A 72,089-nucleotide genomic window follows, 5' to 3' on the forward strand; every position below is an offset into this window, starting at 1 on the left:
ATGCCTAAATATTTCATGGTGAATGAAGAAGAGTGACTATTTTCAAACTGGAATGCTTCTTCAGAAGAAACCCAAACAGGTGACTCCTCCATCTTTCTGATTCTTGGATCCTAAAGTATCTTCAGCAAATGAAGCCCAGTTTCACAACCAAAGAGGTGACTCCATCTGTCCTACAGACTTGCAGTGTGAAGCTTGCAATGGTCTCTCTGTATGTTAATTTCTCCATCTCTAGGATGGCCTCTGTGGTTCTAACTAACCTCAGAGTGGTATCATGAAGCCACTGAAATGATACCGGAAGAAAACAAGAGTGATTAATCTTCTAGGATGAAAAATCTATATTTTCTTCAAATTCTTCATTTTGCATAAAAACCTTTTTCAGAAAAGAATGTTTACATTGTATATATCTACACCTGATTTGACAATTCCAAACTACGCCCCAACCACCTACTTCTGAATGAGAAGAAAAAAAAAATCAGAAGCCTGCAATTGTGTAACATGCAAATCTTTTCTGGACCAGGGCCCATGACCGTGGTTTGGCAACACAACCGGCACATCTCTTTTCTCATCTCTTGAAAAAAACCAACAGAGAAAAAAGTACCTTGAGAATAAAGGTAATGATTAATCTGTCAGGCACAAAAAGGATCATTTTGGGGATTTCAGGTTCTAAGTCGCAGATACAAACAAATAGCAGCGAACAGGGAATGACAGTTCCACCAGAAGACGATTAAGCCACAGCCTCTAATCGGAACAGCATTTGTACAGAGACTCTCACCAGACATCTCCAGGAATCTGTGAGCCATTGTCAAAACGTCCATTTTCATGTGGTTGTGAAAGTGAGGACCACAACAGGTAGGTATTGGTGGAAACAGGAGTCCTCAGAGAAGCCCCAAGATGCAGCCTGAGGAAGCAGAAAAGGCGAAAAGCTTCAAGCAGAGACTGGTCTTGAAGAGTAGCTTAGCAAAAGAAACCCTCTCTGAGTTCTTGGGCACATTCATCATGATTGTAAGTATTTCCTGATTTCCTACATTCGGACCCAATAATGCCTCCCTAGCTGCCAGGCTGGTAGTGGAGAGTTTTGTTTGGTTTGTTTTCTTTAGTTAATTATCAGATTCATCTTTTCCAGGAAGCAACAAGTTTACTAGAGGCTGTTTGACTATTTAGTGGTTGTGATATTAAGTTTTCAATTACCCATTGCATTTATCCACAAAAGTTGATGGGAATGGAAGAAAGGGAGTGAGTGAAGTGCCCCTCTTTATTTCAGGTATTTACTTATACTCTAAAATGGCTTTGTGATTTAAAAGTCAGTCGTTAGTGTTTTCATTGATCAATTGATTTGTACCTTGCTTGCTTCCTCCAAGCATTGGGGTGACTCAGCCACCTGGAATAAGCATCAATAGTCAATAAATATGGTTGGCAAAAATATACATATGGATGGCAAGAAACATCTCAGTATGACAAGTGCTTGACAAGTATTGTGCTGTCAGATCACTTGATTTTTAAGAAATTAAAAATTGCACTAGGTAGAAATAGTGTACCAGGCAATAGTCCAGCTTTAGTCTTGTATCATTTTTGGTCTCTATTTAAATCAATCTCTAAATATCTTTGGAGATTTACAAAACAATTACAAGAACCTTCTAGATATAAAAGAGGGACGACTTCTAAGAACCTCTTGAGGATTGCCCAGAGATGTACTTAGCTATTAACAAGAGACTGGAAAGTTTACGTAAGTGGCCTGGGCTTTCATTTTGCTGCACGTTCTAGCATTCTCTGTATCCTGAAGTTTTACCTGGAGCCGGGTCATTTGTGAATAGAAATGTATTATCATGTGGTAACTATTGATTTCAACTGTTTTTTTTTTATCCTGCTTAAGGATTTCCTACTCCAGGTATAAATAATTCCATTTTCCTTAAAGAGAATAGCCCATAAACTCTGTGCATTAAAAGTTCTTTGCTTTGGGCAAATACATAATAATTTAGAAGAATAAGCTTGGAATGCATCAGCTAAGCCAAGATTGAGAAACAAATGTGAACTCAAAAAATTGAACTAGTGTAACGTGAAGAGAGAGTCATAAGTTTTCTGGTCTCTGAGAAACACATTAGACCAGATTTGCTAAAGTATTTTCAGGGAGTTATGGACAATTTCTTGCACTCCTCATCTTCCCTTGGCATTCATTCCTGGCTGCTCTGACCACACTCACTGTCATAATGTAGTAAGAGGAGTTAGAAGGAAAAGAGAGAAGATGAAAGTCAGTGATTCTTATGATTCCCAGTCACTGCTTACTGGAAAATCTTTCTTAGAGAGACTGAGACCCCTCTGTCGTGTTACTTGACAATCTGGCCCCAAAGAGGAAAGCAGTTGTCAATACAGAGTGATTACAGCCTCACAGTGACGAGTGGGTCAGAAAAGTGAAGCAAATTCAGTTACAATTCTTAGTGCTCTGCAGAAAACAGAGGAGGAAGTGAACTACACATCTTTTTTTTTTTTTTGCAACCAAAAAGTTTAAAACCCTCTTTATTTCTTAAGAAGAACCTGTTTCATAATCCCATGCTTTCTGTGTTGAAAGTGAAATTTGCTTTCAGCAGTTCACTGTTCAACTGGCCTTGTGTCTTCTCCACTACGCAAGGTAGGGGCTAAATAAAGAACATCTTGATATTGTCTGTTGAAAAATTAAACCTAGTGTCTTCTGGATAAAGCCAGTCATTTCCTGAAATATTTAATTTCCATTTATACCATACATTTATTTTCTAAAGTGAACCCTAATAAAATCTGCAACCTTGATTATCATCTTCAGTTTTGTTGGAGCTTGTGGGGATGTATAAACAAAAAGTTCCTGCACAATTTTTTTAAACCAAGAAATCTACATGGTTTTGCTCAAAGTTTATCCAAAGTAATTTTCTGCTTTATTAGAGAATGTGCATTTTGCCTTGTATTTTCTAGTAAAAAGCTTTGTACATTGATAAGGCAAAGGGAAGGGGAACATTGAAAAGATGGCAGAGGACATAAAGGACTCAGTCTTTCAAATACGTGAGACTGTTTTTTTTCCCCCAGCCTTGGAAGTCTGGTGCTATTTTTTTTCCCTCCTTTCAAAAACTGCTCTTATTGGGAGCATCTCAAACTAATCCACACCATGGTATAAATTAGGGGTCCCCAACACATAGGCCACGGACTGGTACAGGTGGTCCCTGGTGCTAAAAGGTTGGGAACAGTTGGTGTAAAGGACTGATAAGGCCTACTGGTAGCATTAAGAGAAAAGAAGGTCCATGAAAAATTCTTTGTAAACTACAACTAAAACCAACAACAATTAAGTCATAAGCCAAAAAGCTAGCTCTAATTTGGCCTTTTAGTCATTGGGATAGGTAGGCCTTTCACCTTTACTAGTGTGGGGGAAAATTTGCAATGCAAAATGCTGATCTCTTCCTTGGGCTGAACTTCACAGAATCTCTAGTCATGTCTAGTCATTTCTCACAGGGACTATGCTCATTCCTACTACTCTATATATTCTCCTCTCTCTTCAAACTTTTCAGAATTCTTTGATACAGAGCTCATATTCTTGAAGATGCTGAAGTGAACAACCCAGCAAGCAGCCGTATTTCCTCCTGAGGTGGAAGGACAGCATTCCAGGGCTGGACTTTTGAGTAGATAACATACTGTGTAGTCGGACAGATCCTAAATTCTTTTCTCACCCTGTCAAGCTTTCACATTAGAGGTCTAACTTTTGCCATCTCTTAGAATGGAAAAAAATGCAAGTACTTCTGCTAAAAGTAGTACCCTTGATCTTTACCTTCAGGGCCCTGAAGGAAATAGAAAGAAACTATCCTGGAACACAGACTATGGAGGAAATAGGGGAGTGGGCAGTATGGGAAGGAGGAAGGAAGGATGGGGATGGTTGATTGTATGTGAGAAATTTCAGACACTGCAGTGTTCCCTTCTTCCTGCTCCTACCTTCCGCCAGGACTGGGTGAGAAAGCGTCCCTCCTTGCTGGGGTCACAGAGTTTGTCACTCCATTTTGAGAGGATTCTCAATCAGATATGCTGATTATAGACCCTCTAGGGCTTTAAAATTATTATTACAAAGTTTGTTCAGATCTTGAAGTAGGTCTATTCTATCTTAGGGAGCTTTTGAGACAAAAGAATCTATGGTCAGGATTTAGAGTGAAATCAGAAAGTTTATAAGCCAAATTAAAGGAAACATCCACTTTGCAGGGCAGAATCCAGGACAATTTTGGTCTAGTACATTATTTGGAATGCCCAGGTACTGGCAGGAGAGCTCTGAGATAAGGTGGGCAGATATCACTGGCCCTTTTTATTGGTGGAGAAGCTGAGCTCAGGCTGATGTAATCATGCATCCCAGGAATCAGCCCAGAGCCCAGTTGCCCTGCCCTGGGCACACACTCGCCCTTGGACTTCCTCTGTGCTCTTCCCTTGAGCAGCACAGAGTGTGCGCTTGTCCAAATTCTCATTTCTGTTTATATGTTTCCTGAAGACAGAGAATGGAGAGCAATCAACTGCATTTTGCCAGAGGGAGAGACAAGTGTAACATAATTAAGAGACTTATCAGCCCTTGAATGAAAGAGCTGGGCTTGATATCTTGACTCCAGTCATTCCCTAATACTATCATTTGATGAGAATTAACTCCTTTCATGTGAAAGCCCAAGAGAACTTGACAAATTTTGCAGCTTAAAATACATTAGCAGTGTCAAAAGATGATTTTACAGAACAGACGTGATCATGGTGGGGATATTTTATAGAAGATCTTCTAGCAGGGTCTTGGGATCTCTTCACCACCTACAAACACATTCCAACCTCAGGTAACACCAGGGTTCTGAGGTGGCTCAGCGATGTCTTCAGCTCTGATACACACACTGACCATGCATTGCACTGTGTTTTTCCTCTAGTATTTCTGTTTTCTAGCTTTTCCTCAAGACCACTCTTTTGGTTCAGAGCAAAGGACCTATAGGAAAGTGGGCCTCAAGAGACCCCATAACTTCTCTGTCTTGCTTTCTGGCTCAACAGCCACCTGTTATTCTGTTTCCTCCATGCTTGGTTCTTCTAGCTTGCTATTTTACAAAACCATCCATCTCTCCAAGTCTAGGGTGCCCAGGACTGAGGGTCACACAGAGCTAGAGCTGTCAGTTGGCCAACAGATGCTAGATCAGAAGCCCCTGCTGTCAGCAGTGCCCTGGATTCTGTCTGTGGGTGATTTGTCTGTCCAAGTCATGCAGGTATCCACCATCCTCGGGCCGTCACTCAGAAGCTTTGGAATAAGATGGTCTCTGTTGCCTGACCCTTGCATCACTCAGTTGAGAGAACAGTCACCCACAGTCTTGCAGAATTTTATCAAAAGCTCTTTCCACCACAGCAGAACATCAGAGGATGTCTACCATCAGTTTTACCTGCCCCTTGTTATTATGATTTATGTTCAATGCTCAGTCCTTCAAGGATGGGTACTTCTGTACTTGGGAGTTCTGTCCCTTTAAGAATGTCTGAGGTTCTAAATCTGAACGTGCAGAAGTGCTAAACACTGGGGATTCTCCTTAGATCCTTGCCTTGAAGCAAGAGTTTAAAGACTCGAGGCTCTCTCCTGTCAAACACGATGACAAGGACAAGAGAGGGCAAAGGAGGTTAACACTAAGCATACTCTATACCCCAGACACTTTGATCCTTAAACTAAATCTAATGAGGTAAAGATATTGCTCTCATTTTATAGATGAGGAAATTAGAACTTAGTATGGTTAAGTGACTTGACCACAAGCAAGTGTGTGGTGGAGCTGAGATTAGAATCAAATCTCTCCAGTTTCTCTTAACCACGCTACAGTTAACATTCTAATATATGCTTTTGAAGTTTTACTACAGTTGCCTATAAGAATATATATTATAGTTTTATATGTTTAAAAATTTACATATATAGCTTCATAGCTTATACACCTTCTCCAATTTGAGACTTTTCTGCAGAGACACTTTCTGAAATTTATTAATTTGGGAACATGTATGGCTGGTTTATGTACCCACCGCCCTCTCAATATTGATTACAATTACCAAGACTGCTACATTGAACATCTTGGTACATGTCTCCTTGTACACATGTTCAAGAGTTTCTCTGGAGTATATACCTAGAAGAGGACCTGGTGGTCCTAGGGTATGTGCATCCTCAACTTTATGTGTATTATAAAATTGCTCTCCAAAGTGGTTTCAAAGTTGTACTTCCAGTAGCGACATGAGTTCCCATTTACCCCATACTCAACCATCCTTGATATCATCCAACTTTTATATTTTGCTAATTTGACAGATAGAAAAATGGAATTTCACGAGTAATTGTACTCAATTCCAGTGCAGTGATTATCTTTTCATATATTTACTAAATGTTTAGGTGCCTGTTTTGTAAATTGCCTGATTACAGCCTCTGCACATTTCTCTTTGGGATACTTTACTTTTTCTTAATTGTTATAGGATATTTGTATTTATTTAAAATCCATACATTGAGGTATTTTGTGTTTTCTTATTGAGGTTTAATATTTTGCTTTTCATATTTGTGTCTTTAAATAATTAGAATTTATTTGGTGTATGATGTGGGAGCGGGGTCTATTATCTATGTCTGGAAGGATAGACAATTGTCCCAAGACCAGTTTTGACTGTCTATCTTTTCTCCACTGATTGTGATGACATTCCTATCATACACCTGTTCACATGCATATGTGGTTCTATGCCTAGACTATTCAGTGCCATTGATCTGTTTGTCCAAACTTGCACTACCTCATATACCATTTTTTGTTGTTGAGAACATTGTTTGCCGCTGTTGTTGTCTTTCTACTTTTATTACCAAGGTTATATTAGACTCATGAAATGAATCAAAATTTTCCCTTTTTTTTTCTATTTTCTGGAGCACTTTGTGTAAAATGGGGGTTGTCTATTTCTTGAAGATTACTCAGCATGCGCACGAAAAAAGAGAGGGATGGACAGATGACAAGAAAAAATTTCTTTAAAAGTTACAGGTCTGGCCAGGTGCGGTGGCTCATGCCTGTAATCCCAGCACTTTGGGAGGCCGAGGTGGGCAGATCAAGAGGTCAGGAGTTCCAGACCAGCCTGGTCAATATGGTGAAACGCCATCTTTACTAAAAATACAAAAATTAGCTGGGCATGATGGCATGCACCTGTAGTCCCAGCTACTCAGGAAGCTGAGGCAGGAGAATCGCTTCAACCCAGAAGGCAGAGGTTGCAGTGAGCTGAGATTGCACCACTGCACTCTGGCCTGGGTGACAAAGCGAGACGCCATCTCAAAAAAAAAAAAAAAAAAAAAAAAAAAGATATAAGAAAAAAACTCTACTACACCTGAGGTGACATCCTCTTTTCAATTTTGAAAAAGAAGTTGGTTTTCCATTTCAGTAATTTCTGCTTTGATCTTCCTTATGTCCTCCTATTGAGTTGATCAGCTTTCTTTATTCTTGCCTTTTCTCCTCTGTGTGCCTTTTCTATTAAAGTATTTACCCTTAGGCTGGGCCCAATGGCTCATGCCTGTAATCCCAGCACTTTGGGAGGCCAAGGCAAGTGGATCACCTAAGGTCAGGAGTTCAAGACCAGCCTGGCCAATATAGTGAAACCTAGTCTCTACTAAAAACACAAAAATTAGCCAGGCATGGTGGTGTGCACCTGTAATCCCAGCTACTCAGGAGGCTGAGGCAGGAGAATTGCTTGAACCTAGGAGGCGGAGATTGTGCCAAAGCACTCCAGCCTGGGCAACAAAATGAGACTTTGTGTCCAAAAAAAAAAAAATTACCCATATATATGTATCTAGATACGTATATATATATACGTATCTAGATACATATACGTATATATATGTATACGTATATATATATTTTAAGTTAAAGTAAATCAATTTTTCTTCTGAACAACACAAAAACTTAAAAAAATCCTAATTCCAATCAACCACTCCATCTTACATGTCATTGTTGTCTAATATTTAAATTTTTCCCTCATTATTATTGTTATTACTGGTGTTTTAAAATAAATACTTATTTTTGTTTGCTTATTTAAAAATGCATTCCTATCATTTACTGGTTTATTTGCTAATCATTACTGCATACACCCACTACTTTCTCTTGGGTTCTATCTCCTTCTTCTTGCAGATCTTCCTTTAGAAAATTTTTCAGGAAGGGTGTGTGACAGATGAACTTTCTCAGTCTTTGAATGTGTCTATTTCATGCTCAAGTGAATGATAAATTAGCTGATACATTTTAGGTTGATAATTATTTTTGCTTGGCATTTTTCAGGTGTCTCTGTCATTTTTCCAATGTCTCTGTTATTGCTGTTGACAAGCCTGTTGGTCTCATTTTTGTCCTTAATAATCTGAATTTATCTGGTAACTAATAAGAGTTTCACTTTGTTTTTTTATTTTGAAATTTCACTGTAATGTGCCTAGAGGTGAATTTATTTCTAGTTCTTAACTCATTTTTCATCTTCAGTTTAAAGGGTTATAATGTTTAGCGATTCTGGAAAATTTTCCTCTTTATTACCTTGCCTTTCCCCCAGTCTGTTTTCTCCTTTTAGAACTCCTACTATACTGGTATGCATGTTTGACCCTGTCATTTTTTTATGCCTCAACCATTTTTTTCATATTTCTTCTCTTATTGTCTTAATCCATGCTGAATTTTGTATAGTTGCTGTTTCAAATCTATCTTTCAGTTCACCAATTCCCTATTCGGTTCTATCTAATCTTCTGTTTAACACGTTCATTGAGTCTTTAGTTTCACTATGTTTTCATTTCTGTATGTTTTATTTGGTTCTTTTTTTTTTTTAGTTTCTTTTCTTGTGTGCTTATTTCTTTCATTTCCTTAACTCACCAAAGCCTGATATATTTATAGTATTTTAAACCTGTTCTGTCATCTCGAGTTTTGGGGGAGTGAATCATTCTGCCTGTTTTATCTACTGACTCTTATTCATAAAGAATCTTTTCCTTTAGTGTTTTATACATCTGTATTGTAAATTCTTCAGGGAGATTTATTTTTCCCTGTGGGAATTCCACGTGGCCTAAGGTGTGGATTTGTTCTTCCAGAGCAGGTTTGCATTTGCTTCTGCTGGGTTCTCCAGGTATATAGCCAGCCAGAAATGATTGCTGTGAAGTGGCAAACTAAAAAGAGAAGCCTGGGGGATGCAGGTGCCTGTTGAAGAGCACTCTCCCAAAAGAACAGCACTCTGTGCCCTTTCTCCCAAACTGGGATGTGTGACCGTGAATGACTAAGAGACCTCGTGCTTCCTACAAATGAGGCCAGCTCTTTTGACATCCTTAGACTTTGAGTCAGTAGCAGCTGAGGGAGAATTTTCCTACAGACTTCCCCCTATCAGCAATGAACGTGGAGGACCAGGCTTACCTGGGAAATCTCACAGTTTCAAGGCGCTTGGGAGAAAAGTCCGTTCTGGATCATTGATCTAAGGGCTGCAGACTCCTGGAGCCAAACTTGATTCTGCCAAACAGGATTCTGCTTCTGATTGTGAATTTTAATTTTATCCAGAAAACTCACTGTTTTCATTGACTTTCAAACGGGAAGTATTTTTTTTTCTACTTTCCAGAAGTGGGTTTGGTCAGTTTTTCTTTAGTGACAAAGCCCATTGCAACATGTTCTCATTACTTGACAAGAAAGGAAAACATACTAATGAGAGCAGAAGTTGGCCCTTCTTTACTCATCAGCCCTGTGAAAGTGACCTAACAACCCACAGATGGTTCAAATGGCTGAGGCAGTTCAGCCGTGAAGAAATTAGGTGCCCCTTATACCTCCAGCAGGCACCTACTTTCATGTCTGGGGCAGGATTGCTGAGTTCACTGAAACTTCTAAGCAAAGCAAATGGTTTAAGAGAAACTATGCCAGCAAAGTGTGCCTGCCCTGCCCCTTGCCCTTTTCTCCATCTTGGTAGCTTGGCTGGTCATGCTAAGATGTGAGCCTAGAACGGTCAGTCAAGATCATAAAAGACTTGAGGGCTTAGTCCCTCTCAGCGCACATGCCTTAGAGTCCTTCTGGAAATTCAAGCTTTCTTATGAGAGTACCTCCCGAAAACCCTATGCTTCTGTCAACAGGTGATTGGTTAAAGAAATGGGGGTGTATCTATGCCAGACTCCTATTTACCCATTAAATAGAAGGTTTACATGCTAATACAAAAATACTCTAAGCTATTCAAGTAGAAAAAGCAGGCAGAAATGGTATGTGTTAAATACCCTCACCTGTATAAACACACACACACACACACACACACACACACACATATACATGCACACACACAGAGGCACATGCACAGTTTTTGACAACATACCAGAAAGTATTGACATTAGTTACCTGTGGAGAATAATATTTAAAATCTGGGGTTGGAAGGAAACACATTTCTTATATTTTATGGTATACCCTTTTGAAATTTAAAAAATTGTACATATTCACATGTATTTTCTTCACCCCCTTTCACCCCACGAGAGTTCACCCAGTAGAGTATGTCTTTTCAAAGCATTTTTGTAGGGAGTTGCTCAAAATCTGTTCTGAAAAACACTAGTTCCAAAAGATGCAAATAAGAATTAAGTGGAAAAAAAATATGTGGTCCTTCCCAAATATGCTGGGGAAACATTGGGTGAAACCAAAATAAGCAGTTTTCTCAACTGCAGGAATTATCAGAGCCTTTAATGTTCTCTGTAAATCTCTAAGAGGGGAACAGAATGTAAAGCTGTCTTCAGCTCTACTTAACCACAAACCCCTTTTTTGAGGAGCATCTAACGGAACTAATGATCTGTGAAACATACTTTGAGATTTGCTGATCCTGGAAACACATCAGTCCTCAGAACTCCTCCATATGCAGAGATCTCCCAGGTTGAGAGTGACAAGAGGCGGCCTTGGCACTGTTGGGCCCTGTGGGTAGAGGGAGAACTGTCCTCAGCAACCCCCACTCACATACAGCCCAATCAGAGTCACAGTTATCCTAATACAAACACAACTTAATTAATAAATGCTTCATTCATTTCTTATTCTGGTCCTTGGGATGGTGATCAAGTTCCCATCCAGGTCAGCATTTGGGATGAGTTGAGGCATGTGAATGCCTGGTGAGGTCAGAAAAGGAGAGCATTGTTCTTTTCAGCCCAGTAGAGATAGTGGAGTTCAATCACCTCTCCCTTCTGAGCTCTGAGTTTGTTCTTGGTGCTTTTTTCTACCTGGAGAGCACTGAGGCTGGCCATGTTCCCATTCACCTGGCTCTCAAATTGCAGATTCCTCTCTTTTTATGAGCCTGCCCTAATATCACCTCTTTTCAAGTACAGCTGGTTCTTGGGTGATTGATCTCTTCCTGATATTCTCTCAGGCTACATGCCACCACATATTTTATTTTTAGCCAGAAGATCCAGGTTTCAGTCTTGGTTCTTTGTGACTATTTTTGTTATGACTGAGAAAGTTTTATTTTGCAATTGGAAAACTAACTGACAGGAAAGCTGTGCATAAATCTGCACTCTGTGCTAATAAAGGAAACAGGCTGACCCACAGAAGAAGCAGCAGTTGTCACAGGAGGAACACTGGGATGGGAATGAAAGAATCTGGCTCTAGATTCAGAAACTGTCACCTGTTAGCAATAGGTCTTGTATCAAGTCACTCAGACTTTCAGTTTGTAACTGGGGATGAAGTATTGGGAGGACTCACAGAGGTAAAGTGCGTGAGAGAGCCTCACCATGGCGCAAATGCCATGTGAATGTTTCCTCTTTCACCTATTGCTGGTCAAAATCGTGTGCAGTCAAACCTTGGCCCCAGCACTTACCACTTACGGGAATGTGAGAGCAATTCTTTTAACGTCTCTAAGCTTTGGTTTCCTAGTTTGTAAAATGGAGACAGGAAGAGGGCCTGACTCATAGGTCATTGTGAGGACTGATGGGCTAATGCATGCAAAGTGCTTAACTCACAAAATTCACTCAATATAGATTAGTTGTTATTGGTGTTATTGTTATCTTCATATGTTCAAAAGGCTATAGTCACATAAGCTGAATAGATGGGAATAAACAGGTGGAGTAGGATGGATGGGGGACTTCTCAAACACACACCTATAGCACAGGCTGGAGGGCCAAGGTTTGCAGAGAGTGCTGTGCTGACAGATTGCCATGGATTCTCTTTCCTCTCCGGTTACAAACTTATAGGAGCAGGGAAGCCTCTGGTAAGCCCTAACGTGACTCCCTTCTCAAGAATGGGGATTGTGTTTTTTTGAAACACTATGGCCACCACCTTAGACAAACTTTTGCCTATAGGCAGTCCTTCCTTTGATGGTAGCCACAGATTCTTTCTCCAGGAGCTAGGACTGCATCCCAGCCCAGGTGTGTTATCACCATGGTATCTGCAAGGCCAGGAAATCACTGGCACCAAAATCTTAATGGTTTCCTCTTCCCAGACCTTAAGACAGGAGTCAACAGCTCCAAAGCTAAGTGAGACAGAACAGGCAACACATATGAGTGATGTGGGCATGGTGGGGTTGCGGGAAAATGGATAACGTATGCCTTGTCTCAGAGGGGCATTTGCCATTCAGACCCACTCCACTGTGGCCTTACCCCATTCTTGCATCAGGAATTTCAATTACTTGAACTCACCACAGCCTGATGGAAGGTAGTCGCCATTGCAATTACCTGAGGCGTGTACTTCACCCTCCTACAAGTTTCAGAGTATTTCAAGGCCCCTTTTCCTATCTCCGATGGAATTTATGGCTCAACATTCTTTGTAGCCACAGGCTTTCATGGACTTCACTTCATTATTGGGTCAACATTTCTCACTATCTGCCTCCTCTGCCAATTAAAATTTCAGTTTACATCTAACCACCACTTTGGCTTTGAAGCCGCTGCCTGATATTGACACTTCATAGATATAGTAAGACTATTATTATATGTCTCTATCTACTGATGAGGATCCTACTCTTTTAGCATAAGCAATACCATTGACTTCCAATCAATAAGCTTCAATAATATTCGAAAAGGAATAATTAGCTTGACACTAGCCCTAGTGACTGACACCTTATTGGCCCTATTACTATGGCAATTACATTTTGACTCCCAAAACTTAATATTTATATAGAAAAATCCAGCCCTTATGAATGCAGATTTGACTCATTAACCTCCGGCCACCTCGCTTTCTCCATAAAATTCTTCCTAATGGTCACATTTCTCCTGTTCAACTTAGAAATTGCTCTACTACTGCCCCTGCCGTGAGCCCTTCAAACAAACAACCTGACACTAATAATCAGCACAGCCCTTATACTAATTATCATTTTAATCCTAGGCTTGACTTATGAATCAACCCAAAAAGGACTAGACTGAATTGAATTGGTAGATAGTTTAAGTTAAAATAAATGATTTCGACTCGTTAGATTATGATAGACCATATTTACCAAATGCCCTTTATTTGTATCAATATTATATTAACATACACCATAGCATTGCTGGGAATATTAGTCTATCCCACTTAAAATCATCCCTATTATGCCTAGAAGGTATAGTATTATCAATATTCATTATAATTACTCTTATAACTTTAAACATACATTTCACTCTGGCATCCATAATATTCATTATCCTCCTAGTATTTGCGACCTGCAAAACCGCAGTGTGCCTTGCCTTACTAGTTTCAATCTCCAACACATACGGCCTAGATTATGTACAAAATCTAAATTTACTTCAGTGCTAGAAGTTATTATTCCAACAATTATACTGTTACCAACATGACTCTGTAATAACTCTATAATCTGAATTAACATAACTATCCACAACCTATTCATCAGCCTCATTACTATATCTTACCCAATTAAATGTAATTCATCTAACTTCTCACTTTCTCTTCTGACTCACTAACATCGCCCCTTCTAATCTTAACAACCTGACTATTACCTCTTGTAATTCTAGCAAGCCAACATCACCTTTCCAATGAGTCACTCCCACCGAAAAAACTCTGTAATAGTTCTCTTCCCCTACTTATCGCACTTGCCCATACTCAGAATACCTTGGGTCCACTAAACATAATAATATTTACCACCCAAGAACTATTAAATTCCTGATCTAATAATCTTTTATGACTTACATGTATTATGACTCTCTTAGTAAAAATACCTCTATATGGACTTCGCCTATGACTCCCCAAAGCCCACGTGGAAGCCCCTATTGCTGGCTCAATAGTACTTGCAGAGGTACTCCTAAAGCTAGGTGGCTATGGTATTATACAGCTTACCCTTATCCTCAACCCCCTAACAGAATATATAAAGCCTACCCCTTCCTCATATTATCCTTATGGGAAATAGTTATGACAAGCTCTATTTGTTTATGACAAACGGACTTAAAATCACTTATCACATATTCCTCCGTAAGCCATATAGCACTTGTTATTATGGCTATTCTCATTTGAACGCCTTGAAGCTTTAAAGGTGCAGTCACCGTTATAATTGCCCATGGAGTCACTTCATCTTTACTATTCTGCCTAGCAAATTTGAACTACGAGCAAGTCTACAGCCAAATTATATTACTTATCTGAGGCCTTCAAACACTGCTTCCACTAACAGCCTCTTGATGGCTTTTAGCAAGTCTTACTAAACTTGCCTTTCCCCCTACTATAAATTTAACAGGAGAACTCTTCATTACTATGGCTTTATTCTCTTGATCAAACATCACCATTATGCTTATAAGACTTAATATACTAATTACAGATCTTTACTCCCTACATATACTAATCACAACACAACGAGGGACACTTGTATATTACATTAACAGTATTAAACCCTCGTTTACACAAGAAAATACACTAATACTCATATACCTTGCACCTATCTTTCTATTATCCTTAAACCCTAAGATTAATATGGGGTTTGCATACTGTAAATATAGTTTAACCAAAACATTAGATTGTGGATCTAATAATAGAAGCCTGCACCTTATCTACTGAGAAAGTATGCAAGAACTGCTAACTCATGCTCCCATCCCTAATAACATGGCTTTCTCAACTTTCAAAGGATAAGAGCTACCCATTGGTCTTAGGAACCAAAAATATTGGTGCAACTCCAAGTAAAAGTAACAAACATGTATTATACCACTATTATAAAAACACTAATTCCCTTAATCTTACCAATTATTACTACCTTAGCTAACCCCTGAAAAAAAGATTGATACCCATACTATGTAAAAATATCTATTGCATGTGTCTTTATTATCAGCCTCATCCCTGTAACAATATACATTTTCATAGATCAAGAAACAATTATCTCAACCTGACAGTGAATAACAATTCAAACTCTTCAACTCTCACTAAGCTTCAAACTAGACTACTTTTCCACAATATTTATCCCAGTAGCACTATTTGTTACCTGATCTATTGTAGAGTTCTCAATATGATATATAAACTCAAACTCTAATACTAATCAATCTTTCAAATATTTACTCATTTTCCTCACCATAATATTAATTCTAGTTACCACCAATAACCTCTTCCAACTTTTTATTGGATGAGAAGGTGTGGGAATTGTGTCTTTTTTACTAATTGGCTGATGATATGGCCAAGCAGATGCTAATACAGCAGCCCTCCAAATGGTCCTGTATAAACGATTGGCAATATTGGCTTTATTTTAGCTATAGCATGATTCCTCTTATTTTCCAACACATGACAGCTTCAACAAATATTTATTCTAAATCTTACCCCCAATTCCTTTCCACTAATTAGCGTTCTCCTGGCAGCAGCAGGAAAGTCAGCTCAATTTGGCCTTCATCCCTGACTTCCTTCCACTGTAGAAGGCCCAACCCAGTTTCAGCCCTACTCCACTCTAGCGCTACAGTTGTGCAGTTTTTCTACTTATCTGCTTCTACACTTTAATAGAAAATAATCTATGAATCCAAACCTTTACATTATGTGTAGGGGCATGACCACATTATTAACAGCAATTTGTGCTCTAACACAAAATGACATAAAAAAAATCATAGCATTCTCCACCTCAAGCCAACTAGGCCTTATAACAGTCACAATTGGTATTAATCACACCTAGCATTTCTTTATATCTGCACCCACGCCTTTTTAAAAGCTATATATGTTCAGGATCCATCATCCATAATCTCAATGATGAACAAGACTTCTGAAAAATAGGAGGACTATTCAAGACTCTACTCCTCACTTCCTCCTCCCTTGTCATTGGCAGCCTCGCACTTACAGGTATGCCTTTCGTCACAGGCTTTTATTCTAAAGACCTCATTATTGAAACTGCAAACACATCATATACCAACGCCTGAGCTGTTTCTATTACTCTTATTGCAACCTCCCTAACAGCTGTCTATAGTACCCAAATTATTTTCTTCGCTCTGATAGGACAACCTCGCTTCACAACTGATTATTATTAACAAAAAACCCTTTTCTAATTAACCCAGTTGAACGCCTAATAATCGGCAGTATCTTCGCTGGATTCCTCATTACCAAAAATATTGTTCCCACTTCATCCCCCTAAACAGCTATGCCACTTCACCTAAAACTCACAGCCCTAGGTGTGACCACCTTAGGCCTCTTACTAGCAATAGAACTAAATATTATAACTAATAACCTTAAGCTAAAGTATCAATTACAGACATTTAACTTCTCCAATATACTAGGTTTTTACTCAGCCACCATCCACCATACAGCTCCCCCGACTCAAGCCTATTTACAAGCCAAAATCTGGCCTCACTTCTACTAGACATAATTTGATTAGGAAAGTCCATGCCAAAAACCATTTCACAAACTCAAATATCAGCCTCCATTACCATATCTGCCCCAAAAGGCCTAATGAAACTCTATTTCCTCTCCCTTTTTATTTTACCTCTTCTAACTCTAATCTTAATTACCTAATCATCACCCTGAGTAACTTCAAGTGCAACATAAATACTAACAAATAACGTTCAACCAGCAATTACCACCAATACCCATAACTTTACAAAGGAGCTGCACCGACAGAATCCTCACGCAACCACCTCACCCCCTCACCCTCAAAAATTATGCAACTCTGTACGCTATTAAAATTAATTATAATGACCATCCCATCATAATCAGTCATTCACCAAATTAACACCAACTCTATTAATAATCTGAATAATAAAGCCCCTCAAATGTCAATACTTGACCCTCATGTTTCAGGATATTCCTCAATAGCCATTGCCCCAGTATAAGCAAAAACAACCATTATACCACCCAAATAAATTAAAGACTATTAACCCCACGAAAGTCCCACCAAAATTCAACACAATACCACAACCCACAGCATCACTGATAATTAATCCTAGTCCCCCCCATAAATAGGAGACAGTTTCGAAGAAAAACCTGCAAACCCTATAACTAAAAGAATACTTAATAAAAATAAAGCATAAGCCATTATTCCTACATGGACTATAACCATTACTAACAGTATGAAAAACCATCATTGTATTTCAACTGTAAGAACACTAATGACCAAAATGCGCACAACTCATCTGCTAATAAAAATTATTAATCATTCATTCATTGATCTTCCCACACCATCCAACATTTCTACATGATGAAACTTTGGCTCACTTATTTGTGCCTGCTTAATTCTCCAAATCACTACTGGATTATTTCTGGCCATACACTACACATCAGATCACTTAACTGCCTTCTTTTCAATCGCCAATATCAGCCGAGATGTAAACTACAGCTGAATAATTCGCTATCTTCATGCTAACGGCACTTCAATACTTTTCACCTGCCTCTTCCTGCACATTGGCCAAGGCTTATACTATGGGTCATTTATATTTCTAGAAACCTGAAATATTGGTATTATCCTGCTACTCATGACCATAGCAATAGCATTTATAGGTTACGTACTCCCATGAGGCCAAATATTCTGAGTTTTTACAAACCTACTATCAGCCATTCCATATATTGGAACTGACCTTGTGCGATCAATCTGAGGTGGATTTTCAGTAGACAAAGCCACCCTTACACGATTTTTTGCCTTCCATTTTATCTTACCTTTCATCATTGCAGCTTTAGCGACTGTTCACCTTTTGTTCTTACATGAAACAGGATCTAATAACCCCTTCAGGGATCTCATCAGACCCTGACAAAATCACTTTCCACCCTTACTACACAATCAAAGATATTCTAGGCCTAATTCTCCTCCTCCTCTTCCTAATAATTGTAATAATTCTAGTACTATTTTCACCTGATCTCCTGAGCTACCCAGATAATTACACTTTAGCCAACCCCCTCAATACCTCGCCCCACATTAAACCAGTGATACTTTTTATTTGCATACGCAATCTTATGATCCATCCCTAATAAACTAGGAGGTGTACTGGCCCTTATATCTTCCATTCTTATTCTAGCAGTTATTCCTATACCTCACATGTCTAAAGAACAAAGCATAGTATTCTGTCCACTAGTCTCACACTCACATGAATTGGAGGGCAGCCAGATGACTACCCTTTTATTATCATCAGACAAACAACATCCATTATGCACTTCTCGACTATCTTCACCTTATACCAATTACCGCCCTAATTGAAAACAAATTACTCAAATGAAACTGCCTTTGTAGTATAACTCAATACTCTGGTCTTGTAAACCAGCAATGGGGAATTCCCTCCCCAGGACAACTCAGGGAAAAAGCACTTCTGCTTCACTGTCAACACCCAAGCTGAAATTCTAATTAAACTACTCTCTGTGCTTTTTTCAGCACACACTTTAACTACTATGTCAGTATTAACGAACTAATACTAATACATTAGTGCTTTTATATACTTCATGCACTACTGTTAATCCCATGAATAATATATTGTACTATAATTGTTTAATCATATGTAGTACATTAATACATTAAAGTACATCAAGAATATAATCCACATACATATAACCACCTATTAACAATCCTAATCAACTATAACACATTCACCATATCAACCGTACAACTCAAACTAGCCAACACAAATATCAACCCATACTAAAAATCCTTAATATTACATAGTACACTAAATCATTCATCGAACATAGCACATTTCAGTCAAGAAACTCCTTGTCAACATGGACGTAACCTCGCGGCCCAGTGACCACAGACTGGGCAGGAAAACTGCAATCCCCTGTAAACAGCATGCAGTTTATATAGCATTTTCACTTAACATCCTCCTCTTAATGACTTTCACCTGGCAACCTTCATTTAACTCAAAATTCAGGGCCTCAATCCCCTGTACGGCCCACGTTGCATAGAACTGGCCAGGGTTCAGATGTTTATCACAGATAGGGAACGAATCTCTAGGATGGCCACTTCCAGATTCCCTAGCTCGGAACATTCAGGTGCATCTGCCATACAGGATCAGTCTAAGGGTAGGCTTAAGTTAATGCTCTCAGGTGCGCTTACCCTACATATATCCTCAGGAAAATTACTTAATTTCTTTGTCCAAAGGTTTCCTTAGATGGAAACGGGAGTGCTTTCCTCCTCCTAAAGGGGACTAAATGAGAGGATACATATCACATATATACATGTGTACAAACACATATATGTGTGCATATACACACACAGATCTGTTTATTTAAAATGTGTTGCCACAGATATGCTCTTTTAATGCTTACTTCTGTTTTTATAAATATTTGCATCATTTAATGACAAATTATCTACTTGAGGGTATTTTTGTTTAATAATTTAAATGTGTTCCCTTCCTATATCCAAGAAGACCTGCAGCAGGGTACGAGGTGAAGCAGTCACAAAGAACTCATGTTCTTGGGTCATATTGCTGTTCACATAGCATAGAGCAAATGTGCCCTGAACTGGCACCACTGGATTTGCTTCCCAGAAAAGTCTTTGAAAGAACAATAACGAATACATACCAGCTGGGTGAGACTTGGAGGTATTGGGGCATTTTAGAATGTCCACCTGGCTTACTTGTTTGGCTTTAGCAAAATAAAACGTCATAAAGGAGGCAGGTGGGAGTGGGGGAAATTGTTCAACTCCCTGGTTAGTGCCCCCAAATGCTGACCAGTGCCACAGAAACCCATGTGGCTGTTGGGCGTGGCTTATCCATGTGGAAAAGGCCCCGTCTAGGCCCATACTCACTTCCAGTATTAGGCATGTTTGGTCAGCATTAGTGGGGAGTGTGCATTGATAACCACAAAATTGGAAGACACTATGAGGAGAGGAGAGTGAGAGAGAGAACAAGAGAGGAAAGGGTTTAACTCTACTTTTCACTCGAGTTTCCTACTGGTGGGCGCTTGATCATCTAACGGAAGTTGTCTGTGCAGGGGGAGCTAGAAATCAAGTGAGCAGAAATCGAGAAAATCGATTTTGCATAAATTGAAAAAGCTGGAGGTAATCACCAAAATATCTCAGTCATCTCTGAGAAAGGAAGGGAAATTGGAGCTGAAAAGGATTTTCTTTTCTAGGTCCCTGAGAAGCTTTGATGACAAAGCGCAAGTGTTGTATATTTTCTGAACTAGGGTGACCATACTTACTGTTACCAGAAAAGCACTTGTCCTGGCGAAGACCAGGAATGATAAGGAGACAAATAGCTTCAGCCTCAGCCCTTTCTCTTTGGACTGACACATCTGGTTTACAACGAGGCCATTTATACTGGATAGATTGGGAACAGATGGCTGCTACCTGGGGTCTTCAAGTCCTCACCTTCCCAGACAGCCCTTTGCTTTCAACGTGCAGATAGAAAAACCAATGCCCCTATTCCACATCCTATGGAAAACCTAGTATCCTCCCTGAGGATTTCCATGGATTCTTGGGGGCATCGGTTGCATCTGATGACCTCTTGTTCCATCCAGTGTGTGACGGCTAAAAGTTTGGGCCTCTGACTAAAACAGACCTGTGATCAAATCCTGGTTCTGTCTCCTCACAATGATGTAAAATTAGGCAAGTTGCTTTGATCTTTCTCAGTCTCAATTTGCTCATCCATGAGATGGAGATAATACTACTTACCTCCCAGAATGTTATAACTATTAAGTTAATAATGGGATAGTGATAAAGGAATACAAGTAAAGCACTTAGCGTGCAACCTGGCACAAAGAACGAACTATATAGAGGGTAGCTAGTATTCCTTTATTCACACAACCCTAAACAGATGAGTCATGATGGTAAACTTTTTGTACAGTATTTATTCCAAAGCCCATGACAATCTTTCCCAAGGAGATCCTTTTAACTTCAAAAATTTTCAAGAACTCTATACACTACAACAGTCTTTTAGTATTCATTAATTCTGAAAATACAAGATCACAAAAGGTAGATAGAAGACATGTTATTTTTTCCATTTTTGGACAATGTGTGATGCACACAAGGAATCACAGACCTCTTGCGGTAATTCTAAGGTTCCCTGGTGGTCCCTGGCCCCAGGTTGCCTGCATTCACAAACACTTCACTACGGAATTCCTAAACTTCATTAACTACTGCTTTTCTGAAAGGGCTCAGTTCTTACATACTCACTGAACAAATATTTATTGAGTGTCTGTTATGCACCATGTATTCTGCTAGGACTATCTTGTTTTACACTTTAAAGGACATAATAAATATACAAGAGATTTGAGAAGGGTTACGTGCAATAAACCTGTGGGCTGATTATTCCTTCTCTCTGTTCCCAGCATTTCAGCTTGTGATAATCACTTCACCATGTCAGGTTTTACATTGTGTCCAATAAACAGCTTGTCATAGGGGTCATGCCTCAGTTGAGAACTTCCCAGCAGTCCCACTTGGTATTTCTTAGAAATTATACCTCCCACTTTTCACATTTCATATCCTACCCCCAAATTAAGTGGGGTTTTTTTTAGTAAGATTCCCATTTATTTATCATTTCCACATTGTTTAAAGGAGCATTATTCAGGGTAGTTTTGTTTCCTTCTTTTCTTTTTTTATTCATACATAACAGATGTACATATTTTGGGGGTACATGGGACATTTTAATACATTCCTATAATGTATAAAAATCTAATCAGTGTGATTGGGTGATCCATTGCCTTAAATATTTGTCTTTTCATTCTGCTAGGAATATTCAAATTATTTTCTTCTGGTGACCTTGAAATATACAATAGATTATTGTTAACTATAGTCATGTTACTAATCTTTGAAGCACTAGGTCTTATTTCTTCTATCAAACTGTACATTTTTACTATTAATCAACATTTCTTCATTCCTCCGCCCTTTCTTGACCTCTAGTAACTACCCATCTACTCTCTGCCTTCATGAGATCCACTTTTTTAGCTTTCACATAAAAGTGAGAACATTTGATGTCTGTCTTTCTATGCCTGGCTTATTTCACTTAACATAATGACCTCCAGTTCCATTCACATTGCTACAAATGACAAGATTTCATTCTTCTTTATGGTTTAATAATGTTTCATTGTGTATATATGCCACATTTTCTTTATCCATTAATCTGGTTTGTGGGCATTTAGGTTGATTCCATATTTTGGCTATTGTGAATAGTGCTGCAGTAAACATGAGAGTGCAGATAGCTCTTCAACATATTGATTTTATTTCTTTTGGATACACGCCCAGTATTGAAACTGCTGAATCATATGGCAGTTCTGTTTTTAGTTTTCTGAGGAACCTCCACACTATTTTCCATAGTGGCTATACTAGTTTACATTCCCACCAACAGTGTATAAAGGTTCCTCTTTCTCCACATCCACTACTCCCTGTCTTTTTGATAAAAGCTGTTTTAACTGGGGTGAGATGCTATCTCATTGTGGTTTTGATTTGCATTTCTCCGATGGTTAATGATGTTTGAGAATTTTTTTTCATATGCCTGTTGGCCACTGTACGTCTTCTGAGAAATGACTACTCAGATCTTTTGCCCATTTTAAAATCAGATTATTTGGATTTTGTTTGTTTGTTTGCTGTTGATTTGTTTGAGCTCCTTATATATTCCAGTTATTAATCCCTTATCAGATGGATAGGCGAAACCAAATTTTTTATCTTTTCCTGCTTTTTCTTGAGAGCAGGGAAATGGTTTTTTTTTGTGCCCTTGCTTAAGTTTAGATATTTTAATATCTTTCATCAAATATTATTATTTAAGCATGGAATATAAAGAATTAGTGTAATCACTCTGTGGTTCTCCCCATGTATACATGTTAAATAAATTTGTATGGTTTTTCTCCAATTAACCTGAAAAAAAATGTACTTCCCTGGTGGACATTATAGTTTTTGGAGGGTGGGGGTTGGTGCCACAAGACAAGGTGGCAGGTATATAATAAAATGGCAAAGTGCAGACGTGATAGAGTAGGCACAGGAAGCCAATGAGGGCTTCTGTTGTCAGAGAAAGTCCTATAGAGAAAGCAGGATTTCAGCTCATCATTAAGAATAGATTGGGTTTAGTTGGGGAAGGTGCCAGGAAAGGGCATTTCTTCTGAAAAGTGCAGCATAGCAGATGTGCAGAGATGAAAATAAGTGTCATCAGCTCAAAGGGCTCCAAGTGACTAGGATGTCAGCCTGGCTGATGCAGAAGATCTGTGCTAAAGAATACTGGAAAGGAAGGTGGCTGGGAATCATGACGCAAGGCAATGGAGAGCCCTGAGTACCAGCTTGAGGACTCTGGGCTGACATTTCCTGAGCAGTGGGGAGGTGGTGTGTGATGCTTCATCTGGCATGGTCTCTGGATTGGGAGAGATTGGAGGTGGAGACACTGATTGGAGGCTGGGACACTGATTGGAGGCTGCAGATGAAGGCTCTGCAAGATATGGGAATGACGGACTATGGGTGGCCAAGGGAGAGAAAGGCAAGGAATAACAGGTATTAATAATTCCAGAATTTTTGCTCTGGGTAATCAGGAATGACTGGGGGAATTCCCACCAATCAATGTTTTGTAGGAATTCTGCCTTTCAAATGTCTTTCTTCCTTTTCCAATGAAAGTCTTTTCCTTCTTCCATGTATGGAAACTGATAGTAAAAAAAAAGCATTTATCTTTCTATTTTCTAGCATTGCTTTACTACAAAAAGCACTAAAATCCTGCCAATTATGAAATGGCCCATCTTTGGAGAGTAATCACAAATAGTCAAAACAACTTGAAGATCTTATCAGCTTCCCACTTTTCCTCTGTCACCAAAATTAAATCCCATGACTAGGAATGAAACAGCAAGTATTTCAACTAGATGTATTTCTGTTATAGATGTCTTTTCTCCCCTGTTTTTATTGCCAGGCAGCAAGTTAGCAGTTAAGTTCATGGGTCTGCTTTCTTAACCTATTCGCCCTAAACTGGAATTTTTGAGTTTATACTATAAACAATAATATCCTACCCTTATTATTTCTCTTTGTTGTTTAAATATTGCCAAATGTTATCTCATTTGATTCTTTATCAAAAAGCCATATGATTCAAATCTGGCGCATATCATTATTCCCCTTTAATATATAAGCAAGCTAAGAATGAGAAATAACATGTTCATTTACACTGCCAACAAGCATCATCCCTAGAAATAATACCTAGGATCTGTTATTCAATTACATCCAATATACTAGAAGCTGTAACAGAGACAAAAAAAGTTCAGCATATTATCTTGAAAATCTTCTTATAAAATTGAGAAAATCAGGCATAAATATGTAAACAGTTAAATAACATTCCATGGCTAAATGTCCCACCAGATGGCAATAGAAGCCATGAGTCAGAAGATACAGGGTTAATTACCATGTCATAATGTGATACACAAATATGGGAAGACTGTGTCCATTTCTGGGCTCTGTGTTTTAAGAGGGACACTGACAACGTAGAGCTTACCCAGGTGAGACTCACTGGGAGCCCGAGGAGACGCAGAGATCAAAGATGAAGGGACAAGTATCCAAACAAAGAGAGAACCCAGGGAGGGCATTATGCCCCTCCACTTATCTCAATGCCTGGTATGTGAAAGGCTTATTCTCCTTGGTTGCAACAGTATGCCTGGGGCTAATGGACAGAAGTTTCAGGAAGGAAACCTCCAACTTCGTGTAAGGAAGGATGCTCAACCACGGGAACAATAAAAAGTATACAGAACAAGCTGCCTAATGTGGTAATGAGCTCCCTATCCTTAAAGGTGATCCAATATGGGTTAGGTGAACACCCATTTAGGGTGTTGTAGGGAGAATGCCTGTATCACATGGCTTCTGTGTGCTATCAAGTACAGAACCAGCAAAATGGTATAACTGAGACATGGCATGGTGCAGGGTTTAAGAGCAAGTCTCTGGATCCTATATGATGCTCAGTCTTGGAACCCAGCTACCATATTGTAAAGAAGCCAGGCCCCACAGAGAAGCCATTTGTAAGCTCCAGCTAAGGTATCAGCGGACAGTCAACATCAACCATGAGATGCATGAATATGCAAGCTTTCAGATAATTCCAGTGTTCCACTTTTTAAGCCACTCCATTTGATACCAAGTAGAGCAGGGATGACATGCCACCCCAAACCCCGCCCAAATTGCAGATTCATAAGCAAAATAAATGTTATCATTTTAAGCCACTAAGTTTTGGGGTGGTGAATTCTTCAGTGCTGGATAACTGCAATACAAAGTTTGTGTGACATTCTGAGTTACCATTGGTCTTCACATCCATTAATAGGTGCTGAGTCAACTGGAAAGTGGTGTTATGTGCAGAACACATGGGTGGGTTGTGCTGATGAGAGAACAGAAGGCTTGGTGAAGCTATTGAGAGAACATGAATGAAAGATTAATGAGGAACTTTGAAGACACAGTGAAGGACATAGTGAAGGCTAGATCTTCATTGTGTCCATGGCTTTGTCATTCCCTCTATCTCCTATATGGTTTTGTGACTTTTCTAATTCTTCTTGAGGAGGCAGCTAGATTGAGCAAGTGCTAGGTCCTGTCAAGAAGGTAGAAGAAATCTTAAAAGTCTGTAGGCCTGCAGAGGAGGAATGGGTGGTGGACTTAGGAAGCAGAACACCCAAGGGGACAGAATAAAATCAAAAAGACTCACATATTACAGACCATTATACATTAGAATATCCACAATGTTAATATGGAAAGGAACCCAAGAGATTGTTTTCTAGACAAGGAAATCAAGATTAGGCACTTGGAAGGTAACTAAGTACTTATTGTAGAGTAGAAACAGTACAATTGAACTTCAGGGGAGAAATATTAGGTTTGTTGAGAAGAATCTGAATGGACGACAGACCTAAAAATGCTTTCTAGATGGGAGGACCAGGAAAATCAAGACATGGTGGATACGATAGTGGGCTCTTTTTGAGTCTAAGAAGGGAAATGTATGGCAGTTCTTGAAGGTAAGCTCAGGGAATCACGATGGAACATTTTATCATCAATACCATAAAAAACAGTTCTCTCATTTTTGGAGGAAAAAAAATATACTGAACACACAGAAGGAGAGAACCAGAGTGGGTGGCCAGATCTCCAGCAAGCAGCCCATGATATATTAGAACGCCAATGGTCTGCTGTCCTGGTGCTGTGAATACAGGCAAGAGGAGGCAGGCAAGGGAACAAACCAGGAGGCAGTTACCTGGCTTCGTCGTTGCTTTTCAGGCTACAATAAATACGTTTCTAAATTAAGATGCAATGCTGGAAATCTGGGCTCCAATCTTCTGAGCAGCGATTTTGATGAGGGCAACTGAAGTCCCCACATTGCTCATCACTTCTCCTATTTCCTGCAGCACACAGCATTGATTATCCTCCTAAGAAAAGCCATTTCAGCATCTAGAGTGGAAGAGAGGAGTATTAATCATAGTGAAATTTGACAAGGCAGAAGCCTCCACGGACCCACTTGAGCCATTTAAAGCTTTTATGTCCCCTCTAAACTAAAACAAGTGCATGTACATCAGGACCATAAAAGAGGGGAGACGCTTATTTAGAAAGCATTAATAGCTCAGGACTGGCCTCTCTCTTTTGCGTCTCTTCTTAGCCCTGGTTGTCTAAATCAAGTCATCTCAGCTGTCAGTGTTGTTTTATTCCTCATTTTAGGAGATACTACTAAAATGTCAGTTCACCTGGAAGTTGTGCCCAGAGCATTTAATTGGATTTACATTAAAATGAAAGAAATATGCCAATGTGGTTTTAATTCCGACAGTTATTATAGTAGTTAAGGATTCTAGAAAAAATAATGTCAAGTCTAGGTGAAATTGTTAGGCTATAAAATGGACTCGGGATTTTTTTGAAAAGAGAAAGGGGACATGCTCTTGCTGTAACTATATTTAACATTCATGGTAGGGTACAAAGCTCTCCACCTTTTCTCTGCGTGCTAAGGTAAGTGGATGTATCTTAGAACTGGGGACTGGAAGAGACACGAAAGCATCATCTATGTAATTTCTCTGCTGTCAGAGAAAACATTCTATATGTATTAAATATCTCTTGTTTATAACTTATTTTCCTCTAAAGGACCTCACAAATGAGCCCTGAGGGAGCTGTTTAGAATTAATTCATCATAGTAAAAAAAAACTGTCTTTGTGCAACCTTTCATATTTTAGTTTTAGACCCTTCCATTTTCAGCTCTTTATGAAAAGACACAACAGTAGGTTATTATCTTCCTCATAAAAAGCCTTCACATTGTTAATCTCTTTTTCCAAAAATTATATTTTTTTCTGAAATATTTCCTCATATGCTCTATTTTCCTGCCTCTGAATAATATGTATTGCTCAATGCCAAGCCCTCCCTCAAGTTAATTGCTCTTTTTTAGTTATAAAACCCCAACTGGATTCCATGTAATCATCTAGTAATTTCTATACTTATGCCTCCAGGGCCACACTAGCTTTTTAAACTACAGCATGGTGAAAGCTGGTGGTCATTTGCTGTCTCATTTTCCTACCAAACTTGTAGGCAACTGTTCTGTCTTTCCCAAGAACCATCCTTCACCAAGTATTTCTTTAATGGACTGTGATTAAATGGTTTTAACTGATTATTCAATGAGTATGTGGGGCCCATTTTAAAAAAACAATTAGAAAACACATGGGTTTAAAAAAAGAGAGGATATACAATGAAAAGTTCTCTTCCAATTTCTGTCCCAGTCATGCACTCCCTCTGACCCATTAGGGTTTAACCCCATTTCTGCTGCTTGTGTATTCATGGAGAGAGATCATGTATATAAAAAGAAATGCATGTAATGTATTTAATACAATTGGCAGCATGTTTTAGCACTGCTCTGCATCTTTTTTTATTTTAATAGTATACGTTGGGGATCTTTCCACTTTGGTATACACGGATCTCCTTTATTCTGTTTTTTTCTGTTTGTTTCTATTTTTTTCAGTAGACTAGCAGTCTACTGACTGGATGTACCATCATATATTTATTGCAAACCTTTCTCAATATGAATTTCATTCTCCAAAATATCCTCTACCAGCTGAAGATCGTGGAAGACTCACTATCGTACTTCATTGTGCAACTGTTTGCAGAATGCTTACTATCAGCCCAGCACTGGGCTTGGTGCCACAGGGAATACAAGAAGCAGTGAGTTTGGCAGCCTCTGCTCCCTAGGAAACTACAGCCCCATCAGGGAGAAAATACATGAGAATAAGGGGGTCCTGATTGCCAAATCTATCCCCCTAAGGTTTTCCTTTGTTTTCTTGCACATCAGACATTTTTTCTAATGCATGGTACAAATGGCCTTTCCCCTTTATTGGATGTGTGTATAGTGGTTTGTGTGCCTGGTCCTGCTTTTATACTGGGAGCCACAAGAACAGAACTGTCAAACTCAAATACCTACAGAGGCCAGGAGGGTGACCTAAATGAGTGAGGGGCAGTGAAGTGAGCCAGTTGGGAAGACATAAGCCCTGTTTAAAGGGATCCCCAACTGCTACTGTGAATAACCAGATCTGGTTGATTAAAAGGAACCAGTGGGTAACAGGTACATGGGACTTTTCTGTATTATTTCTTACAACACATGTGGGTCTATAATTATCTCAAAATAAAATTTAATTTTAAAGAAAATCAGATACCTAGATCATTGTGTGAAATTTCCTGATTTATAAATGTAGGCAAAATCTGAGCATTGTGCAGGCGCAGCAAAACTCATCTATCTGTAAGCCAAATGCAGCCTTGGGTCCACCATTTTGCTATCTGTGTATAGCTGAATCATTGTAATTTGATTTGTATAAAACCCAGGGCAACCCAATCCACGAGTTTGCTTTAAAAATACTTGCTACTGTGAGTTTCCATTACTATTGACAGTAGCCATGCCCATTTACTTGTTGAGTTTTCCTCCCATTCCAGGTCCTTGGATGCGGCTCTGTTGCCCAAGCTATTCTCAGTCGAGGACGTTTTGGAGGGGTCATCACTATCAATGTTGGATTTTCAATGGCAGTTGCAATGGCCATTTATGTGGCTGGCGGTGTCTCTGGTAAGCAGTAGAAATAGTCAATGCTGCTATTACTTCAGCCACTCCAATGTGCCAGCACAGTGCTGGCTGCTTCACATACCTTAATTTATTTATATCACAAAAATCCTGCAAGAGTGTGTTGTATTGGATCCCATTTTTATAGATAAAATTAAATTTTTGTAGATAAAATTAAAATCACCAACCAATGCTAAGTAACTTATGCAAAGGCAACATTTAACAAGAGACAGAAATGGGGGTTAGAGCTCATAAATGATTCATTCCTAAGTCTGGCCGCTGCATCTTATTCTCCACCAGTCAACGGGATTTCTTACTTGCTCTAGCCCACATTTGGAATCCGACTCCCAGATACCCTGTAAATAGTAAAGAGAAGGTCACTCCAACAGAGGCAAGTCCTGGACCTTTATCTACAGCAAACAGGAAGAGTCTGGGTCTCTTGCAAAATGGATGGTGCTTTCATGGACGTGCAGATCTGATCTACAAGGTCTTAGTCTAATCCTGCCCTGAGGAGTGAACTGATTAGAAGCCATTCACGTGGTTCTCACAAGCAAAATGAAATGATGATAATTTAATGCAGTCTAGGCACTTAGGAAGTGACTGCGGAAATGATCTGGTTCCCAAAGACACTCAGAATCTTTCAGCAGCCTGGTGTGGTTCCTCAGAGCATTGAGTCAAGACTTGGTGATACGAGAAGAAAGGGAACTGAGAAACCATGCATGCTGAGCACTGTGCTAAATGCCAGACTGCCTTTTTCTCCCTCTCCTTTACAACAGCACTCTGAGGCGTGTATTACTGACTCCATTCTACAAAGAAATCCCTCCTGAGAGGGAGTCAGTAAATAACTGGAAGCCCTGCAGCTGGTAAAGAAGCAGAGCCAAGATTTGACCCAGGCTCGCATGATCTGCATGACAGTGAAGCTCACATCCTCATTTTTTGTTTGTTTGGTTTTTGTTTTGTTTTGTTTTGTTTTAGGAGGAGTCTTGCTTTTATTGCTCAGGCTGGAGCACAATGGCACGATCTCGGCTCACTGCAACCTCCGCCTCCCAGGTTCAAGCGAATCTCCTGCCCCAGCCTCCTGAGTAGCTGGGATTACAGGCACCCACCGCCACACCCAGCTAATCATTTTGTATTTTTAGTAGAGACGGGGTTTCACCATGTTGGCCAGGCTGGTCTGGAGCTCCTGACCTCAGGTGATCCACCTGCCTTGGCCTCCCAAAGTGCTGGGATTACAAGTGTAAGCCACCGCACCCTGCCTGTTTTTTGTTTTTTAAGACAGAGTCTCAAACTGTTGCCCAGGCTGGAGTGTGGTGGCGGGATCACAGCTCACTGCAGCCTTGACCTCCCAGGCTCAAGCAATTCTACCTTCTGCCACCTCAGCCTTCCAAGTAGCTAGGACTACAGGCACGAGCCACCACACCCAGCTAATTTTTGTATTGTATTTTTTTGTAGAGACAGGTTCTTGCCATGTTGCCCAGGCTGGTCTTGAACTCCTGGACTCAAGTGATCCACTTGCCTCAGCCTCCCAAAGTGCTAGGATTACAGGCATGAGCCACCACACCCAGCCAACACATCCCCATTCTTACACAGCATTTCCAATGCTCTATTATGAGAAGGGCATTACAAGCAGGTTAGTTGGACAGAGGATCCTGCAGTTAAGCTGGCCAGCCTGCTAGCAAACACTGCCTCTGTAGCACTGAAGAACAATTGCTTAGACTCCCGGGGAGCTCCTTGGGCTGTGCATCTGGAATGGCCATTGACCAGCTGGCACCCTTTCCATATTACAGCCAGACTCAGATCCAAGGGTGGTCCAGGTTAAGACAGAGTCCCACTCTGTTGCCCAGGCTGGACTGTGGTGGTAGGATCACAGATCATTGTAGCCTTGACCTCTTAGATTCCTATATCTGTTAGCATAGATTGTAACAAATCAAGATTTGTTAGCATGCACAGTGTCTCCATTCAAACTTTTGTCCAGCTTTCGCTGTGATCCCAGCACTGTACTGCTTAACTCAAGAGAAACTTCAAGAAGGGCACAAGAAAAACCAGGGGACTGCCCTAAATATGCCAAGGCTTAACTGCTCCCCCTATAAGCTCCCACTGCGTTCACCAGGTAATGTAGGTGTAGCCATATTTTCAGCCTTTTTTTAGGTAGAGACATGGGGTTTTGGAGTATTTCGCCTGCATAACACCCTGAACTGAACATCATCAAGTAGTTACTTAGAATTAATTGGCCCCAGACCCTACCACTGTTGTTAACACCCTTTACCACTGCAATCCATAACTGTTTGTGTCCACTGATATACCTGGAGATTTCTGCAGTCACTGTAGGAGGAAAAAAGAGAAAGAACCAGCAGGAAGAAGAAAGAGTGAAGAAATGGCGTGAAGTCTTCTGTGGTCCCTAAACTGGGGTTGAGTCCCTATAGTTAGAAGAGTAAGGGCCAAAACTGATGAGACTTCTTTCAGTAGAAGCTGTGTTTCTGGATGAGAGTCAGGACCTGACCAAAATGTTTATGAGCAACTCTGAAACCCTAAAATACAAACAGAGTGGTGTCTGAGACTGGCTGGAAAATAGTAGCATTGGCTTGGAAAGGCAGTCCTTATCTTTCTACCTCTATTTGGAATCTAGCACAGTTCAGGCTCCCTAAGGACTGGTGGCTTTGGGAACATTTGGGGAACATGCAGCACAACACACTGGCCCATCATGACATTTGTGTGGACAACAGCATCAGTGTCAGCTTCGGCAGGTGCAGGAATAGGAGAGGATTGTGTGTGGGAGGTGACTTCCTCATCGTGGCTGCAGCTAACATATTGGTTTGTGGGCACATACTGGTTTGTAAGGTCTGCTTGAAGATTCCAAAAGTAACCCATTTATACTGGACATAAATATGAATGGGATCCCATTTTGTGGTCACTGACTAGTGAGGTCAGCAGATATTTGTCTTTTAAATATAAAACATAACCTTATTGTAAAGAAGTTACAGCATCCTGCTCCCCTGGGAATGTTCCAGTCAAATCCAGTCAGTCAGAGGTCATAATACCCTAATTATGTAGCATCCTGCACAAAGCATTTAGGCTGTCTAATGGCAATTGCTCTGATGTAGTATTTTATGACTAAAATAAACTTATTGAAAAAGCAAATAGACTTGATTTCACAACAAAATATAGGGTTATCTTGATCACAGGATTGTGTATGGGTGGCACGGAGGAGAGGATTTGCATAGAACAGAACATTGAAGGGGTTCCCTCTGCTCACCTAAGACTTTCATCTTGTGCCCTGTGGGCTCCAGCTGTGCCCGCGGGCCCTTTATGTGAATAATCTGATTGTCCCAGCAATCTTGGCAAAGCCAAGAGTTGAGCGCAGGACTCTCTGACTCTAGTTCTCATGTTCTTTCCAATACACTGCTCTGCCTTGTCCTTGTGATAAGCCAGGGTGACCACTCATCTCTGCGGGGAGAAATTTCTAGCAGCCACTTGGCCTCTAACCAGAGGCATCAGGGTGCCGCTTGTCCACCTCTCTCTCTCTTTTTTTTTTTTCTTGAGACGGAGTCTCGCTCTGTTGCCCAGGCTGGAGTGCAGTGGCGCAATCTCGGCTCACTGCCAGCTCTGCCTTCCGGGTTTACGCCATTCTCCTGCCTCAGCCTCTCCGAGTAGCTGGGACTACAGGCGCCCGCCACCATGCCCGGCTAATTTTTTGTATTTTTAGTAGAGACGGGGTTTCACTGTGGTCTCGATCTCCTGACCTCGTGATCCGCCCGCCTCAGCCTCCCAAAGTGCTGGGATTACAAGCGTGAGCCACTGCGCCCGGCCTGTCCACCTCTCTTTCTGAACCTTTCTGCCTCCTCTCCAGCCCTTTTCCTCATTGCTTTGCAAAGCACCCTTCCAGACATACCCTCTCTAACCCCCAAACAACTATTTTTCTCTGTAGATCTCTGTAGTCTGAGCTATCTAAATAAGGCCTCTGATTATTTCTTCAACTTTTTTTTTTAATGGAGTCTCGCTCTGTCGCCAGGCTGGAGTGCAGTGGCACAATCTTGGATCATTGCAACCTCTGCCTCCCAGGTTCAAGCGATTCTCCCGCCTCAGCCTCCCAAGTAGCTGGGACTACAGGCGTGTGCCACCATGCCCAGCTAATTTTTGTATTTTTAGTAGAGACAGGGTTTCACCATGTTGGCCAGGATTATCTTGATTTCTTGACCTCGTGATCCACTCGCCTTGGCCTCCCAAGGTGCTGAGATTACAAGCGTGAGCCACCATGCCTGGCCTATTTCTTCAGCTTTTATATTGAATACCTACTAAGTGCCTTGCATCATGTGAGGTCCAAGATAAATAATGGTTCCAGCCTCAGGATGCTTAGGAGGAGCTAACAAACAGAAACCTACTTATGGGAGATTTTATTTTGGAAGATGAAATTGTTTTGTTCTTGTTTTTGTTTTAACTTCTCAAATATATTTGATTCTTTTTTTATTATACTTGAAGTTTTAGGGTACATGTGCACAACGTGCAGGTTTGTTACATATGTATATATGTGCCATGTTGGTGTGCTGCACCCATTAACTCATTTAACATTAGATATATCTCCTAATGCTATCCCACCCCCTCCCCCGACCCCATAACAGGCCCCAGTGTGTGATGTTCCCCTTCCTGTGTCCATGTGTTCTCATTATTCAATTCCCACCTATGAGTGAGGACGTGTAGTGTTTGGTTTTTTGTCCTTGCGATAGTTTGCTGAGAATGATGGTTTCCAGCTTCATCCATGTCCCTACAAAGGACATGAACTCATCATTTTTTATGGCTGCATAGTATTCCATGGCGTATATGTGCCACATTTTCTTAATCCAGTCAATCATTGTTGGACATTTGGGTTGGTTCCAAGTCTTTGCTATTGTCAATAGTGCCGCAATAAACATACGTGTGCATGTGTCTTTATAGCAGCATGTTTTATAATCCTTTGGCTACACACCCAGTAATGGGATGGCTGGGTCAAATGGTATTTCTGGTTCTAGATCCCTGAGGATATCCAGGAACTGAACTCAGCTCTGCACCAAGCAGACCTAATAGACATCTACAGAACTCTCCACCCCAAATCAACAGAATATACATTCTTCTCAGCACCACACCACGCCTATTCCAAAATTGACGACATAGTTGGAAGTAAAGCACTCCTCAGAAAATGTAAAAGAACAGAAATTATAACAAACTGTCTCTCAGACCACAGTGCAATCAAACTAGAACTCAGGATTAAGAAACTCACTCAAAACCGCTCAACTACATGGAAACTGAACAACCTGCTCCTGAATGACTTCTGGGTACATAATGAAATGAAGGCAGAAATAAAGATGTTTTTTGAAACCAACGAGAACAAAGACACAACATACCAGAATCTCTGAGACACATTCAAAGCAGTGTGTAGAGGGAAATTTATAGCACTAAATGCCCACAAGAGAAAGCAGGAAAGATCCAAAATTGACACCCTAACATCACAATTAAAAGAACTAGAGAAGCAAGAGCAAATACATTCAAAAGCTAGCAGAAGGCAAGAAATAACTAAGATCAGAGCAGAACTAAAGGAAATAGACACACAAAAAAACCTTCAAAAAATCAATGAATCCAGGAGCTGGTTTTTTGAAAAGATCAACAAAATTGACAGACTGCTAGCAAGACTAATAAAGAAGAAAAGAGAGAAGAATCAAATAGACGCAATAAAAAATGATGAAGGGGATATCACCACTGATCCCACAGAAATACAAACTACCATCAGAGAATACTATAAACACCTCTACACAAATAAACTAGAAAATCTAAAAGAAATGGATAAATTCCTCAGCACATACACCCTCCCAAGACTAAACCAGGAAGAAGTTGAATCGCTGAATAGACCAATAACAAGTTCTGAAATTGAGGCAATAATTAATAGCTTGCCAACCAGAAAAAGTCCAGGACCAGATGGATTCACAGACGAATTCTACCAGAGGTATAAGGAGGAGCTGGTACCATTCCTTCTGAAACTATTCCAATCAATAGAAAAAGAGGGAATCCTCCCTAACTCATTTTATGAGGCCAGCACCATCTTGATGCCAAAGCCTGGCAGAGACACAACAAAAAAAGAGAATTTTAGACCAATATCCCTGATGAACATTGATGCAAAAATCCTCAATAAAATACTGGCAAACCGAATCCAGCAGCACATCAAAAAGCTTATCCACCATGATCAAGTGGGCTTCATCCCTGAGATGCAAGGCTGGTTCAACATATGCAAATCAATAAACATAATCCAGCATATAAATAGAACCAATGACAAAAACCACATGATTATCTCAATAGATGCAGAAAAGGCCTTTGACAAAATTCAACAACCTTCATGCTAAAAACTCTCAATAAATTAGGTATTGATGGGACGTATCTCAAAATAATAAGAGCTATCTATGACAGACCCACAGCCAATATCATACTGAATGGGCAAAAACTGGAAGCATTTCCTTTGAAAACTGGCACAAGACAGGGATGCCCTCTCTCACCACTCCTATTCAACATAATGTTGGAAGTTCTGACCAGGGCAATCAGGCAGGAGAAGGAAATAAAGGGTATTCAATTAGGAAAAGAGGAAGTCAAATTTTCCCTTTTTGCAGATGACATGATTGTATATCTAGAAAACCCCACCATCTCAGCCAAAAATCTCCTTAAGCTGATAGGCAACTTCAGCAAAGTCTCAGGATACAAAATCAATGTGCAAAAATCACAAGCATTCTTATACACCAATAACAGACAAACAGAGAGCCAAATCATGAGTGAACTCCCATTCACAATTGCTTCAAAGAGAATAAAATCTCTAGGAAATTGTTAAACAAAGAAATCTCCCATTGGTAGACTAAACTCAAGGGAGTTGGATTGGAGGTGATCCCTTACGGCCTCCTTGTTCTTTTTTTTTTTTTTTTTTTTTTTGGTCGCCCAGGCTGGAGCACAATCTCTGCTCACTGCAACTTCCACCTCCTGGGTTCAAGCAATTCTCCTGCCTCAGTCTCCTGAGTAGCCAGGATCACAGGTGCCAGCCAACACGCCTAGCTAATTTTTTTTTTTTTTTTGAGATGGAGTTTGGCTCTTATTGCCCAGGGTGGAGTACAGTGGCGCCATCTTGGCTCACTGCAACCTCCACCTCCTGGGTTCAAGCAATTCTCCCACCTCAGCCTCCTGAGTAGCTGGGAATACAGGTGCCTGCCACCACGCCCAGCTAATTTTTTCTATTTTTAGTAGAGACGGGGTTTCACCATGTTGGGCAGGCTGGTCTCGAACTCCTGACCTTGTGATCCACCCACCTCAGCCTCCCAAAGTGCTGGTATTATAGGCATGAGCCACTGCGCCTAGCCCCCCATCCCTTTTCCTTTCACAATGGCTACCACAAGGCAGCTGGAGGCAGCTACTCTGCAGCAAGCCTCTGGGAGAATAGGAACTTCCCACTGCCCTGTGTGCCCCCTCCTCCCTCTTAACCCCTGTTTCTAGCCTTCCCTGGTAAGGTGTACTGCTAGTCTCCAGAATTGTGGCTCTCCTGGTTTTGAAAGAAACACACAACAGTTGAAGTGTTTATAAGGCTTTAGGAAATCATCTGTGCTTCAATACACTGGCATTTTCTTGCTCATTGTAGCCACTGAGTGGCAGGGGCAGGTGAAGAAAGGCCTCTTGTGGCTTAGCCAGCAGCCAGAATCCCCCCACCCACTGCAAGTCCACTTTGCCCTGGAGACTTGGAAAAAGGATTGCTTTCTCCACAGGGAGTGGTAGAGGCTTCTGGAGACAAGTGCACCTATTGGTTCTGTGCAGGATAATCATCATCATCATCATCATCATCATCACCACCATCGACTCTCTTTTGTTTACAACAAAGTCCACAGCCTGAAAGTTCACATCTCAATGTGGTGTATCTGATTCCCCCTCCACATAAAATGTCATCTGTATTCCTCAAATGAACATCTGTTTTCACTAGGAAGTGAGCCTATATGCTCAGACAATTCTTTAAAATTCTTTATTTATTTTTCTGCCCACAAAAGCAGAGAAGCCTTTATAAACACGGTGAAGATGGGCTGGAAGTGGTATAGCAGAGAACATAGGCTCTAGAATTCAGATAAACCTGAATGTGAATCCTGGTTCTTCCACTTACTGACCATGTAGCCTTAAGAAACTTACTTTCCGTCCATGCCTCAGTTTTCTCATCTGTTAACTGGAGTAGTACCCATCTCATTGGGTTCTTAAGAGGATCAAATGCACCTACTACCCCTACAATGGTGTCCGGCAAGTATTTGATAAATGCTGCTATTGTTGTTACTAGCAAAGCCAGCTGGGGATGTTAGAGACCAACCACAGAGCAAACTCTCTATTTGATTTTATGACTGGATGCAAGTCAAGGAAGCTGATTTCTCTAGCTGGAGCTTGGGCTGGGCTCAGGAAAGGGTTGCTGCATTTCTGTGTAGGAGAGAAATGCATTGTTTATGCAGAGGAACTGAGAACAAGCCACTCAAACACTGTGACCACCTCAAAATCAACTATGCCCCCACCCTCAGCAACCCACAGTCATTTTCCTTTAAAGATACATCTCTTTTGAGCTTGTTTTTATATCCTCTGGGCATGGCTGGAGGAATTGCTAGATATATATTTAAATCTTATACGTATATTGGATAAGCATATTGACTTTTAAAAGATATCAAAGTTAATAGCTGCATCAGTCTGTTTGGGGTGATTGCTTTATAGATAGAGGGATTCAACCCTATTAAAAAAAGAGCCACTTGAGCACATCAAGTTTCTTTTTATACCTGACTCTCTTTTCATCAAGATAAACATTCTAAACAGTTATCAAGGAGATGCCATGAAAATGATCAGTCCTCCCTCTCTCCCCGCTCAGATACACACTCTCTCTTTCATGTGCATACACACCCCTCTTTCTCCTCACAGGCAGTAGTTCTGTACCTAGAAGACTGAATTCCACCTGAGGTCTCTAGATGGTTTTCTGTATATTCTTCTTCCTAACCTGCCCTCTCACTTCTCCAATCTTCCCTTGCAGGTGGTCACATCAACCCAGCTGTGTCTTTTGCAATGTGTCTCTTTGGACGGATGAAATGGTTCAAACTGCCATTTTATGTGGGAGCCCAGTTCTTGGGAGCCTTTGTGGGGGCTGCAACCCTCTTTGGCATTTACTATGGTGAGTAAAGTCCCTGAGTCCTAAGGTTAGGAAGAGCTGGGCATAATTTGAAAGTCAGAATTACTTGGTAGGCACAGGTGAGAAAAAGCAAGAACGGGAAGCGTTCTACAAGTGACAGCAAGTTCTTAATTTGAGAAAATGAGACCATATTACCATTCCAGCAAATTCATGAATCCTCTTAATGAAAATGGTCATATCTTACATGGGGAGCAGAACTTAAAGGAAGCCTGTCTTTGTGCCAAGCCAGCACTACAACATAAACATCCATGCAACAAGAAATAGGCCAGTGGCTTCCCCACTGCTGTCTCTGATTTGGCTGGGAAAGGAGGTGTTTTCTGGCGGCAAAGGTGTGACAAGTATTGAGAGAAGGACTCTGGGAAGATGTCTTTGAAGGAAGAGACACAGCAGAGATGTGGTCTGGGTAGGAGCCTCATTGCCCTTCTATCAAACAGCCAGGGCTTCCACTCTGCAACAGTCCTTGGGAAAAACACAGTACTGGTGATAGAAGACCAGACTTTAGTTCTAGCTGTTAAGTAAATACCTGTGCAACTTAAATAAGTCATCTGATCTGACTAGCCTCAGTTTCCTCCTCTGGAAAATGAGGGAATTGAATTAGATGACTCTCGAGGCCTTTCAAACTAAAACACCTTGGTGTTCCCATGAAATCAACTGTTAAGGCAGCTCCTTCCTTCTAACCCAAGGTAAGTCTTAATACATTATGACTCCCAAACTGAAGACCTTAGGAAGTAGAATTTACGAACCAGGCCTTAGAGAAATGAGTCATGGATGGCTGGGTGTGTGGTGGCTCATGCCTGTAATCCCAAAACTTTGGGAGGCAGAAGCGGCACGATCGTTTGAGCCCAGTAGTTCAAGACCAGCCTGGGCAACATAGGGATACCTCGTCTCTTCAAAAAATAAAATAAAAATAATCCAGGTGTGGTAACTCACATCTGTAGTCCCAGCTACTCAGGAGGCTGAGGGGAGAGGATTGTTTGAGCCCAGATCAAGGCTGCAGTGAGCCAGTATCATGCCATTGCTCTCCAGCCTGGGCAGCAGAGCAAGACCCTGTCTCGAAAAAAAAATGAAATAGGTTATGGAAAGGGACTTTTCCCCATAGAGTGTCTCTCTGAGAATTAGAGTCTAAAAGGGCTAAAAGGGAATTCAAGAACACACAGGAAATTCAGAGCCCGCTGCTGTGGCAAGAATGGCCTGGGGTCAGTGCTAGCTGTGGCAGTGGCTGCCATACCCCTGGCTCTAAGGGCATCTTCAGTATACTGCAACATCCTCAAATTCTGGAGTGGTATTAGGGGTTACTGAGAGCCCTCTGGGAATTACAAAGTATTCCTAGAGCAAAACCAAGCCCCACTTTGGCTTTCAGTTGACCTCGAAAAGTCCAAGAATTCCCCCAAAAGAGAATTCATTCCCAGGACCCTATTGAAGAAGAATTTGTCCAAGTTTGGAGTGGGCCATTCAGAGAGGCCAAGGGCCTTCTTCCTTTGACCCTCCATCCTGGGATTCACCTGGGCATCTCTAAAACTATCATTCCTTGGAAGTAGAGAGAGACAAATGACATGGCTATGCCAAGCTCAACCTGAGTGACTGGTTGTTTAGCACAAGGCTTGGCACAGGCCTCCTTCAACTCTTCCCAGAGAACACTAATGTGCCAGAGCTTTCTCTTTCATAGATGGACTTATGTCCTTTGCTGATGGAAAACTGCTGATCGTGGGAGAAAATGCAACAGCACACATTTTTGCAACATATCCAGCTCCGTATCTATCTCTGGCGAATGCATTTGCAGATCAAGTAAGTGTAGATTCAACAAAGACTTAACTTTGGTGAAAAATATGCTCTCATAAGGGGAATGCATTGGAGAACTAGAGACCAATCAGAAAGGAGAGATTGTATTTCCAAAGGCAGAGGTTGCTGGGCATAACCCAACCTTTCTTGATAATCGTTTTACCTTTGCAGAGAGCTGATACCACCAGAACAGTTTTCTCCTTCCTCTTTAATACATACACTTGTTTCACATTAGCTGAGATCCAGAAAAGAGTGAATGACTAAACATTTCAATCCCTGTAGACACAAATGGAGTTCACTTCACTATTGACTCTTTTGAACAAGTGGTCTAAGTGTGGAGGCCACAAGAGAAGACATTTCTATTTCAAATCAAAGACTGTGAAGGGTGGTAGTTGAGCCTAGGGGATCATCCGTCCTCTCTGTCTCACCATGTGCATAGGTTTATTTATTTAAACTCTCAAGGTGGCTAGAAGTATCTCTGCTTATTGATATTTAAACAAGCTTCTGGCACCCAAGCATACTGTGGTGTAACCAATAGCACACCTATTTGGTCAGCTTATGGCAGGACTAACAATGTCAACTCAAAAGACTCTTCTTCCCTTACTGTGTCCCAAGAAGGCTACTGGTTATCTTGGCCAGGGCAGTGGAAGGAAGGCTATATTTTTCAGTATCTCTAAGTTCTTCTTCTATGATCAGGACTTATACAGTGGAGCAGATCAGAATGGGCATGTGTATAAAATGGATCTTCCAGTTCATCAGCTATGCCCACCTCCATTCAATGTATGGATGAAACACTATGCCCTTATGTCCTCAGCTTTTTTACTTTCCACTTTCATCAATAAATCAAACAGGCAACAAGTGTTCATCAAAAACTCACTATGTGCTTGGCCCTGTGTCTGGAGCTTGAAAGACTGACAAGTAAATGTGAGTCGTAAAGATCCAAGATGCAGAGTCTGAATGCTTGAATTAAAATAGCTGTTCTGCCTCCAACTTCCTGCGTGGCTTCAGCAAAGTACTGAATTTTTTGGGTCACAAGTTTTTCACTTGTAAAATGGGGATAATATGAGCCTTCATGAAGTTACTTATGAGGATAAAAAGAATAAGATGAGAAAAATGCCTTGTAAACCGTATCTGCCCAGAAATTTTGAATCTAGTTGAAGAGCATTGAACAAGGAAACAATGCAAAATAAGATATAATTAGACAGGTCTGGGCACGGTGGTTCACATCTTACTCCCTGCATTTTGGGAGGCCAAGGTGGACAGGTCACTTAAGCCCAGGGGTTCACTACCAGCCTGGGCAACATGGCAAAACCCTGCCTCTACCAAAAATACAAAAATTAGCCATGCGTGGTGGTGCTTGCGTGTAGTCCCAGCAACTTGGGAGGCTGAGGTGGGAGGATAGCTTGCACCCAGGAGTTGGAGGCTTCAGTGAGCTATGATCACACCACCACACTTCAGCCTGGGCAAAAAAGAAGAAAATTAGACAGGAAACTGGAGTATTGGGACCATATTATAATAGAAATTTGAAGCAGAGAGCATAGAAGAGCTAGAACAATTTTGGTTATTTCGGTGTTTTTCTCTAAGCTTTTTTTTTTTTTTTTTTTTTTTTGAGACTGAGCCTGTTGCCCCAGGCTGGAGTGCAGTGGCGTGATCTCAGCTCACTGCAACCTCCACCTCCCAGGTTCAAGCAATTCTCCTGCCTCAGCCTTCGGAGTAGCTAGGATTACCAGCGTGAGCCACCACTCCTGGCTAATTTTTGTATTTTTAGTAGAGACAGGGTTTCACCATGTTGGCCAGACTGGTCTCGAACTCCTGACCTCATAATCCACCTGCCTCAGCCTTCCAAAGCTGTATCTTGATCAATGCTGACCTGCATGCCATATCCTGAGCTTCCTTCATTGTGTCCTTGTCTCAGAGTGAGTTGGCAATTTCTCTAAGGTCATGGTTTCTAAGCCCATTATTGTGTATATAGTCAAGTAGAAAAAGCGAGTATTAGAAAACCCTGAGGCTGTAACCATCAGCAAACTCTGAAGGCTCTCTGTATTCTTAGGCTTTGGAGAGAGTTCCAAAAATTGCCAATTATCAGTCAGTCAACACCCAACAGAGCTCTTGGCCATCGTGACCATATTTTGGGGTCACCTTATTTCAAGATTGCTAAGTTGTTTAGCTCTAAACACTGTTCAAGCGTATTCCTTGGTTTAGTTAATAATCAATCACTTATTCACCCAATAACTATTTACTGGGCACCTACTTAGCCAAGTACAGCTCTATGCTCTTCCTTCTTCAAAGAGTTCAGAGTCTGAGGCTCAATCTAACAAGTAAACAGATACTCTTTTGCAGAGTGACAAGGACAGTGATAGAAGTCAAGTCAGAATGTCATAGAAGCCCAGAGGTGGGAGCTTTTACTCTGCAAGAGAGAGTTGGAGAAGGCTTTCCAGAGAAGAGTGCTCTTAGGGGAAAATGTGTCTTTTAATATTAATTAAAAATTATTTTAACATTATTATTTTGGAAAGCAGATGAAATGATAATGAACTTAAACTTTAAAAACAGTTGCCTGATTCCCATCCTGATTCTTCTGCTTACAAGTTTGACATTGGACAAGTGTCTTAACCTTGTTCTACCTGAGTTTTCTTATCTATAAACTGAGAATAACAGGATTTACCTCACAGCATTACTGTGAAGTTTTAATGAGATAAAGCATATGAAGTACCTGGCACATAATAAATGTTCAATAAATAATAGCTATCATTTAACTGTTAAAGTAAAACAGTAGTTTGGAAAATTAATAACAGAAACCAGCTATAATTGGCCAATTCAAATACCTATTATCAGTTTTGTTTATTGTCTTAAAATTTTTCTTTTATGTGTGTTTTTAAGTAGAGTCAACCCTACATATCCGTGGATTCTGCATCCATGGATTCAACCAACCATGGATCAAAAATATTTTTAAATTGCATTTGTATTGGACATGTACAGACTTTTTTCTTGTCATTATTCCCCAAAGAATACTGTATTCACATTATATCAGGTATTATAATAATCTAGAGATTATTTAAAGTATACAGGAGGATATGCATAGGTTATATACAAATAATACACAATTTTATATCGGGGACTTGAACATCCATGGATTTTTGGTATTTGCAGGAAGTCCTGGAACCAATCCCCCACAGATACCGAGGGACAGCTGTATAAAACACAAAACAAAACACAAACACAAACAAAAAAATACAATTTTTTTCACTTAATATCATAAGTATTTTTAAATATTACTACATAGCTTCTATGTTTATAGTTTTTAATGGCTATACAGTAGACTAAAAAAAGAGTAAAAGCTTCCAGTTTTTTGGTACTATAAATTTTGCTAAAGTGGACATTTTAAAATGACTTTTCCACATTTTAGATTATTTCCATCGTGTAATTCTCAAATATCCAGCAGCATCAAATTGTATAAATAAATTTATGTTTTTGAATGCATATTGCTAAATTATTGCTGAATTTCCTTTTAAAAGCGTAGTACTTGTTTAGATCTATTAGAAAAGCCTGAAATAACGGGTATCCTTTTCCTAACATTTGATATTGTTTGGATTTATTTTATTACAAATGAGTTTTTACCACTGCTTTCCTAATTCTGTTTTCCTTTTTTGAATTTTCTGTTCATTTCCTTTGCACACTCATCTATTGATACCTCACATTGCTTTTCTCACCAATTTGAACAAGACTTTCATTCATTTTTCCAGCCTGCAGCTTGCTGTTCTACTTAGCTGAGTAGTAGCTTAGCAGGATAGTGTGGTATTAAGATAACAGTCTCTGGAGCCAAACTCTCTGGATCCGAACCTGACTGCCACCTACTAAGTGTGTAGGGTAACCAAGCTGTAAATGAGAATTATATTAGCTTCTCCTCTAGAATTGCTGTGGAAAGAAGAGAGACTGGCACAATTATTCACCCAGCACATGCCAGTTATTACTAGGCATATAAGTAAAGTAGTAATGTTGTAATATTGTAAAATAGTAAGAAGGGATGATTTTGAGAAATGCAAGTGAGCAGAATGCAGGCTAAAGCCCTGGCTCAACTTCTCCCTCTCCAGGTGGTGGCCACCACGATACTCCTCATAATCGTCTTTGCCATTTTTGACTCCAGAAACTTGGGAGCCCCCAGAGGCCTAGAGCCCATTGTCATTGGCCTCCTGATTATTGTCATTGCTTCCTCCTTGGGACTGAACAGTGGCTGTGCCATGAACCCAGCTCGAGACCTGAGTCCCAGGCTTTTCACTGCCTTAGCAGGCTGGGGGTTTGAAGTCTTCAGGTAAGTAACAGTGGTGGGGAGGAGAGAGACAGAGTCACGCTGCGCCTCACCAGCGGGGCGGGGCTTTGACATGGAGATCCAGGGAAGTTCAGACGACAGCGCCAATGTTAACTGCACACTCTGGTCATAAGCGTGGGACATTTCACTGGTATTTTGTGGCATGATGTGTGTGTGTGTGAAAGAGACAGACAGAGAGACAGAGAAAGAGAGCAGCTCTAGGTAAATTCAATAGAGATAAAACTGTCCCACATAATTATAATCCCTCAACTGCTATATGATTTTATGTGAACATTTTAGCTGTATAACTTGTCTGCAGATTCACTTTGTGACAAAGTTGGACTAGAATTTGCATCCTCTGATGCCACTACAGGGCTCTTCCTCATGAACCACGCAACCTATGCTGCATTTATTCCACAGATATTTGTTGGGAGTTATCTATGCTTTAGTCACTGTGCTAAGCAAGGAAATTTCAAATCAGCAAAAGCACTTGACTTGAGCAATATAATAAGCGCTCTGGCAACCCCTAAAAGTGCTGCAGGAACACAGATAACAAGTGAGTAACTGCCAGGGAAGCTGGGAAAGACATGACTGCAAATGTGAGAGCTGACTTGGTTCTGGAGATATGAGTAAGAACTTCCTGACAGGACAGACATAAGATGGAGCCTCTGCCCCAGAAATGGCAAGACTCCATGCTTTCTACTTCAGAATGTGCTGAGGAAATATGCCAACTGTTGGTACCTATCTTCTAGGACAAACTTTGCCCCTTCACTACTTCCTGGTTTCCCTGCATGCAGTCACAGAGGCGCATCCTCATCCACCCACGGCAACTCCTTATGGGGAAGGAGCTCACTTTGATTCATCAGGAAACAGGGCTCCACCATGGAGAAAAGTAGGAAAAATATGTGTGAGCAAATTCTAGTTTAATGTTTCCTGTGAGAACAAGGACGTGAGTGTTCCAAATGATGACCTAGACATAGAGTCATCGGAGTTTGGCCTGCCTTTCACCAGGGTGAAAAAGAAGTTAAAATAACTGGTACCATTGAGATCACCACCACAGATAGCACTCAGAGCGTCTAGAGTGTAAGTGCCACGAGTACCTTGACAGCCTTTTCCCCTGGTATATCCACAGTGCCTAGAACAGGGTGTAGCTCATAGAAAGGCTCAATAAAAAGGTATTGAATAAAAGAATGAATGAATTCTATGCACCAGACTCTTCCTAGGGGTTGAAGGATGCAAAGCAACTCAGTCAACATTCCCTGTCCTCAAGAAATTGACAATACAATAAATTTCCTAGAACAGCAGTTCTCAACCGGAGGTGGGCAACTGTTCCCCAGGGCATTTTTGGTTGTCACGGCTGGACCTGAGGGAAGGGGATGCTACTGGCATCTAATGGGTAGATGCCAGGAATGCTGCTAAGCATCCTACAATGCACGCAGCACACCTCCCACAACAAAGAATTATTCAGTCCAAAATGTTAATAGGGTTGTGGTTGAGAAATTCTGTCCTAGAATCATCAAAACTAGAACATGAAAATGTCCCCAACTAGGATGGATCTCTTGTATCCTTCCAATGGAGCATCAAAAACATATGTCCTAAGGATCTCCTTATTCCCAGAGCCCAGAATTAGCCCATGAGTTTCCCTTAATTCTACCTTCCAGAGTCTCAGTCTTGGAGACCATGCTCTTCTCCCACCCCCTTTGAGCCCTCCTTGGTGATTCATTCAAAAGTTAAAGAGACATGGTGGTTCCAAAACAGATGGAGTTCTTGCCCAGTGTCTCTTTGCTCTGTTAAGTATATGTTAGGAGAACCCATGTGGAGGAGAATGCTGGAATCACCTAATGTCCCATGTCCTTAGCTAGCATCAGGATCTTTTCCCTTCCATGGACTCATTTATTCATTCATGCAGCTACTTGATATCTTACTCAAGGCTCCGCACTAAAGATGATAAGACCTAGTTTCTGTCCTTCACTGTTGTGTTTATATTCTACTTAAGAGGTTATTCCAGAAGCTCTTACACAAGGTTGAAGAGGTCAAGTGCCATTAAAGAGATTTGACTAATTAACTCCAGGAGTTTAGAGGTCTACAGCTCCAAATTTAAGAATTATGGGGGTGGAAGTGGGAGCATTTATAGTATTTGGATATGCTTAAACAGGCAACAGAGGGGATATCTCAGGCAGAGAGAACCGTTATTCAAAGGCACAATGTTAAAATCACAAGTGATCTAGTCTAGCTGGAAGGGTGCAGAAAGAAAGTTGGAAAGGGCCATTGTCAGATCATAGAGGAACTGGACTCCCAGAATGAGAATTTTGGTTTTTTTTCTGCTTCCTGTTTTGTAGGTTACAGGGAGTAGCAAAGTATTTGGGGCAGAAGTTTGGCAGGTTTAGAATGTCAATTTAGCAAAATTAATCTGGCATCATCCTATAAGACTGATTGAAAAACGAGAGAGTGGGGAAGTAGAAACCCATTAGGAAAGAGTAGGGTTGGCTGGTAATCCTCAACCAAAAATTTCTCCCCAAAACCTTTGAGGGACAACAGGCTTCCAAAGTGTTCTTAGAGTGTCTCATTTCCTCAGAGTTCTATATTCAAGGGAAATCCCTCAGTAGATATCCTAGCTTGGACCTACACTTAAGGTCTTAGAAAAAAAACAGGACTACCTTGTTCCCAGGTCCCCACGTATCCCTGAATGGCAAGCAGTGGAATGATGGCAGGGACAGCGAGATGCCAGAGGGTCTGATGAGGGCAAGAGTCAACAGACCCTGGCTGACTCTTGGTTTTTCCTTTAAATGTTAAGATGTTTCCCATCAAAGTTCTCTCCACTTATTCACATTAAGATGTTAATGACTTAATCAGTGAAAGCTCTCAGGAGTATTATTAAATTTTTCAAATAGTTGACCCAAAGTATTGAATCCCTAAAGATGGTCCTTTGGACAGTTAACATAGACATGTTCCTGGCATCTCCCAAATCACAGGGTGCAAGTGATCACTATTTGTGTGCATATAGGACTAGGCTAGGCAGGTAACCACATCTGAGCACCTCCATTTGTGACTTGTGAACCTGATACAACATGTCCAGTCTCATAAAAGAAAAAGCATCCAGCCAGTGAAGAGGACATGTACCCTGGCTGATATCTTGGACCTTCATCTGCTAAATGACAGGAAGAGATTTGACATAAAAGGAAATGATGGATCCAACAGGTAACTTATACTCCCTTCATGTTTTGACCTCTAGAGAAGACTTCAAGTCTTTACAGCCAAATGGGAGATGCAGCCACCCTCCATGTGCCTCCCCTAGAAAAATCCATCTGGATTTGGGGCCTGGGGAAGGGCACTGTGAGAGCAGCCGAGTGCAGCATCCTCGCTGCCATGTGGTAAGAGTGACATCTGGTGGCTGCCATGCTCAGGCTCAGTGCTCATCCATCAACCCTGCATGGGCAATGCAGGACTTCGGAGACCACTTAGGTGCCCCAGGTGGAAGGAACCACGCAGATGGAGGAAATGGTGCTCACGGTGGGGAACGGGGGATTGATTTGCTCAAAGACCTTCTGGATAATCTTGAGATTAGACCTAGTCTCCTGGATTCTAGGACAGGGTTCTCGTTTCCTGCTTATTTCCTTTATCGTTCTTTCTAATCAAAGTTTGAGATATACAAAAGGCCACATGGAACATATATGTAGTTATTAAGCATAATGATGAAAAGAACAGCTATGGGTCCTTCTAGAATCCAACTAGAACACTGAAATTCTCATATACCTCTGGGTACTCCTCTTGTCTCCCACCTCCTCTGCATTTATCTTGAAGTTTTGTTTTACCATTCCCCTGCTTTTTAAAAATACTTTTATCTTAAATGTATATATCCTTAAACAATATACTGTATACTTGTTTGCTTTCCTGATCCTTTCTAAGAAATTACTTACATGAATTTTCTCTCTCCAAAGAAGATGGTGACAACTCACAAAGATACCTGCTTTTCCCCAGAACTATAGCTTTCCTGTAATGTACTGACATTGAGGATTTCTGGAAGAAAGAGAGTCATGGCATGACAGCCTTATCAGAGGGTAGCCTCAAGCTATGACCTTAAAAAATAAGTACTGATTTAAATTATATTTAGAAGGCAATTCACACGTCCACCTTAGATTTTTTAAAAATTCATTCATTGATTGAAAAACGTTTCCTGATTGATTAGTTTGATTGTCCTCATACACTAATGATGCCCAGGAATCTCTCTACATTCTACTTGTAATCCACAGGCATCATTATTTCAGGATGAGGGAAAGGCAATTCTGAATAATTGACCTGAACTTTCTTAGGGGCCCTCAATCATAACGATGGGCTCAGGCACTAAATTTTATAAAAGGAAAATAAATAAGACATAATATCTCACAAACATTAATAGGACAATGAAATAGATCATCTGAAATCAGGTGTAGTGGAAAGTCAAGGATGACAGTTGCCATGCTGCAGTTAGCCCCCCTTATACTTAGCTCTTCTGAGTTAAGAGGGAACCATGAGCATGAGAAAGACTAACAAGTCAGTGAAAAACTAGACAGTAATACCAGGAGGAAGGCCAAGAAATGTATCACTAATTTCTTGTTTGATTTCAGAGCTGGAAACAACTTCTGGTGGATTCCTGTAGTGGGCCCTTTGGTTGGTGCTGTCATTGGAGGCCTCATCTATGTTCTTGTCATTGAAATCCACCATCCAGAGCCTGACTCAGTCTTTAAGGCAGAAAAATGTGAGGACAAACCAGAGAAATATGAACTCAGTGTCATCATGTAGTGGCATGCTCACCTCTGGATTTGCAATCAGTTTGGGATTCTCTTCAGAAAGATGGCATCTAAGTGTCTGTGTTTTCGTAAGCCTGATGTGGAATCCACTCAGTTTTGTCTGCTAGCCATATGGGACACCTAATTGGAAAAGCATCTGAGTAAAAGTTTGGAAACACTGACGACTTCTCTACCAGTGTCCCCCACCCCCACCCCCCAGAATAACACTGACCGTCCCCTGAAACAGCTTTCTCTCCTGCCCTGTTTATTTCATCCTTGATGGGAATTCTTCCTAGGTAAGCACTAATAACTTGGCATCTTGACGATAGTCTCATTTGGGTGGTCTCAGCTGCACTATCTGTATGAAATGGTGTCACCAAAACCCTTTTCTTCAGTATCGACAAAGATTACATTCTGAGTATCAACCAAACCCTAAATTGAAAGACAAAACCATGGTTTCAGTCAACATATTCATGAATTAGGGAGCCAATGGGTTAAGCTTCTAGTTATGCTGTGCTACTGGATTTGTATAAATACTGATATTCTCCAAACCTAGTGATGTAGGGAGCAAGAGAATGCAGCTGGAAGGCACAAGGGGAGGACATTGTGGCATTCAGAAACTGCAGGAGACAAGACGAATTTGAGAAGCCAAATGGAATTTTTAATGGAAACCATTTATCAGATTAATCTCTTGCTCTCCTGCATTTTAGAGGACACCAATTAATTTCCTGTTCTTTAGTATATAATAACCTAAAATACAATTGTAACCTCAGTCATGAAAAATTCATCACTCTGTCTTTTTAGCTCAAATGTATTTTCCTAATTGCCCACTTGAGAACAGACATTTGACAAGTTATATCAACGACTGTGCTTGTCCATTATTTTACACATACCCTAGAAGTCAAAACTGAAAGCCACTGGATCCTGGTCTAGCTGAATCTTCAGAGTGGGAGGTCTCCAAAAAGATAATATTACCTTATTGGGCTTAACAATTCACAAGGCACTTTCACACACATTATCTAATTTAATCCTCATAATGACTATCTGAGGCAAATGACACATTGCCCATTTTTCAGATAAAGAAACAAAATCTTAGGGAAGATAAGTTGAGCTGTCCAAGAGCACACAGAAAGTTGAACGTTATCTAATGCATTCCTCTACCTTTCAGAAGATCAGTAGCTGGCTGAGAATCTTTGCCAAATCTTCCTGGCTGGCCAGAAGTGGAATTGGCAGCTTCTAGAATATATACACCTCCGGACAAAATGTTCCTCAATCTTAAGATAGAAAGACCCTCATTGTCTGGGTCTATTCTCAAACTTACTGAGTACGGATGAAGGAAAGTGGTAGCAATTTAATCATAATTTTCATTTGCTGAAAAACATTATCAGAAGGCCTCCCTTTCTAAGCCACCTCTGGTCTTGCTAAGTCTTGATCTTCCTTCCTGCCAGCACCAAACATTACATTCAAGGGATTTCCTCTGGCTCAGTCTTTTCCCCTTGAAGTTCTCTAATAGATGTTACTTTTGACAAAAGACCGCCTATGAGTTACAAGCACCAGGGGATGCTCTACATCAAGGGATGCACCTTCAGTCAAACTTGTCAAAAAGCCCAGAATTCCCAAAGGCATTCGTTTTCCCAACTGCTTTATGCTGATAACAGAACAACAGAAAGCAAATGTGAAATGTTTCTGATGACTTATGTTCTACAATCTATGGACATATGGGATTTTTTTTCTTGCTTTGAAGCTACCTGGATATTTCCTATTTGAAATAAAATTGTTGGGTCATTGTTGGTTGGTTGGTTGGTTTTTATAAGTATTAAGATTACTAAGTACGTCTAGTTCAGAGGTTGTCTACTGTGTCTACAAATTTGAATTTCCTGGGGGAACTTTTGAAAAAATACTAGTGCCCAGTTGGTCCTTTGTAAACATCTCAGGTGATTCTAAAACGCAGCAAAGGTTGAGAACATTGACTTGGGTAAATCACACGGGTCTAAAATTTCTTTGACCATGTCCAGTAGCGGCCAGGTAATTCCTGGCAGGATTCTAGAGTCTTGGGAACCTCATGGATTAGAGTAATGGTTTTCCTCCCTCCCTACTTCTTTTTTTTTTTGTTTTTGTTTTTGAGACGGAGTCTCGCTCTATCACCCAGGCTGGAGTGCAGTGGCGCAATCTCGGCTCACTGCAAGCTCCGCCTCCCGGGTTCACGCCATTCTCCTGCCTCAGCCTGTCCGAGTAGCTGGGACTACAGGCACCCGCCACCACGCCCGGCTAATTTTTTGTATTTTTAGTAGAGACGGGGTTTCACCGTGGTCTCGATCTCCTGACCTCGTGATTCGCCCGCCTCAGCCTCCCAAAGTGCTGGGATTACAAGCGTGAGCCACCACGCCCGCCCCTCCCTCCCTACTTCTAAAGGGAACATGAGGCAATATTTGGAGACTTTTATGGTTATCACAACTGGGAAGGGGATGCTAATGGCCTCTAGTGGCTAGAGGCCAGGGATGCTGCCAAACATCCTACAATGTAAAAGCAACCCTCTGAACAAATAATTATTTGGCCCAAAATGTCAATAATGCTGAGGTTGGGAGACCTTGGTGTCCAGGAAAGGTGGGGAGGAGAGTGAGAGAAGACACTGAAATCCTGCACCTTGATTCAAGTTCAGCCAGGAGCAAAGGTGCCAAACAAACCAGGAACAAACCCTGGGGGTGGACTATAATTCTTAGAGCAAGAGGCAACACAAAATTTGAGTTTTGAGGATGAACTGTGGAATCTATGATCTACACAGGTGCTCATTAAACACAATTTGATGATTGATGACTAGGATTTATAAAGAGGAAATGTACCATTATGGAAATCAACCCCAGGAAGATTTTTTTCAATGGAAAAAAGTGCTTTTGTTCCAGGTGCTCACACTCAAATTCTCTCCCCACGCCCACCCCCGTTTACAAGTAAGTGGATTTACCTTTGTGGAGTTATTTTCCAAGAGAATGTTTATATGGTTGAATTATCTGTATCCGAAGTCAACTAGATAGAGCCAACTCATCCATTTTTTAAATAGTTGCTTTAAGAGTTAGAATTGTAACATTCCTCCTTCCCTCCCTCTCATCAATCAAAAAACTTGATAGGAGCATTTATCTTAATGCCAAAAATATAATTTCTCTGATTCTTAAACCAGTTGAGATCTCAGAGCATGTCAAAGGTTGCAGGGCTTTTCTAACCAGTAACAACCAGTCAATATTCAGCTGTTAAACAGGATACTGCACGTAAAAATGTCGTATGTAAAATTTTATCCTTATGATATAAATTATTTCCTTTAAATTGCTTACACACACAGACACACACACACACACACACACACACGTCTTACTTTAAGGTATATTGATGTTCAATAATATCGTCATGGGAAAAAAATACAACTTCCAGTTAGAGAAAATGGTTTATAAGTTTAATTTAGCCACAGAACCTATCGTTCAAATAAACCTTATGTGACACCCACAAGTGAACTGGAATTGCTATAAATAAAGAAAGGAGGGGATCAGGAGCTTCATTCTGCTTGTGATATCATCTTAAAAACACACCCCCAAAGCAGCCCCTAAGGGGTCTCTGAAGAGAAATTTTGTGTGTGTGTGTGCGTGTGTGTGTGTGTCAGGGCTGGGGGTGGGGTTTCAGAACACAGAGTCACAGTTTGAAAATCACTGATAAAGACTTGGGATAAGTTGTTGGTGAGCACTTTTATGAAAGTTTCAAAGATATAACCTACAAAAGACCATATTAGTTTAATCTCAGGTCATTTTCCAAAGACTTCTTAATAAATGAATTAGATAAGGTGAATAGAATTACTCAATCCAGCAAACATCACCCACAAAGAGATGTGGTACATCAGTTCTCAAACTGGGAATTTAAGTTCTCTGTGACAACATGTTTACTAATCACAGCCCATACACAGAAGCAATGATAGTCCTGGTCACACTTACTGTGTTGACTGTCTAAGTCTGTATAAAAATAAATAGATAGATGATAGACAGACAGATAGGTAAGCAACCAACCATGCTCCAATCTCTTTCGTATTGCTGGAAATAAAGTAGCTCTTATTCAAGAGATGCTGTCTCTGGATTAGTGAAAAGAGGGCGCCAGGCAAACTGAACATGAATCCATAGAACTCTGTGTGGATGGAGATGCTGCCCAAGCCAGCTGGACTCTGTCTCCCTCCAGGGATACCTTATGTTTCCAGCAGCTTTCGACACTTTTGCCCTTGTGGACCTCTCCCCACCTCTGAAAGTATCAATTAAAATAAATCGTTTTGTAATTGTACTGGTGACAAGCTCGATTATATTCTTTTTTTCTGGATGTGATTTCAGCAGATATTTAAACCTTTCCATGGTCTCTTAGAAGTAGCATGGGTTCCAGGCACAGCGCCGAGTGAGGAAGTCCTACTGTATGCCACCGCCTCCCTAGTCTAGCGCGCCCCTCTGTGTTCCAGAGCCTCTCACACGCAGCCCTCAACTCCCTCACTGTGGGGTCTTAGGAAACACTGCGGGAGCCTTGGGAGTCCTGGAGGTTGTGAGGGACGCTCCAGAGGCCAGACCACTGTTGATGGGGATCGGCCACGTCGGTGGCCCTCCGCCCTCCGCCCTCCGCCCTCAGGCTCCCAGCAGGTGAGAGGCTTCCTGACTTCCTTCCTGCAGAGGAAGCAGGGGCGGTCCAGGGGCCCGAGTACCTCAGATGCAAAGGTCCTGCGTAACGTGTTATTAAAGAACAATTCTTGCGCTTTAATTCTTAGTGTCTCACAGTTCACAAAGCACGCTCACATCCAGGACCTCTAAGACTCTCAGAAAAGCTCAGCAAGTAGATTATTATCTCCACTTAGAGATGGGGAAACTGAGGGTCGAGGCCTTGAGCAATTTGTACCAAGTTCCAGAGTGAAGAGTGAAAGAGGTGGGATGCGAACCGTGTGTCTGAGTGGGGTGACCAACCATCCCAGGTTGCTTGGGACTCAAGCGTTTCCTGGGATGCAGGATTCAGTGCCAATACCAGGACCAGTCGGTCACCCTCCGTCCTGAGTCAAGACTCGTGCACTTCCCACCACCGAGCCTCCTTGCAGACAGATGCTCTCCTTTGGGCTCATTGTCTTGCAGCAGATAAAATGTTCTTTGTTTAATTTAACAGAAAGAGAGAATGTCTTCATTTTTAATTTCAATTATAAATGTGAATAAATATTTTAAGAATGGCACAGTGGTTTAGAGCATCGGCTATTAATGAAAATTCTGTCAGTTCTACCTTCCATATATATTCCAAATCTGACCTCTTCTCACACACAAGCCTAGTCTAAGCCACGGCCTCTGTCTCTTAGGTCTTAGAAAAGCCTCCTAATAGGTCTCCCTACCTTTCTGCTTAAACTCCTGCTGCCTGTAATCAACACAGCAGCCTGCATGATCTTTAGATAAAAGCCCAACTGTGCTTAGAAGTGTCACATGCTCTGACCTTCATGGCCTGGTCTTTACTGCTCTCCCCTTTGTCTGTCACCTCAGCTCCAGCCATACAGGCTTCCATCCTGATCCATGAACCCACCAAGCAGGCCCCAGCCACGGGGCCTTTGCACTTGATGTCTTTCTTACTTGAAATTCCCTACCCACCACCTTCGGCTGCCTATTCGATGTCACTGTTAGTAAGGCCTTTCTGATCACCCATCACTCTCTACCTACTTTCCTGATTTATTTTTCTCCCCAGCACTTACCACCCTCCCTAAAATACAAACATTTTGTATTAAACTTGTGGGTTTTGTGTGTTTCCTCCCGTTGGAATAGAAGGTCCATGCTGGCAAGACGTTTTGCTCCTTAATTCTCCACCTCTGCTCCAGGGCCGAGAACGTAGTAGTTGCTCTATGAAAATTAGTTGAATTAATGCAGTACAGAGTCATCCTCTCTGGGTTCAAATCCTAGTTCCACTACTTGTTAGTACAGTAGCCGAGTTAGTTAGCCTCAGTTTTCTCATGGATTAAGTAGAAATAATAAGAGTGAGATAATTAAGGTAAAGTTCTTAGAAAAGTCCCAACCTTATAGTATATATTATATAAACATGAACTGTTGCTGCCACAGCATCTGCTGTTATTATTATTACTGATGTCATTATAATATGTGGGAGTTTGAAAACATGGAATAACGTCATTAAAATTTGGTTACAAGCTCTTCCCTTGCTTTTTATAATCCAGTCCTTCTCAGTTGCACGTCTTTCAGGAACTATCTTTCAAGTACCTAAGGTTTCAGTTTCATTTTTCAATCTTTAAACGAAGTTAGTAGGATTATCTTATTTTATTATGAAAGATTTAAAAAATACACAATAGTGAGAAAATGGTAAAATGATACCCCACGTAGCCTTCACTCAGCTTCAACAGTTGCCAAAATACAGCCAATAATGTTTTATTTATTCACCCTCTCTGCTTTTCACTTCTCCCCCTGGGATTTTTTTGAAGCAAATCCTAGACATGATATCATTTTACCCATGAATATTTAAGATGTATCTCTAAAAGATAAGAATTCTTTTTAAAAACATAACCACAATACCATTATCACACATAAACTAAGTATCAATAATTTCTCAATTTCTTAATATCATCAAATACACAGTCATTGTGGACATTTCCAGTGAGACTGCCCTTTGTTGTTGCTGTTGTTTGGTGGAGAGTATCTTGCTATGTTGTCCAGGCTGGATTCGGAATCCTGGGTTCAAGGAGTCTTCTGAGTAGCTGGTACTAAGGTACACACCGCCACACCTAGCTGAGACTGTCTTTTAACTCTGGCGTGTAACAATGTAGATTTTGTAAAGGTTGAAAACCAGTGAGTCACTCTGATGTCTAATGGCTCAGGCAAAATCAGGGTTTTGCAGCAACAGTTTGGGACTCAAGGGTTTCCTGGGATGCAGGATTCGACGCCAATACTAGGACCAGTTGGTCACCCTCCATCCTGAGCCAAGATTCCTGCACTTCCCACCACCAACCCTCCTTGCAGACAGATGCTCTCCTTTGGGCTCATTGTCTTGCATCCTCAGATTTGTACCTTCCTGTCCAATTCTATAAGATTTTTGCAAAACATTTTCATTTTGATGCAAAAAGGAAAATGCATTTGTCTGCTACTACTAAAAAGTAGCCATCTACCAGGAGTAAAGTTATGTTTAAGCAAGGAGGAAGTCCTGCATTTATTTGAAATTATGGAAAATATAATTAACAATTACTGTTACACTAAGAAATCCACACTACACAAAATGCTTATACTTCAAATGGTAAAATATACTGTGAAAAGAACTCCCAATATTTAACATCTGTGCAGCCCTGTGAGTAACATTGTGAGTGATTAAGGCAAGTGAGCACCTAGAAAATCCTGCTATAACCTATGGTAGTAATACTTATTTGATATTTATATGTTTATTCTTACCCAAAGACTTCAGACCTTTGGAAATGGAAACTTATACAAAAGTGGCACAATACTTCTATGTTCCAACATTTTCATGAAGGAAATCACCTTTATCTAGAGAGGATTTTGATGGCCCTTGGCTGGCTGATCTGTGGTGATATTCTGATAATAAGATTCTGATCTAATGGAGGATATAGTTCTAGCCAAAAATCACCTATAGATCATGAAGAAGCAAGGACCACACATTGCCCATCCCAGAGCCTGTTCTCAGCCTAGAACCATAAAAAGACCAAGTAAAAAAAACAGCAGAGAATTGATGTTTCGTTGCTGATGTGATTATCTTTGGAATAAGACCATGGGGGCATTCAACTGCTAACACATTGGAGACTGTGTAGCTAGTGTTCAAAATGTCAGGCTCTAGACACTGTCAGATTGGATTCCAGTCCACCATTGAAGAGCTGTGTGACCCTAAACCTCAGCTTCCTCATCCATTAAATGGGAATGATACTAGTACTTGTGTCCTATAAGTTATTGAAAATATTAAGAAAATGCCTGTGAAACATGTAGCACAATGCCTGGAATTTATTTTCCTCTTAATACTTCTTAGCTAATTCTGTTATTATTATTTCACATTTACAAATTCAGCTGTATATTTGTGTAAGAATGTGAAGCCCAAGAAAATTTTCCAGGAATATGAATTTGCTAACACCTAAATAATCTAATTCATATGGCTGGCTTAGCTTTGGCAGTTTTCTTAATATAATCAGGTGCAAAGAACCTACATAAGGCTGTGCTTAGCTTATGAATTACAGAGTTTAGTTTTGATAAATTAATTAAACAAATTATTTAGTTGCCTAATGGAGCTGCCAAATTAATCTGAAAAATCTAGCAAAAATAAATGAAGAATGATTTACAGAGTTAATGAAACTCCCAATAAAAATCAGCAGGCTATTTTTTGGAGAAATTAACAAGCTCACTCTAAAATTTGTATGGAAATACAAAGTAACTAGAAAAAAAAAAAAACTAAGAAAAGAGGGAAAACATAGGAAAAGTTAGGCTATTTAATTTCAAGGCTTTCTATAAAGCCATGCTAAGCGGGACAATGTGCTATTAGTATAGGAAGGAATAAATAGATTAATGAAACATAATACAGCATCCATAATTTGACCCATGCTTATACAGTAAATTGATTTTGAATAAAAGTAGCCAATGCAGTCCCGTGGAGAAGGGAAAGTGTTTTCAACAAATGGTACTGAACAACTAGAAAAAAAGTAAATCTTGACTTCTACTTCACAAAAACATAACAGAAAAATTAACTGAATATGGATCATAGACTTAAAAATAAAACTTAAAACTATAAAGCTTCTTGAGAGAAATATGGGAGAATATTTGCAACCTTGGGATGGGCAAAGGTTTCTTGCATAAGAATACAAAACTACAAAAAATAGATCAATTGTGTGTCAATAAAACTTAAAACTTCTACCCATTAAAAGAGATCATTAAGAAAATGAATGGGCAAGCCACAGACTGGAAAAAAATATTTATAATAGCTGTATCTAACAAAGGTAACGTACTCAAAATATATAAACTCACCCAACTCAATAAAGAAGACAAACCAATTTTTAAAATAGACTATGGATGTAAACAAACAGGCACTTCATTAAAGAATACATATGAATGACCAATAAGCACATAAAGGAAGTTCAAATTAAAATCACAATGATATACCGTGTTGCAGGCATTAGAATAGTTATCTTTAAAATATACTGGAGACACCAAATAGCAGAATGTGGGGCAACTGAAGCCTTCATATATTGCTAGTAAAAGTGTAAAATGGTACAACTCTTTCATAAAAATATTTATTATAAAGGTAAACTTATACCTACTCCATGATCTTCAATTCTACTCCCAAGTACTTAACCATAAAAAGACCAAATTTAAAAAACCAACAACAAAAATTGTTATGCAAGAATGTTTATAGCATCTGCATTCATAATAGTTCCAATCTGGAAAATGGAAATTGCTTTTGAAATTTCCAGATTTGGAATTTTTGGAATCCAAATGTCCATCAACATGAAAATGAATAAACAATTTGTGGTATATTCTTACAATAAAAATATTTCTTGAAATAAAAAAGAAAACACGGAGGTGCTAAGATGGCCGAAAAGGAACAGCTCCAGTCTACAGATCCCAGCGTGAGTGACGCAGAAGATGGGTGATTTCTGCATTTCCAACTGAGGAACCGGGTTGACCTCACTGGGGCTTGTTAGACAGTGGGTGCAGGACAGTGGTTGCAGCACATGAACCATGAGCCGATGCAGGGCGAGGCATGGCCTCACCCGGGAAGTGCAAGGGGTCAGGGAATTCCCTTCCCTAGCCAAGGGAAGCTGTGACACACAGCACCTGGAAAATCGGGTCACTGCCATCCTAATACTGCACTTTTCCAACAGTCTTAGCAAATGACACACCAGGAGATTATACCCCACACCTGGCTCAGAGGATTCCCACACCCACAGAGCCTTGCCCACTTCTAGCACAGCAGTCTAAGATCTAACTGCAAGGCAGCAGGGAGGCTGGGGGAGGGGCACCCACCATTGCTGAGGTTTGAGTAAGTAAACAAAGCAGCTGGGAAACTCAAACTGGGTGGAGCCCACCCCAGCTCAAGGAGATCTGCCTGCCTCTGTAGACTCCACCTCTGGGGGCAGGGCATACCTGAACAAAAGGCAGCAGAAACTTCTGCAGACTTAAACTTCCCTGTCTGACAGCTTTGAAGAGAGTAGTGGTTCTGCCAGCACAGAGTTTGAGATCTAAGAATGGACAGACTGGCTCCTCAAGTGGGTCCCTGACCCCTGAGTAGCCTAACTGGGAGGGACCTCCCGGTAGGGGTCAATTGACACCTCATATGGCCAGGTGGCCCTCTGAGATGAAGCTTCCAGAGGAAGGATCAGGCAGCAACATTTTCCGTTCTGCAATATTTGCAGTTCTGCAGCCTCTGCTGGTGATACCCAGGCAAGCAGGGTCTGGAGTGGACCTCCAGCAAACTCCGACAGACCTGCAGCTGAGGGTCCTGACTGTTAGAAGGAAAACAAACAAATAGAAAGGACATCCACACCAAAACCCCATCTGTACATCACTGTCATCAAACACTAAAGGTAGATAAAACTACAAAGATGGGGAAAAACAAGAGCAGAAAAGCTGAAAATTGTAAAAATCAGAGTGCCTCTTCTCCTCCAAAGGACTGCAGCTCCTTGCCAGCAACGGACCAAAGCTGGATGGAGAATGACTTTGATGAGTTGAGAGAAGAAGGCTTCAGAAGATCGGTAATAACAAACCTCTCCGAGCTAAAGGAGGATGTTCAAACCAATCTCAAAGAAGCTAAAAACCTTGAAATAAGATTGGACAAATGGCTAACTAGAATAAACAGCATAGAGAAGAACTTAAGTGACCTGATTGAGCTGAAAACCATGGCACGAGAACTACGCGAAGCATGTACAAGCTTCAGTAGCCAATTCGATCAACTGGAAGAAAGGGTATCAGTGATTGAAGATCAAATGAATGAAATGAAGCAAGAAGAGAAGTTTAGAGAAAAAAGAGTAAAAAGAAATAAACAAAGCCTCCAAGAAATATGGGACTATGTGAAAACACCAAATCTACGTCTGATTGGTGTACCTGAAAGTGATGGGGAGAATGGAACCAAGTTGGAAAACACTCTTCAGGATATTATCCAGGAGAACTTTCCCAACCTAGCAAGGCAGGCCAACATTCAAATTCAGGAAATACAGAGAACACCACAAAGATACTCCTCTAGAAGAGCAACCACAAGAAACATAATTGTCAGATTCACCAAAGTTGAAATGAAGAAAAAAATGTTAAGGGCAGCCAGAGAGAAAGGTTGGGTTACCCACAAAGGGAAGCCCATCAGACTAACTGCTGATCTCTCGGCAGAAACTCTACAAGCCAGAAGAGAGTGGGGGCCAATATTCAACATTCTTAAAGAAAAGAATTTTCAACCCAGAATTTCATATCCAGCCAAACTAAGCTTCAGAAGTGAAGGAGAAATAAAATCCTTTACAGACAAGCAAATGCTGAGAGATTTTGTCACCACCAGTCCTGCCCTAAAAGAGCTCCTGAAGGAAGCACTAAACATGGAAAGGAACAACCGGTACCAGCACTGCAAAAACACGTCAAATTGTAAAGACCATCGATGCTAGGAAGAAACTGCATCAACTAATGGGCAAAATAACCAGCTAACATCATAATGACAGGATCAAATTCACACATAACAATATTAACCTTAAATGTAAATGGACTAAATGCTCCAATTAAAAGACACAGACTGGCAAATTGGATAAAGAGTCAAGAACCATCAGTGTGCTGTATTCAGGAGACCCATCTCACATGCAGAGACACACATAGGCTCAAAATAAAGGGATGGAGGAAGATATACCAAGCAAATAGAAAACCAAAAAGAGCAGGGATTGCATTCCTAGTCTCTGATAAAACAGACTTGAAACCAACAAAGATCAAAAGAGACAAAGAAGGCCATTACAGAAAGGTAAAGGGATCAATTCAACAAGGAGAGCTAACTATACCAAATATATATGCACTGAATACAGGAGTACCCAGATTCATAAAGCAAGTCCTTAGAGACCTACAAAGAGACTTAGACTCCCACACAATAATAATGGGAGATTTTAACACCCCACTGTCAACATTAGACAGATCAACAAGACAGAAAGTTAACAAGGATACCCAGGAATTGAACTCAGCTCTGCACCAAATGGACCTAATAGACATCTACAGAACTCTCCACGCCAAATCAACAGAATACACATTCTTCTCAGCACCACATCACACTTATTCCAAAATTGACCACATAGTTGGAAGTAAAGCACTCCTCAGCAAATGTAAAAGAACAGAAATTATAACAAACTATCTCTCAGACCACAGTGCAATCAAACTAGAAGTCAGGATTAAGAAACTCACTTGAAACTGCTCAACTACATGGAAACTGAACAACCTGCCCCTAAGTGACTACTGGGTACATAATGAAATGAAGGCAGAAATAAAGATGTTCTTTGAAAACAATGAGAAGAAAGACACAACATACAAGAATCTCTGGGACACATTTAAAGCAGTGTGTAGAGGGAAATTTATAGCACTAAATGCCCACAAGAGAAAGCAGGAAAGATCTAAAGTTGACACTCTAACATCACAATTAAAGGAACTAGAGAAGCAAGAGCAAATACATTCAAAAGCTAGCAGAAGGCAAGAAATAACCAAGATCAGAGCAGAACTGAAGGAGATAGAGACACAAAAAACCCTTCAAAATATCAATGAATCCAGGAGCTGGTTTTTTGAAACAATCAACAAAATTGATAGACTGCTAGCAAGACTCATAAAGAAGAAAAGAGAGAAGAATCAAATGGACGCAATAAAAAAAAATGATAAAGGGGATATCACCACTGATCCCACAGAGATACAAACTACCGTCAGAGAATACTATAAACACCGCTATGCAAATAAACTAGAAAATCTAGAAGAAATGGATAAATTCCTGGACACATACACCCACCCAAGACTAAACCAGGAAGAAGCTGAATCCCTGAATACACCAATAACAGGCTCTGAAATTGAGGCAATAATTAAGAGCCTACCAACCAAAAAAAAATTCCAGGACCAGACTGATTAACAGCCAAATTCTACCACAGGTACAAAGAGGAGCTGGTACCATTCCTTCTGAAACTATTCCAATCAATAGAAAAAGAGGGAATCCTCCCTAACTCATTTTATGAGGCCAGCATCATCCTGATACCAAAGCCTGGCAGAGACACAACAAAAAAAGAGAATTTTAGACCAATATCCCTGATGAACATTGATGCAAAAATCCTCAATAAAATACTGGCAAACCGAATCCAGCAGCATATCAAAAAGCTTATCCAACATGATCAAGTGGGCTTCATCCCTGGGATGCAAGGCTGGTTCAACATATGCAAATCAATAAACGTAATCCAGCATATAAACAGAACCAAAGACAAAAACCACATGATTATCTCAATAGATGCAGAAAAGGCCTTTGACAAAATTCAACAGCCCTTCATGCTAAAAACACTCAATACATTAGGTATTGATGGGATGTATCTCAAAATAATAAGAGCCATTTATGAAAAACCCACAGCCAATATCATACTGAATGGGCAAAAACTGGAAGCATTTCCTTTGAAAACTGGCACAAGACAGGGATGCCCTCTCTCACCACTCCTATTCAACATAATGTTGGAAGTTCTGGCCAGGGCAATCAGGCAGGAGAAAGAAATAAAGGGTATTCAATTAGGAAAAGAGGAAGTCAAATTTTCCCTGTTTGCAGATGACATTATTGTATATTTAGAAAACCCCGTCGTCTCAGCCCAAAATCTCCTTAAGGTGATTAGCAACTTCGTCAAAGTCTCAGGATACAAAATCAGTGTGCAAAAATCACAAGCACTCCTGTACACCAATAAAAGACAAACAGAGAGCCAAATCATGAGTGAACTCCCATTCACAATTGCTTCAAAGAAGATAAAACACCTAGGTATCCAACTTACAAGGGATGTGAAGGACCTTTTCAAGGAGAATTACAAACCACTGCTCAAAGAAATAAAAGAGGACACAAACAAATAGAAGAATATTCCACGCACATGGATAGGAAGAATCAATATCGTGAAAGTGGCCATACTGCCCAAGGTAATTTATAGATTCAATGCCATCCCCATCAAGCTTCCAATGACTTTCTTCACAGAATTGGAAAACACAACTTTAAAGTTCATATGGAAGCAAAAAAGAGCCCGCATTGCCAAGACAATCCTAAGCAAAAAGAACAAAGCTGGAGGTATCACGCTACCTGAACTCAAACTATACTACAAGGCTACAGTAACCAAAACAGTATGGTACTGGTACCAAAACAGAGATATAGACCATGGAACAGAATAGAGGCCTCAGAAATAATACCACACATCTACAACCATCTGATCTTTGACAAACCTGACAAAAACAAGAAATGGGGAAACGATTCCCTATTTAATAAATGGTGCTGGGAAAACTGGCTAGGCCATATATAGAAAGCTGAAACTGGATCCCTTCCTTACACCTTATACAAAAATTAATTCAAGATGGATTAAAGACTTAAATGTCAGAACTAAAACCATAAAAACCCTAGAAGAAAACCTAGACAATACCATTCAGGACATAGGCATAGGCAAGGATTTCATGTCTAAAACACCAAAAGAAACAGCAACACAAACCAAAATTGAGAAATGGGATCTAATTAAACTAAAGAGCTTCTGCGCACAAAAGAAACTACCATCAGAGTGAACAGGCAACCTACAGAATGGGAGAAAATTTTTGCAATCTACCCATCTGACAAAGGGCTAATATCCAGAATCTACAAAGAACTTAAACAAATTTATAAGAAAAAAAGCGAACAACCCCATCAAAAAGTGGGCAAAGGATATAAACAGACACTCTCAAAAGAAGACATTTATGCAGCCAACAGACACATGAAAAAATGCTCATCATCACTGGTCATAAGAGAAATGCAAATCAAAACCACAATGAGATACCATCTCACACCAGTTAGAATGGTGATCATTAAAAAGTCAGGAAACAACAGATGCTGAGAGGACGTGGAGAAATAGGAACACTTTTACACTGTTGGTGGGACTGTAAACTAGTTCAACCATTGTGGAAGTCAGTGTGGCAATTCCTCAAGGATCTAGAACTAGAAATATCATTTGACCCAGCCATCCCAATACTGGGTATATACCCAAAGGATTATAAATCATGCTGCTATAAAGACACATGCATACATATTCACAATAGCAAAGACTTGGAACCAACCCAAATGTCCATCAGTGATAGACTGGATTAAGAAAATGTGGCATGTATACACTGTGGAATACTATGCAGCCATAAAAAAGGATGAGTTCATGTCCTTTGTAGGGACATGGATGAAGCTGGAAACCATCATTCTCTGCAAACTATCGCAAGGACAGAAAACCAGACACCGCATGTTCTCACTCATAGGTGGAATTGAACAATGAGAACACTTGGACACAGGCTGGGGAACACCATACACCGGGGCCTGTCATGGGGTGGGGGGAATAGGGAGGGATAACATTAGGAGATATACCTAATGCCAAATGACGAGTTAATGGGTGCAGCAAACCAACATGGCACATGTATACATACGTAACAAATCTGCACGTTGTGCACGTGTACCCTAGAACTTAAAGTATAATAATAAAAAAAAAAAGAAAATGCTATCAATATATGCCATAATATGGATAAATCTTAAAAACATGCTGAGCAAAAGAAGTCAGATATAAGAGAGTGCATAATGTGTAATTTCATTTTTATAGAGCTCAAGAATAGAAATAAAAAGTACTCTACAGTTATAGAAACCAGAGCAAAGGTTGCTTTAGAAATGGAAGAGGGCACTGTTTATAAAGGGGCTTGAGGAAACTTTTAAGGAAAATGGAAATTTTATATAACATGCTTTGGCTAAAGCTTACATGGATGTACACACATGTCAAAACTCATCAAATCTGTGCAGTTAACTGTGTATAAAATATACAAAAGTATTTCTAGTTGATTTCTCATCAGAAACCATAAAGGCCAGAAGGCAGTGGCATAGTGTATTTAGAGTAATAAAAGAAAAAGATTGTCAACTAAAAACTCTGTGACCAGCAAAACATCCTTTAAAAATGAAGATGAAATTAAGATATTCCCAGACAAACAAAAACTGAGAGAGTTGTTACAACTGTATCTGCCCTACAAGACATTCTAAAGGAAATCCTTCATGGTAAAATTAAAGAACACTACACAGTAACTCTAATCCATATGAAGAAATAAATAGGCTGGTAAAGGTAACCACATAGGTAAAAACAAAAGGCAATATGCATGCATTTTTGTTGGTAAATCTTTTTTTCCCATGGTCTGGCTGTAAAGATAACTGCATAAAGCAATAATTACAAAGCTCTATTGATGGGGGCTATAAAATCAAAAAACAAAAATCAATTTTATTTCCAAACATTACCAACAATCTGAAAATAAAATTTTAAAAATAATCCCAGTTACAACAGCATGAAAAATAATAAAATTTACAAACAAATTTAACAAAAAAAGAAAGAAATACAACACTTGTACACTGAAAACTGTGAACTATCATTAAAGGCAATTAAAGAATATCTAGAAAAAAAAAAGATATTCCATGTTCATGGTTTAGAAAGTTTAACAGTGTTAAGATGGTATGGCTATTTCCATCTCCAACACTGTGAGAGGAACTGCCACCATGTCTGTGCTTCTGCAGTGGATGGTGGTACAGAACTGCTCCAGTTTCCTGATCAAGAGGAATAAGCAGACCTACAGCACCAAGCCCAGTAACCTGAAGCCCCACATTCCCTCTGCTACCAGGCCAACTTGCCACAAGACTGTGGATGTGAAGCCAACAGCCTATGGAACAGTGTGGTGGTGGTCATGAAACAGAGATCAGGCCAGCAAAAGCCAGCCACCTCCTACATGCATGCAGACCACCATCAACAAGAACAACTGGGCCACTTTCAGCAGCATCAGGCACATGATCCTCAAGAACAAAGACTGCCCTGACCTGCACATGGCTGCCATCCACAGGGCCAATGCCATCCTGCATAGCCAGAGCCTGTGATGGTGAAGAGGAAGTGAACCTACCCCTAAAGAGTACCTGAGCCCCCTGTTCCCCAAAAGCAATAGTCAGATGACCTTTTCCCAACCAAAAAAAAAAAAGAAGAAAAACTGTCATAAAGATGGTGTGGTAAGCAGAATAATGACTCACCAAAGATATCCACATTGGAACTTCTGGAACTTGTTAAAATGTTAACTTATGTGGCAAAAGAGAATTTGTAGATGTGATTACATTAAGGATGGGGGGGCTGGTACTGGATTGTCTCATTGAGTCCAATCTGATCACATGGGTCCTTAAAAGTAGGGAACCTTTTCCAGCTGTGGGAAGGAAGTGTGACTTCAGAAGTGAGAACCAGGGAAATAGCAGCCTGTGAAGGACTTGGCTTGCCATTGTTGCCTTGGAAGATGGAGAAGGGTGTGGTAAGCCAAGGAGTGAGGGTACCATCTCAAGTGGCCAGGGAGAATGCTGTTAAGACCCATGTGGGACTTCTGACCTACAATATTATAAGATAAAATTTGTTGTTTTAAGCCACTTCGTTGGTACTAATTTGTCACAAAACTCTTAGAAAGCTAATACAGATGGCAATACATCCAAATTCATATACAGATTCAATGCAATCCCTGTTAAAAATCCCAGCTTTCTTTTTGAAAGAAATTGACAAGCTGATCATAACATTCATATGGAAATGCAAAGGATGAAGAACAGCCAAAACTTTGTCTTTAAAAAGGACAAAGGCAGATGACTCAGACCTCCTAATTTTACAACTTAGTACATAGCTGCAATAATCAACACAGTGCGGATACAGACAGACATTTAGAACAATGAAATAGAATTAGGAGTCTAGAAATAAATCCATAGGTCTGTGACCAGTTGGTTTTCAACAGGGTTGCCAAGGCAATTCAGTGGGGGAAAGAACGGGCTTTTCAACAAATGGTGCTGGGAAAACTGGATTTCCACATGCAAAAGAATGAATTTGGACCCATACCTCACAATATATGTGAAAATTAACTCAAAAAGAATCAAAGACGATAAATATAAAAGTTAAAACTATAAAATGCTTAGAAGAAACATAGGCATAAATCTTTTGTCCTTAGTTTAGGTAATGGCTTCTTAAATATGACACTAAAGCATTGTCAACAAAAGAAAAAAAATAGATAAGTTGGACTTCAACAAAATTAAAACTTTTAGGCTTCAAAGGACATCATCAAGAAAGTGAAAAGATGGCCAGGCATGGTGGCTCACGCCTGTAATCCCAGCACTTTGGGAGGCCAAGGCAAATGGATCACTTGAGGCCAGGAGTTCGAGACTAGCCTGGCCAACATGGAGAAACCCTGTCTCTACTAAAATACAAAAAAGTAGCCAGGTGTGCTGGCACATGCCTATAATCCTAGCTACTCAGGAGGCTGAGGCATGAGAATTTCTTAAATCTGGAAGGTGGAGGTTGCAGCGAGCCAAGATAGCACCACTGCACTCCAGCCTGGGCGACAGAGCAAGACTGTCTCAAAAAACACAAAAAAAAGTGAAAAGATGACCCATAGAATGGGTGATAATATAAGCAAATAATATCTCTGATAAGGAACTCATATTCATAACATATTAAAAAACTCTTACAACTCAACAATAAAAGGACAAATAATCCAATTTAAAAATGGGCAAAGGATTTGAACAGACATTTCTCCAAAGAAGATACACAAATGGCCAATAAACACTTAGAAAGATGCTTAAAGTAATCATCAGAGAGATGCAAATCTAAACCACAATGAGATGCCATTTCACACCTACTTGGATGGTTATAATTTTTTAAAATGAACAATAACGAGTGTTAGTGAAGATACGGAGAAATTGGGTCCTTCGTATATTACTGGTGAAAATGTAAAATAGTGCGCTGTTTTAGAAAACAGTTTCTCAGTAATTAAGTATAGACTTACCATAGTAACTAACAGTTCCACTCCTAGGTTTATACCCAAGAGAATTAAAAATAAGTGTCCACACAAAAATATATTCATAAATGTTCAGCATTATGGCATAATAGCCAAAATATAGCAGTATTATTCATAATTGTGAAGAAAGTGGAAGCCTTCCAAATGTCCATCAACTGATGAATGGATAAATAAAATGTAATATCTCTATACAAGGGAATATCACTCAGCCATAAAATGAATGGAGCACTGATACATGCTATAACAATGATAAACTTTGAAAACTTTATGCTAAGTGAAAAAAGCCAGACACAAAAGGCCACATATCTGTGATTCTACATACCGGAAACGTCCAAAACAGGCAAGTCTACAAAGACAGAAAATAGACTAGTGGTTGTCAATGGTCAGGGAGAAGGGAAAATGGGGAGTGCCTGCTAATGGTTACAGAGTTTAACGTTTTTTAAACTAAAAAATGTTAGAAACATAAAAAGAGATGGAGAAATAAAGCCCACTACAATGCCACCTCTCGGAGACAATGAAACTCTTGAAGTGATGAAAATGTTCTGGTTGGACCATGATGCTGATTTCACACACTCATGAATAATCCAAAAACCCCTGAAAAGTACACTTTAAAAAGGTAAATTTTATGATATATGAATCTTTTCTCAGTTAAAAAAAAGAAAAAAAAGAATTTTGTAGCCATTTGAGAAACAATCTGGAAGTACTTAGTGTTGCTAAATATGTGTATTCCTGTGACTCAGCAATCTCACCGCCTATACACTTCTGATGATCAGACCCACATGGACATATGCGTGGGGATATTTATTGTGTTGTTTTTGGCAGCGGGATACTAGAGGCAACCAGAGTCCATTACTAGGGGAATAGATACGTGAAATGAGGAGAATGCACACTCTGCGACAGCGTGTAACAGCTAACCTCAGTGAGCCAGACGGACATTCTGTATTGTAAATAGATCATAGAAACAGTGATGAGCTTTAAAAAAAAAAAAAAAAAATAGAAAGTGAGGGAGTGAACAAGACCCATAACAAGTAAAACTTACGTAAATTAGAAATACATAAATACAATATATTCTTCAATGATGCATGCAAATGTAAGAATATAGCACCTTATAATGGCTCCCAATGGTGGGCAGTGGAGGGGACAAGGAGTAAACCCTCAGGATGAAGCGGGAAAATGATAAAGTAAAATAGGATCAAACTAAGCACATGCAGATGTTGATGCAGATGTTGATGCAGATGCTGATAATGTGCCATGAACGAGGAGTATAAATAACCCAACTCTCTGCCTTTGAAGCCCAAAGGGAGAAAGATAAGGAGGATAAAAAGAAGGAAAGCCAAGAGGGAATGAGGGAAGAAAGACGCTAGCTCAGATACACTCCAAAATTTTAACAGAGATGGTCTCCAGGAGGTGAAATTGTAGTGGGGTTTATTTCTCCACCTTTTTTAAAAAAAAGTTTTTAACACTTTTTAGTTTTAAAAGGTTAAGAAATGCCAAAAGTTTTAGATGGCTTTTGAGTGGCATTTAAGGACAGCCAGAGAATTATAACCAGTAACATTCCCTTAGGTCATTAAAGCAGATTAAAAATGACTGCCCTGTGAAATGTAACCCATCACTGTCTCTCTCCATTCTTATCAGATACGTTCTTGCCTTAAACTGGCATTCTGAATACTCAATCACTAGTGACCTGGATTCCACTCTGTGTGGTTGAATATTGTCACCCTGCTGAAAGAAGGGCATCTGATGTGTTTCTGACCAATAAGGCCATCTCTCAAAAGACTTGAAATCAGTAAGAGAAAGGTTCTCCAGGATTTAATTCAGGACTAGCCAAAGAACTGAATGGGATGAGCAAGTGTTAGGAATCTCAGACGTTCTCTTGGAGAATATCTTAGTACCTTGCTTGGCTCCCTGCTGGGGCAGCGCAGTAACCTCCGCTGCTGGGGCCACCTAATGCCACCTGTAGATTCAACTTAGACCCAAGATCTTGTACTACCTACTTTAGAAGGGGGATATTAGGAACGCTGAGTCTAGCACTTTCTGGTTTCTCATTGGGTCTGTCTTGTAGTTGGTTCCATGACTTGGTACCCAGTACTTGCTAGTATGATTGTATTTTATTTTCCTTCCTGGTGCCCAGGTTCTCCCATGACTGGGGTGCTCTTCTGCTAGTCCAAGTCCTGCTATGTAAACCTAGATCCCATGAGTTCTTCAGGTTGCCTGGTTTTCTACTTTATTCTGGCAGAGTTAAGTGACCTCTAGGCTTGGCCCAACACAGTTCTGGAGATGACAGGCCTATAAAAAGTATGGTGCATGGGGCCTATAAGCCAAGAGAAATGTGAAAAGTGGCCACAGTGAGTTTGTCTGACACCAGTTGGAGCCCCAAATGGGTTGAGTTGTGTAAAATTTGAGAGGGCCACAAAGGGTGTGAGTTTGGCATGGATGGGGGCTAGGGGGACATATTTTAATTAATGTTTTGAGAAAGAAGAGCAAAAGAAAAGGGATAGGGCTACAGCTCTGGGCAGATGGTTATTGTGAACAGATGGCAGACAGAAAGAGCACTATTTTTATTTTTGCTATATTCCTCAACATAGTGCCAGAAGATTAGGGATAGGCATGTACTCTTCAAATTTTCAGAGAAGTAAAAAGAAAGAGGTCCATTTCACAGACTACAAATTGAGTAACAACTTACTATTACAATAATATAGCAGTAGCAATAATGAGCTTTAACAGCTAGTGAGTGTTTATTACCTGCTGGGCATCCTGCTAAGTGTACTCCACATGTTGTCTTGTAATCATCAAATGAAACCCATGAAAAAAAGTATTAACTTCCTCATTTTACAGATGAGGAAACTGAGGCTCAGAGAAGTTGAGTATCTTGCCTTAGTTCCTGATGAAAATAGCCAGGATTTCAACCCAGGTGTGTTTGACTTCCAAACTTGTGTTCTTCAAACTCTAAAATAAATTATTCATGATTGTGTAGGAAATAAAGTGGTGTGCATTAGGCGCCCACATGAGTGGGTTAACAGCCAGTCACGTCACACTAAATTTAAACCACTTCATTAGACAATTTTACTCTGAAAGTTCAGGGAAAGGCTAGAGAGCAAATATGCTTTGACTTCAGCAAGGCGAATTCTCCACAATGCCTTCATGTACCAAAGGAAGAAAAGCAGTTTGGTGGACAACAGATTAGACAGACTTGAGGTGGAATGACCATTTCCTAAAAGTGTTGTTTAATCAATGGATAAAAACCTTCTACTTAGCAGGAGATCTTCAATGTTCTGCTGAAGGACTTTGAATTTGCCAGGTCCTGCTCAATATGTAGGCATATTTGTCAAATTACAGAAAACACAGGAACAATTATTATATTAGATGATATACTAAAATATTTTTTTCAAATCTCATCAAGCTGGAATGATGAGTCACAACAGACAAGATAAAAATTATCAAGAAGGCCGGGCACGGTGGCTCACGCTGGTAATCCCAGCACTTTGGGAGGCCAAAGCGGGTGGATCACAAGGTCAGGAGATCGAGACCATCCTGGCTAACACGGTGAAACCCCGTCTCCACTTAAAAAAAAAAAAAAAAAAATACAAAAAATTAGCGGGGCGTAGTGGCGGGTGCCGGTAGTCCCAGCTACTTGGGAGGCTGAGGCAGGAGAATGGCATGAACCCAGGAGGTGGAGCTTGCAGTGAGCCGAGATTGCACCACTGCACTCCAGCCTGAGTGACAGAGTGAGACTCCATCTCAAAAAAAAAAAAAA

General features: G+C 40.3%; 1 protein-coding gene and 1 pseudogene across 3 annotated transcripts; both read left to right on the forward strand.

Moving 5' to 3' along the window:
* Positions 1–505: 505 nt before the first annotated feature.
* On the forward strand, positions 506–51,086 carry AQP9 (aquaporin 9). Of its 3 annotated transcripts, none has more exons than XM_012507457.2 (6): positions 506–611; positions 29,128–29,254; positions 38,292–38,429; positions 40,114–40,232; positions 44,315–44,532; positions 49,134–51,086. In XM_012507457.2, exons 2-6 carry the CDS (start codon positions 29,212–29,214, stop codon positions 49,306–49,308), a joined length of 693 nt encoding a protein of 230 aa, XP_012362911.1. In that variant the 5' UTR covers positions 506–611; positions 29,128–29,211; the 3' UTR covers positions 49,309–51,086. The 3 variants fall into 3 exon arrangements, with proteins under 3 accessions (XP_012362911.1, XP_003267083.1, XP_030670340.1); XM_003267035.3 differs by having other exon boundaries at positions 602–1,002; XM_030814480.1 differs by lacking the exons at positions 506–611; positions 44,315–44,532 and adding an exon at positions 711–1,002.
* A 14,940-nt stretch (positions 51,087–66,026) lies between these two features.
* On the forward strand, positions 66,027–66,415 carry LOC100605990 (annotated as a pseudogene).
* The last annotated feature ends 5,674 nt before the right edge of the window (positions 66,416–72,089 follow it).

The sequence above is a fragment of the Nomascus leucogenys genome, chromosome 6 (genome assembly GCF_006542625.1).
Source record: "Nomascus leucogenys isolate Asia chromosome 6, Asia_NLE_v1, whole genome shotgun sequence".
NCBI classification, from domain to species: domain Eukaryota; kingdom Metazoa; phylum Chordata; class Mammalia; order Primates; family Hylobatidae; genus Nomascus; species Nomascus leucogenys.

Excerpts from the sequence above, each read along its gene's own strand:
- AQP9 (XM_003267035.3), top strand. The coding sequence starts at position 892 with ATGCAGCCTGAGGAAGCAGAAAAGGCGAAAAGCTTCAAGCAGAGACTG. Across the intron at positions 29,255-38,291 it reads TGTGGCTGGCGGTGTCTCTG|GTGGTCACATCAACCCAGCT; the intron begins GTAAGCAGTAGA and ends CTTCCCTTGCAG. Across the intron at positions 44,533-49,133 it reads TGGGGGTTTGAAGTCTTCAG|AGCTGGAAACAACTTCTGGT; the intron begins GTAAGTAACAGT and ends GTTTGATTTCAG.